Genomic DNA, 72,089 nt, shown 5'->3' on the forward strand with positions numbered 1-72,089 from the left:
AAATGATAAAAACAAAGTGCACTATATAATTGAGACTAAATAAGTATTTATTGAATAAATTGTTATGAACTATTTCACTTAATTGCAATGTTACAAAACATTGCATTGTAATGCAATGTTACAAAAATATAAGACTTAGTTGCAATATCAATAAAGATAACTATATAGATAGGTACCCCAGGTAATTATTTGAAGATTGAATAACTAAGTTCTAGAATCTTTACCACAAATTTACTACTTTATATAAACCTTATATGTTTTAGTAGTATTATATAATTTCAATGCAAATTAAGACTTTTTCATATTGATCCTAAAAAAAAATTTGTATTTCTGGTTTACACTATAACTAAATGTGAGAAGGAAAAGAGCTTCAGAAATTTCAAGATCTCATAGACCATGCACAAAGTGGATGTTGTATATATATAGAGAGAGAAATCATGATGGATAGTACTTAATATTGATATATAACTAATATAAATCTGATTTTTGTTTTCTATGGGGTGACATAAATTCAAGGTATGGAAAGTTATATAATTTTAGACATAAAAATAAGAAAAGATCTATTTAATTTGTTGACATTTTTCTTGGCCTCTGAAGTTGCACCAGCTGAAATTAAGCCATTTTACTTTAGCTTATAAAAAATTCTTGAATTACATGCGTTTTCTCATGTATAGACCCAATTGTGTGCTTGGGAGTGGCACTTCAGTCCACACATCTCTTGATCATCATAGCTGCATGTTCAAAGTTTTAAAGAGAAAAACTAGTGTACAACGAGGATGTCAAAAATCATGTGTGGGGTCTTGCATGTTCAGAGAGTGTTGCCTATACTGTGGTTCTAGTATGTAGAAGACAACATATAGCCTTTATAGCTTTATAGTTGTCAGTAAGCCTCTCTACCTCTTATCCCAAGCTCTGGCTGCACAGGAGGAAACATCCAAGTATCCTCAAGTGTTACACTTATCTCCTACTGAGAAAATACTATATTCCACTACTTGTGATGAGTGTAGTTAATCATGAAATAAAGTGAGGTTTCTATATAAATAAAATGACAGTTCAGCCCAGAGAATAGAAACAAATCAAGACATTGATTCTTGGTGTTTCTCTGGAAAAGAATTACATCCACATTCACCTCAAAATAGTACTCCAGTATAATTATATTGAGTCAGATAGCATTACCTTATGCTTCTGGATTATTTTTCATCACTTTTCTTAACTATATTCGTTGACAGGCAAAATTCTGAAAACCACCCTCGCCCCCCGCCCCGAGATGCACCACCTAATTCCTGAAACTTGTTAATACAATAAGATCCCACTTCCGTGATTATATGTCATGTTATTTATTTAGTCCAGTTGACCTCATGATAGGGAAATTCTCGGTATGGCCCTGACCTAAACAAAGGAACCCTTAAAAGCAGCAGAAGAAGGCGGAAAGTAAAGGCAGAAAGATTTGAAACATTAAAAGTACTCAACATGCTATTGCTGGCTTTAAAGATAAAGAAAGCCACATAAAAAGAAATACGAGAAACCTCCTGGCGAAGAGAATGGCCTCCCCCTGACAGTCAGAAAGAAATCAGGGATGTGAGACCTGAAACCACAAAGAACTGGATTTTTCCAACGCGTTTAATGAGCCTGGAGGTAGACACTTTCCTAGAGCCTCCAGGTAAGACCTCTGCCGATGCCTTGATTTTCCTGATTAGTGGTACCCTGAGCACAGACCCAGCCAAACATGCCCAGACTTCTGACCTACAGGACTGTGATCTAATAAATGGGTGTTGTTTTAGGCTACTAAGTCTGTGGTAATTCACTATGCAGCACTAGAAAACTAATATGATATACTTGCATGTTTTGTGTTTTGAAAGATGAAAAAAGTTATTAGAGCATTCAGATCCTCAAGTCTTTAAACACAGTGAATAGTCATAGGAACAAAATTATCATAACTTTCTAAATAGAAGTTCAGGGTTGGACTACACTGGAAAAATATATCTTCAGATATCCTCTGAAACTTCACACCAATAACAGACATAAAAAGGTTGTCTTTGGATGAAGTTAGTAAGAATGACACATTGAATTCTTCCAATCATAAAAATAGACTTCTTGTTATTTCTACCTTCACAAATCTCATTTTCCCTCTTACTAATATTCGGTATTCCAGGATTATCTACAGGAAAGAAAACTGGAGCCTCACAAGTGTAATTTTTGGAAATATTGGGAGGCTACATTTTCCTGCTTCTCTTGCAGCTAGGCTGAGGCCATGTGATTGATTTCTTGGCAATGGAAAATATACAAAAATAATGCATGTCATTTCCATATGTGGCCCTTAAAAGAGATAGTCAAACCTCTGGGTTTTTTCTTCCTCTTCCGTGATGATATCAGTGAACATTTGTTTAAGATAGTAGCCTCACAAAATTAAAAAAAGAAAAAAGAAAAAAAAAGCTTAGATTTCTGAGTTACTGCATGCAAGAAAGCCCCCAATGAAACCTTACAGACCCACACCAGAAAGAAATCTTTATAATGTTAACATACTGAAATGGCAGTTTCAGTTGATTTGTTGTAGGAACTAGCATTAATCTATCTCCTTTCATATTTTCTCTTAAAACTATGATGTAGCTATAAGTAGTCTCACAAATCAATAAATCACTGCTATAAGTATCTTAAAGTTTAATACATCATTTTCTCACCCTACTAACTCTAGCACTATCCTAGAGACTGGCAAAAAGTGTATGGGAAGTAAATAGTTTCAGATGAATGAAGAAATGCCTTGCTTTTCTCGATATAATCTGCTCTTCACTAAGGAATATAATGTAGTCTACCTAACATTTCACTAAGATGGCCTATAGTCAACAACAACTGCTCTGAAGGCCTAGACTCAGAGAACAAATACAATAATCCCCTGAACTTTACTTACTACCTACATTGTTCAAGCCTTTTGTTCTAGAAGACAATTACAATTATACTTACTAAAAATTTTCATATCCTCCAGATTACAATAAGGTTAGCAGCCATAATAATAAAGGTAAATATACTTTAAAAAATACCATTTGGGGATTAAAAATAACATGGAGAGGGTGCTGGGTGGCTCAGTCGGTTGAGTGTCTGATTCTTGATTTCAGCTCAGGTCATGATCTCACGGGTTCTTGAGTTTGGCCCTGTGTCCGGCTCTGTGCTCACAGTGTGGAGCCTGCTTGGGATTCTCTCTCTGCCCCTCCCCTGCTTGTGCTCTCTCTCCATCTCAAAATAAATAAGTAAACTTTAAAAAAGAAAAGAAAAAAAGCATGGAGTTTTCTAACATTAGCTGTGTGCTAATTTTGGACTGCCTAATCCAATATAAACCAATATAGGTAAAATAGAAAATTTAAAAATCTAAAGCACATATTTATTCTGAAAACATGATAAATATCACCATGTACTAAAAACTGAATTCATATGCATGGTATAAGTAGCAGCTGAAGTGAAGTGATGGGAAGTTCAACTCCTAACAGAAATCAAAAGTACTTTTATGTTTGCAAGAACGTAAGCCAGGCTCAACACAGCAAACCAGGGACTCAGAAGAGCCTCTAATTGTAATAAAAAGCACAGATAGAATATGACCACTATCTGGGGCTCTTATCAGAAACTGGCTGTTTAGTTTAGGTTTCAGGAAGGAGCAAAAATAGGCTAATAGCCTCAAACTGGGACAAACTACCTAATGGGTCAGGACCTGGATTTGCAGGGTCCACAGGACGCAGAGCCCTCAATTGTTAATTTATGATCTTGTCTCAGACAGGTACTTGAGGAGAACAGGTAGAGACAATTGAAAATTGATGTATCCAGGAGAGAAAAAGTTTTCACAAGAGACAAAAAGTTGCCAACAAACAAAAATAAAACACATTAGTCAATTCAATCCTGAAAACTGCCAGAAAAATATATTATATAAGCCAACAATCCAAATAAAATACAAATAAAGCAATTAAACAAATTAAATAATTCACTCCCAGAAAAAAGAAAGCAAGCGATTTTAAAAAAAGAAATTCTTGATCTTCAAAATAGATAAAAAGCAATGAAAATGCACAGGAAATAGCAGTACTGTAATCAAGAACAGATTGATATGAAAAAATTAGAAATATATGAGCTATGACAATATGAGCAATTGAACTTATTCATATAATTATTTGATAAAATTAAAACTCATTCAGGGCGCCTGGGTGGCTCAGTCGGTTGAGCATCCGACTTTTGCTCAGGTCATGATCTTGTGGTTCCTGAGTTCGAGCCCCTCATCAGGCTCTGTGCTTACAGTTCAGAGCCTGGAGCCTGCTTTGGGTTCTGTGTCTCCCTCTCTCTCTGCCTCTCCCCGACTCATGCTTTGTCTCTGTCTCAAAAATAAATAAACATTAAAAAAAAAAACCCTCATTCATGAAAAAACTCTTAACAAAGTCATACTAAAATGCTCTGTAAATGAAATAAACACTAGAAGGGACACAGCTGAAATTAGCATTAGTGAACTGGAAGATAGTAATTAGAAATACAACCAGGGTCGCTCAGTTGGTGAAGCATCCAACTTTGGCTCAGGTCATGATTTCTCAGTCAATGAGTTCAAGCCCTGCATCAGGCTCTGTGCTGACAGCTGAGAACCTGGAGCCTGTTTCAGATTCTGTGTCTCCCTCTCTCTCTGCCCCTCCCCTGTTCATGCTCTGTCTCTCTCGGTCTCAAAAATAAATACACGTTAAAAAAAAAAATGATATAATTGTCTACCTAGAAAATCTAAGAGGATCTAAAAACAAAGCTACTGAGTAAGGTAAAACAACGTAATCAATTAAACGTCAAGAGATCTTTATAGTACAATAATCTCCAGTTAGAAAATACAACAAAAATGTTTTGGGTCCTCCCCCTCCAGAAAATAAGGTTACTATGAATGAATATAATAAAAGATGTGTGAGAGCTTTATAGAAAAAAATTGTAAGGACCTAAAAGAAAACCTGTGTAAATTGAGGGATTTACTGTGTTGATACATGTCATAAAAATGTCAAGTGTTCTCAAATTTATCTATAATTTTAATTCAAGTCCACTGAAAGTCTCAAAAGGATTTTTGAGACTTTTCTGAGAGTTGAAGAACCGATGAAAGAGTCAGTGTTCAAGAATAATGAAAACAATGTTGAAGAAGAAAAACAACAGATGGAACTTAATTCACTTTAAGGTAAAATTATGATAAGACTACAGCCCTGGAAATAGTGTGATATGAGTATAGTCTAGAAACGTAACTTAATGGCACAAAACAGAAATAAGTTATTAACCCAACTGTGTTTGGAAATACAGTGTAAAATAGAGGTGGCCTTACCAATCAATTGGAAACAGATGATCTACTGAAAATGTGTTGTTGGAACAATCACTTATCCATGTGATATAAAAAATAAAATTAGATCCCTAATTCCCACTATGTATCTAAATCAATTCTCGGGATAGTGAACACCTAAGTAACAAACAAAAACTTCACACCCTTAGCTGGAAACGTAGAAGAATGCTTCATTTTTTTTCAGTAGAATGAATTTATCAAAGAAATAATAAGTACCGTAAAAAATGACAAATTAAACTATGTCTATTTTTAAACGTTTGGTGTCATAAAAACACCACAAACAAGGTTGAAAAGCAAGGATGTTATAAGATATCTGACACATCTATAACGTTCAGATTTAAGTTCCTAAAATACATAGAGAACTTCTACAAATACAGATGAAAAAGATTACAGACAACCCAGTAAATTTGAGCCTTGTCAAAGTAAAAGAACACAAATAAATAGAAGAGGATGACCTAATGGCCCAAACCACAAAAAGCTCAACAACCTCAGCAGCAATCTCGAGAATGCAAGTTGGAAACAACTTGATCATGTGTTTTCAACGAACAGATTTTCCAAAATTAAGTCAGAAAATAATAAAAATTGAGGAGTATGCAGTACGTGCATAAGTTATTGAGGAAAGAGGGTAGAATCTGATTTCTCCGTCACTGAGGGCAGGGATGAAAATTGGTACACATATTTTATTTTAAGATTAATTTGACAATATTTAGAAAGATTGAATTATATAAGTGCAACAATTTTGCTTCCAAATGCACCCCCCAGTTAATCTGAAGCATAAGCCACAAGGTGATATTGGGAAAAGATGTTCAATGCAGAAGTTTCGTAGAGGGAAAAAAACCTGAATAATATTTAAATGTCTAGGGACTAAGGGGTAAATAAAATACAGCATTTCATATTCAGAATACAATGATAGAATGATCTGATTAGATATCTATGTTTAAAAAATGTATTTTAAAACAATAAAATGAAGTTTGGCATCAAGATCTAGCGCACAAAACATTCTCTGTTCTTTACCAGTACTTTTCTATAAAACTTTTGCTTTGAGTTTTTATAATCCAAATTCAAACCCGCGGCTGCCTCTTGGGATGGAAGGAATTTTTAAACCTCAGAAAGATAAAGAGAATTTAACTGTAATGAGATGGTTTGTATCTTTCCTGTATTAAAAGATTTAAAGCCAATATGACAAAAGTTAACATTTTCTTTTGGGTTATTTGGTGGATGGCTATTCTATACCCTTGCAGTCATCTGTGCTGCTGTTTTGGTTCCATAAAATGTGCTGGATGTGAAGTTTGTCACATGATTTATTTCTGTCATACCTTTGAAAGATTAATTCCTAATTTATAACACCTGGGATGATGCGTTAACACACGATAATTATAAAACAGTCCCAGTCTCCCATCAAGTGTTCAGAGGATAGAGTCTGAATAAGTACGCAGGCGAGAAGACTATATGGACCTCTTGACAAGAGCAAACAGTGTACATAACACCCTTCATATGTCTCATGACAGTATTCTAGAGAAATACCATGATTTTCCCTGAGGAAAAGGATGCATCTTTGGAACGTACATCTCTAATCGATATTCTCTGAGGCAGCAAACACATCGGCCACCTTTATACAGTTGGCAGAAACTCGGCTACATTCCGGTAATTAACTCAGGTTGGGTGAACACAGTGGGAAGGGGATACAGAAAGGTTTTCTATCCCTCTCCCGTCAAGTAGCAGCCAGGGCCCGCTCTACAGGGAGAATCACATTCTGTCAGACTTGTAGATTCCTGAGCGCAGGACACAAACCTTATGTCCTTGGACAATGCCAAGCTCTGTATCTTATCTTTCCTTCCACTGACGCTGGAAGGTTGTCTTTGTCCCATTTTCTATTGCAATAACTATGAATGAAATTTGGTATAAAACGGTTATGGAATTTCTGATTTATTAGATTCTAAAAGAATCCAGTACTCTGTCACAACAGTGAATAGGAAAGAAATTAATTCTTTGCTGAATAGAATTGCTATTTAGCTGCTTTGTTTCTCTTTAAAGTATAGCCCAAATTGGAGTAATTATCATTGGAAGTCAGGAACCTAAAGTGGCCCAAATTATTTTTCTTGTTCAATTCAGTAATTGTACTCGCATAAATAACAGTATTTGTCTATGGAGCTCCAGACATTTCAGTTTGTTAGGAACTGTTTAAGCCAAATCAAATATTATTAATGCATGCACCAAAACAAAGGGGTAAAAGAGGTTTCAAACAAGAGAATTAGAGAACAAAAAAATAATAATAATAAAGGAGAAGAAAGCTTATACAGATTATATCAGTGGGTGAAAATGTTACGGGCATCATGAATTTAAAATTTTCATTTTTAACCCTATCTTGGTTTCATCTTCACTCCGAAAAATAACCTATATAAATTTTTCACTAGCCCTTAATGTTAGATGATTTAAAATATCGTTTCTTTCAAAACCCTGAGAGCAGACTCTTTTCTTCTATCAACTAATGCATGTAAGTGTGACCCATAATAATGTTTGGCAGCTTCTTGGCTGATCTGCATAATGAAAAAGAAAAACAAACCTGTAATACCTTGAATTCTGAATTGTGTCCTTTCCGCCTGTGTTGGGAAATTCTTTGCATCACCCTTTTATTACTTAACTGATCATGCAAATTTCAAGGTGTATGTTTACAAACATTTTGTTGTGTTTCTCATGCTATTAGCATTCTGAAGCTTTCTCTTTCCAGGTTTCTATGGTAACAAGTGTATGGCACATTCATTAAAAAGAAGTTCTGTTTAATTGATCTACTAATGTATTGCTTAATAGTAACTGTTAAGCAGTCTTTTGTTTCCAAGTCATATTTAGGGTTCACCTATTTGCATAAAAACATTTCATTAGCTGAAACCAATTATTAATAGTAATTTTCTTTCTTTAGTTTTAAATAACTAAACCATCATTGAGGTCTTCTGAATAGCAAATATTTGTAGCTTTCAGAACCCACTTGCCGTATGAGCTTGGCTTGCTTTGTTTCTGTGAGCAGCAAGAAAATTATAGAGCTTGAAAATTTTGATCAAAGAAGAAAAAAAAATGAGAGGTCCCCTCCTTACAATTGAAAGTTAGATATTCAGGTAAGCTAACTCTAGGCCACCTAACGTATTTAAAAACAATGATAGCTATTTGTTACTTTTAATATTAAAGTATACGAAGTACGGGGTGCCTGGGTGGCTTAGTCCATCGAGCATTCGACTTTGGCTCAGGTCATGATCTCCCGGTTTGTGAGTCTAGCCACCCCCACCCCCCCAATCCAGTTGGGCTTTGCTGACAGACAGCTCAGAGCCTGGAGCCTGCTTCAGATTCTGTGTCTCCCTCGCTCTCTGCTCCTTCCCCACTTGCACTCTCTCTCTCTCTCTCTCTTTCTCTCTCTCTCTCTCAAAAATAAATAAACATTGGGGCGCCTGGGTGGCTCAGCCGGTTAAGCGGCCGACTTCGGCTCAGGTCATGATCTCGCAGTCCGTTGAGTTCAAGCCCGGCATCAGGCTCTGTGCTGACAGCTCAGAGCCTGGAGCCTGTTTCGGATTCTGTGTCTCCCTCTCTCTGACCCTCCCCTGTTCATGCTCTGTCTCCCCCTGTCTCAAAAATAAAACGTTAAAAAAATTAAAAAATAAATAAACATTAAAAATTATATATGTTTACGTGGTATAAATATCAAATTTACCTCGGAACCTTTTTATGGTCCTCAAGGGAAATCCTGACACTACATGTGTATTGAAAGATATATGAACTTACTTAGAATTAATGCCTGTAGGTATGAAGATTTTCAAGTACAAGAGAAGTGTTGTTTTATTTGGGTTGAAATAATAAACAAATTATCTTAACAATGCAAGCCAAAACACTTACAATTGATATTTATCTTTGAGTAAAATGAGGTTAAAGTGTGAAGGCACATAACCACATGTGTATGAGAATTTTTGTACATGTCTACACATTTTTGAGAGACAGAGAGTGTTTTAGAGTTATAGCTAGAAGTTGGAATATATTATATGCCAACACCAAAGATTTATTCTAATCAGTTTGATAAATAGACTAATTCTCAACTACATATGTTGTTGTTAAAATATTAAGGGATTTGATTCTAAAAAGATAAGCTAAGAACCATAATTTGAATGCCAAATATGCACATTACTGACCAAATCTCTTTGAAATGCCAATTCAGTATGTCTTTAGACATACTCACTTATATTTTCAAAAATAATAATCCTACATCTTTTATCTTTGACCCTACATATAGTCTTGTCCAGCTAATTCTTGGATTACTTTTATTCAAAGAATTGTTTTAAAATCAAATCATATACCACTAAACGTAGTATTAGAATAGTTTATTAGATGCAATCACATCACCTTTCCAAACTTCCAGAAGTATAATTAACACACACATTCTTTCTTTCTCTACTTCTCTCTCACCCTATATTCTTGACCTCTGTGTGTATTTGCAGATACATTAAGAGCATTAACATTATGCTACGATTAAAAAGCATTAACATTATGCTATGATTAAAAACAATGCTGCTTGACAAGATACTTTTACAATTCTTTTTGATGTCATTCAGTTAAGAATGGATATCTTTTACATTCTTACAAACTAAGTGGATATTGTCTATGGAAGCTCTCTTAGTTTTCTGATAGATGTTTCCATTTTATAATATGAAGCATTAGTTTAATTTTGCTAAAGTAATAATGACATATAACACAAATAAGCTTAATATTAAATATATTATATTTCTAAAGTGTGTGAAAGTTACATTTATAATCTTTTCATGTGTGAGATCAGCAAATCAGTTGATGAAGAACGGAAAAATTTTTCATTCTGCTTGATTAAAAATACTTTGGGGGCACCTTGGTGGCTCAGACAGCTAAGCAACTGATGCTTGGTTTTGGCTCAGGTCATGATCTCATGGTTCATGGGTTTGAGCCCCAATTTGGCTGACAGTGTGGAGCCTGCTTGGGATTCTCTCTCTCTCCTTCTCTCTGCCCTTCCTGTGCATGCTCTCTCTCTCAAAATAGATAAATAACTTAAAAAATATATATGTATATATATTTTCATCAGAATATGACCAGATAAATGACAAAAATTCAGTTACTTATTATATTAAATAAAGAATAAAATGGGGATCTTTTGTAAAGAAACTCCTGAGGGACCATTGCTATCAGTGAAAAGAATTTTAGCTTAAAATACCATCATGGGTGTAACTTAATAGAGTCAGATGAAGACAGTATATCAGTATATCCAATTACTTTGGAATTTTCTTATTTATGACAGATTAACAACACCCTTAACAAGATCCAAAATCTGAATTCGGACAATTATTTTTCCCTAGTTTATCATAGAATGAGGAGGCTAGTTTTAACTCCAGAGTGTTCAAAAATGAAATAGTATCTTTAATTTTGTTTTAAAACAGTAAGCAGTTTCTGAACTTGGGATTTCAGTATTCATTTCATTTTATTGTAAGGAAAATTAAATTCAGTGCATATTTACTTTAAATGTAAAATGCTCTTGCTATGACAACAGTAACTAAAATTTATTAAGTAAACTTTAAAATTTTAATTGTCAGGTAAAATTTACAAGAAAAATATAAACTGAAAGTAATCTAAAAGAATGCTGGCATTCAAATAAATTTCTCATTAAAAATTCTTTCTATATCCTTTATTCATGCTTTAGCAAATATTTATTAAGGATTTAATATGTGCTAGGCACTCCTTGCTATAGGCATTTGATATACAATGAAAAAAAAAAACCCAAAAGAACAAAACTAAATCCCAACCATACACACATCAATACAAATACCTTTGCCTTCATTGACGTGTTCTAGCAAGAAGAGACTAGAAGTGAACCATGGATATAACAAATACCTGTGTTAGAAGGTGAAAAGAACTATAAAAAGTAGATAGAATAAAGAGGGTATAGCTGGAGGATCAGGAACGCCATAGATGGGGGAGAGGGAGGCTCAAGGCAGACCTCTATGAAAGGTGAGATTTTACAACACAAGGGCATGAAGGAGCTAGGCAAGTGGACATCTGGATGTGGTAGGTTCGAGAAAGAGGGAACAGCTACAGCAAAGGGTCTTAGGTAGGAATATCCAGGACTGGATTACATGAATAGTAAGGAGGCTAGTGCAGCTATAGCTGAGTGAGCTGAGGGAGGAGAAGAGCTAATGAGGTTGGAGATGGGGCCCATTGGCTACAGCCACACAGGCTACTGCAAGGGTTTTGACATTTACTCTGGTGAAATGGGAAACCACTTCATTGAAGGTTCTTCCAGTGTGGATATCACTTGGTCTCACTTAACTTGCAAAAAAAGATCATACTAGCTGCTCTTTAGAGAATAAACTGTGCGCAGATTTTTCTGGTTAGTATGATTGTATGAAAAAGTGTCCCAAAACTTTGTGGCTTAAAACAGCCATTTTATGTTGCCATGATTTTGAGGCTCAGAAATTCAGGAAGGTCTCTGTTGGACAGTTTTCACTTGGGGCTTCTCATGGCAGTTGCATGCCTAGAATGGCTGGGGCAGCACTGACTCAAAGGTTCACCTGGGCAGGATATCAAGGATAGCTCACTCATAGGGCTGAAAGATGATGCTGTCTGTTGGCTAGAGCTCAGCTGGAGCTGACAACCAAAGTACCTCCATGTTATAGGATAAGGTCTAAACTCTTTATAAGAGTTGGAATAAGTGTCCCGGTAGAGAAGGACAAAGTAGTAGCTGCATGGCTCTTATGAGGTAGTTTCACAAGTCATATAGCATTACTGCCTCCATATTTTAATGGTCAAAGAAATCCAAGCTATCCTGACTCAAGACAGTTGTGACAAAGAATTTGTAGCCATTACGTTAAACCCTTTAGGTTGCTTCATGGCTACTAATTATTTACATTCCCACAATAAGTCTAATATGTTCACTCCTTGGAAGACACTGTACTCCAAAATTTCTGTTACATTACAGCATCAGGCTTGGGCCTGAGATCACCTAAATCTTATCTGGATACAAATGAGATTCCTCAGATGTAATTCCTTGGAAACAGCTCTTTGGGTATCATTCACTTTGATCAGAAGACTTATAAACAAGAGGACATTTTATCTAACCTTCCCCCTTATAGTCGGCATATAAGGTTAGGACAGGTGCAGGATCTGAACTGCCATTCAGTAGCAGGATATGAGAGGCACATTGCAATCACTGAGTGATGTTCACCGCCTTTTATTCCAAGAGAAAAAAATCAAAATTTCCTTCCGATAATAGAATTGGGCATAAAGTAAAGAATCTTAGGATATGTACTTGAGGTACAGAAACCTATGAACAATAAAAAAGACAAATTATCAGCTGCATTTAGCATCACCCCCCTCATCACCACCTCCCTCCCCCCACCAATATATAGTTGTGGAATAGTAGCAAAGACACTCATGTTCAGAAATTGGGAGGAGAGAAACACAACAGTCATTTATCTGAAAGAATTTTAGAATCTCTCAGGCAGGAGTTTTGAGAATGGGGGTAGGAAGTCTTCCTTGATTAACACTCAGCCCATTGTTCTTCATGGCTCTTACCTTCAACCTTGGATAAGCCCTTTTTTTTTTTTTTTTCAAATCATCTTCTTTGACTATATGTGGAATGGGTATTGGAAAGTATGTTCTCTTTGGGAATTGAACAGATTTTTTTAGACTATTTCCCTGTCATGGTTTTTCTTTTGGCAATACCTCCTAAAATCACATTCAGCTTCTTATATCTTCTATTTCTTCCAATCCACGTGCCAATCATATCCACAACTTTTTTTTTGGACACTTCTCTCTCTCCTTCCTTCTCTCCCTCCCTGTCTCTGTCTCTCTCTCTCTCTCTCTCAACTTAATTATGGTTACCTTGACTGAATCCCTTGTCAGGAGAGAGCAAAATACTTAGTCTTTTTTCCACGTTCAGTTTTCCATCTGAAAGGATTCATTGAAAAGCACCTTAATTTATTCAGGGCTTATAAAAAAGGTGTGACAGCTGTACCACAGATTTTATCATTACCACAAATTCTCACTGGCCTCTGCTAGTCATACATCTTCTTAGTTTTATCAGTTAAGGATATCAGTTCCTTACTTACAAATCAGTTTGTAATCAGTTCCCACTTACAAATGCCACAGTTCTGGATTCTCGCTAGTCTCTTTCACAACATGCTTGGAAAGCAGCCAACTTTCTTTGAACTACTACTCTCTGTTTTGTAGCACATTTTCAAACACAGGCAACGATAATAAACACAACTATTAATATTTTATTTTGCGACATCTTTGACTAAAATGATAAGTTATTCAGGTATTTATCTTCCTTCCAAGTTGCCGCAAATAACGACATAACCAAATATTTCAACTTAGTATAATATGAATGGTTGCCTTCCAAGCCTCAAATTTCTCTCCACCTCTGTCCGTGTCCTAAAGCTTATGCCACGTATTTCAGTTTTTTAATGGTAGAACTTTACTTTTGAACAAATTTCTGTATGAGTCAGGAGAGACTAGGTCACACTGCAATAGCAAGCAGTTCAGAAAACTCAGAGGCCTAAGTTGCAAAGATTTATTTATCACTTTTTCTACATGTCCTTTTAAGGGTACCTGAGGATTCTGCTCCTTATTGTCATTGCTTTCACTCTGAGACGTGGATTGATGCCCTAGAGGAACTGCTGGTCACACTGATGGTCTTTATATGATAACACAAATGAAAGGAATATGCTGGGTCTCTAAAATTCTGCTTTACATAGCACACATCACTTTTAGTTGGGCGAATGAAGTCATATAGCTACATGGAGTTCAAGTGAATGAAGTTCCTCAATTACTTTGCAATGACATTTTATTTTATTTTTTTTTAAGTTTATTTATTTTGAGGGAAAGAGAGACAGAGAGCAGGGGAGGGGCAGAGAGAGGGATAGAAAGAATCCCAAGCAGGGTCCGTGTTATGGGGCTCGATATGGAGTTCAAACTCATAAACCCTGAGATCATGACCCGAGTCCAAGTCGAACGCTTAACTGACTGAGCCACCCTGTGCCCAGTGACGTTTTAGATGTAGCACCAAATGCATGATCCACAAAAGGAAAAATTTATAAGCTGAATTTCATTTAATTTTAAAACATCTACTTCGCAAAGGACACTGTCAAGGCAATAAGAAGACATGCTATAGACTGGGAGAAAATATTTGCAAAACACATATCTGATAGACGACTATTTTTTTAATATGCAAAAAAGTGTTAAAATGTAGCAGTAAGAAAACGACCAACCTGATTAAAAATGGGCAAAGACCTGAACAGATACCTCACTAACAAAGATACATAGATAGCAAACAAGCATAACAAGATGTACCATACAGTATGTCACTAGTGAAGTGCAAATTGAAACAACAGTGAGACACCACTATAGGCTTATTTGAACGACCAAAATCTAGAACACTGTTAGCACCAGGTGCTGGCAAGGATGTGAAGCAATGGGAACGTTCATTCATTGGTGATAAGAATGCAAAATGGTACTGCCACTTTGGAAGACTGTTTGACAGTTCCTTACAAAACTAAATGTGCTCTGACCCTATGTTCCCACTGTAGGTTCATGATTCAGTTTTCTCCAGTCTGACAATACACGTTCCACTTGCCCCTCTACTGGAATCTTGACCCATTCCCTAATCTCTCCTTAGTTTTTGTTCATTGCTATGCTTTTTTTTTTGTATTGTTTTGCCTTTAAAAATGTATCCTTATTAGTAGTATTCTGAAAAAAGCAAGAATATTAGGTAGACTCTTACAAAATTGCCTATATCCACCTGTTTTGATCTATACAAAGAAGATTTCAATGTTGAACTCAAATATCATGACCTCTTCAATATCCCATATGCCCCAAATTGCCAATTTTTAATTTCTGTAAAATATCATCAGTGAAAACATTACATTTTACATATCAGTTAAGAAAAAGCCATTTTATTTCGCTGTCATATACAATATAAACTGTGCAGTTAAACACACCAATGAATTACTAAAATAAATAAAATGAATAAATAAATTTTAAAAACTTAAAAAAAATATAAGCATCAATGTTGACAGGTTTTGACTGTTCCAGTCACAACCATAATTGAAGCATACTGAATGAAAACCGGGCTTGCTTAATTTTCCACATCTTTTCTCAAATATCCAGTAGTGAGACAAGTTTGAGCACTCATAATCTATCTCAGGTATGGAGCAGACAAGAAAAGTGTGAGGTGCGCTAAAGGGGACCTTCTAGTCCTTCAAAAAAATGATATTTTGATTTAATTATATCCATTGAACGGTATCTACCGCGTACAGACAGCTGTCAGGCATAAAGGATGCCACAGCAAACAGGAAAGATTACTCTTCAAGGGTGTAAATAACAATCTACCCATTTTATAAACGATTATTTAATAACACTTAAACTCTGCTCTACCTTCTTTATTACCAAAGGGACGAATAATACATTTTATGATGCTAGCTTTGCTTGACAAACAAAAGCAGAAAATCCTCTGCAATGTCCAAGCAGTGCTTTCTCTGCATGTGTCTTAGATCCATTCCACACATAATCAGAAGTAGGTGAAGATTCAAATATTTGACTCTATTCACCTGTACCACGTGCCTGTGACTCCTTCAATGGGTTGGCTTAAATTCTTAACTCTGGGGATGCTCTCATACAACTAACACTTCATTGCTGTCAGGAGAAAAAAGAAATCTCCACATTGAGCCCTCTTTATTTACCCTTTCTCCCTTATCCCTTATTTCTTCTTAACTCCCATCTCTTCTTTTAAGCTCAACTTCTTGTGTGAATTATCAGTTATTTATCATTTCCATGGATAGATAGGGCCTCGGGTAGAAGATAGGAGGCAAGGGAGAGGGTTTCTCTGTAATTTAGCCTCGGTGTGAACCTTTCACAGAGCCAAACTGAGCCTCCTGTTGGCATATCTCATGGGTGGTTTTGTACTAAAGAAATTTATATGTTTTGATTAGCTTGCCTTGCATTACCAAATCCTCTTCTCTTATCGTTGTAAATGTTAGGTTGCACAAAGGTGTATAAGACTGTCAGAAGAATAACAAAATTTATATAACTTACACTTATGAAAAGCATTCCAGAGGTAAAAGAGGGGGTTTTGCGGATCTTTTATAAGAGTAACTAATCTAATATAGGTAGTCAGGGAAGATCTCTGTGGGGTGATTTCTGTTCTTATCTTAAAGAAAGTAGTAATTGATGGGTGTTGAAGATAAAAGTCAGGATAAAGTTTTGCAAGCAGAGGTAACAGCATATTTCTACCTATAATGGGGAATTGGGGAGCAGGGTAGTTAAAGCAAGGCAATTTAGATAGACAGCTAGTATGACAGGACCAAACACAAAAGGAAAAGTAAGTTGAGTCTTGGGGATGACATGAAACGAACAAGGCAAATCCATAAAGGATATGTTAAACGTTTTGATATTTGTTATAAGAGTGACTGTAAGCCATTGATGGGGATTTTAATTTAATTTAATTTTTATTTTGATTGAGGTGAAATTTAAATACCATAAATTCACCAATTTTAAGTGTATAATTAAATATGTTTTGATAAATGTGTGAAGTAATAGAACCACTATTAGAATCATGATATGGAACATTTCCATCTCCTCCAGATTCCATTATATAGTTATTTCATTTTTAGAATCTCACATGAATGGAATCATACACTTTCTTTGGTGTCTGGCTTCAATCACATTCATTCATCAAAATGTTTTGATATCCTTCAATGCTATTACCTGTATCACAACCATTTTATCATATTAATATCCAGATTAATTTTTATGAATTCTTCTTTGTATGGTTTATCTAATTTTGAGCCCTTAGTCTGGAATTCAACCTGAAGTTACAAAATTGTTCCTAGAGAAGATACAATCCACCTTACTTTGTTCAATTTTATGATACAGTTCCTGAACATAAAATACAACATATGAGAAATTAACTGCTCAAAACACAAATCTTTTGCTGTAATATTCAAAAATAATCAATGTAGTTCTTCAACAAAGGTATAGAGATTTTTGATTAAATACAAGAATTTCTTTTTTTATGTATTTCCATCTATTTTGCTATAATTTTTGTCTCCCAAATATATTCTAAAAAGGTATTCATGAGTTATTCTTTAAAAGATTTTAAACAGCAAGTAAATTGATCTGTTTTGAGGACAGATCCAAAGAGAAACTTAATTTGTTCCTTCCTAGTGGATTTACAAATATTTTGTTTAAAAATCAGAAATATCAAATCTGTATTTTTTTTATTCCAGGTAATGACTTGAACCTAAACTTTTTTTTAAATGTTTTTAATGTTTATTTATTTCTGAGACAGAGAGAGACAGAGCATGAGTGGGGGAGGGGCAGAGAGAGAGGGGGACACAGAATCTGAAGCAGACTCCAGGCTCTGAGCGATCAGCACAGAGCCCGATGCGGGGCTCGAACTCACAGACTGCGAGATCATGACCTGAGCCAAAGCCGGACATTCAACCGACTGAGCCACCCAGGCGCCCCGAACCTAGACTTTTTTATAGATATGAATGAAGAAATAGATGGTTGTTGGACTGTGCTTTGAAAACATAATGACAATCATTAGTATTAAAATGATACCTGTTTGCATTCATTGACTGTGATTCTGCTAGTGAGAATCACCTCTGTGCATGAGGAAGAAGTGAAATGATAGAGTATTTTATTGGTTTACCTACTTATCAATCAATATTAAAATAACATGCAGAAAATCAAGAAATTAAAAATTCATCTTCCTTTGAGTTATAAAAAGTTCCTCAAGAACATATGTATTTATTATTGGGCACTTGTTTAAAAGAACTTTTCAGTTGCATTTCAAAGAAGAACCAGAACTTACTGCCTTATGATGCTTATTGAACACAATTATTTAGGCCTTTTCCTCTCTTAAATTCTATTAAGATTACAGGATAAATATTAAACAAATGAGAAGAAAGCCACGTATTACCAGAAAGTCAAAAATCAGTGCCAGAAGCAAACCCTGTTATTAAGGAATTTCTGGAAGATATAATGCAAATGGAATCTAACTAGTGGTAAAAGTCCACAGAGCTTGGACACTTATGACCTTCCACAGGGAACAGACAGCTTCCAAATAAATAAATTTTCACGGGAAATAGAAACATGAAAATATTCCAAGGAGTGAAGAGCAGGAGATGAGATAGTGATGCGCAATAGAGTGATTGATTCAAATGGAGTTAAAGGGCAGTGGAACAGCTGCACTAAGATACATTTTCACAGCAGTTGCTATGGCATTTGCCCCAAGACTAAAACCAGTAATAGAGTTCCTTAAAGTGGGGCATATGCTGAAGGAGACTCCCAGGCTCTACATATGGATAAAGCAAAAAGAAAAGCAGGAGGAACTCACACAGTTAGAAGTCAAGCTACTCACATACCCTACTTATCTGTACAAATCCCTAAATTCAGGATACCTATAATCAGAATCAGCATTTGCCAACTATTCTTAGGTTATACTGGGGAAATATTCTCCATCTCCCAAGACTGATTAATCTAGACTCTTTCTTAGGAGTGGAAATAAAGAATATCAGTAAACATTAGAAGCTTTCCAATATCATTTAGCTGTCTCAATAAGGTATTTACTTACCAATATTTATTTACCAATAAAAGAAGTATCTTCCAGGAAATAGAATTAACAAAAGACACCTGCGTGATTGGTCAATTTATAGAGATTCAATAAACAATAATATCCTTAACAGGAGAACAATAATTAAAATTATGATACTGAAATCTCAATAAAAGAAATAATCGTCAAGAAAACAGAAATAATAAAAGGGGCCAAATCGTAAGGTTTAGAGTAGAAATAGTTTGTAAAATTAGAGAGGCACATGAAGGTATAACACTTATAATACAAGAAAAAGAATTTTTTAAAAAACAATAGCTGACGGGGCACCTGGGTGGCTCAGTCAGTTAAACGTCCGACTTCAGCTCAGGTCACGATCTCACGATCCGTGAGTTCAAGCCCCGCGTCGGGCTCTGGGTTGACGGCTCAGAGCCTGGAGCCTGCTTCAGATTCTGTGTCTCCCTCTCTCTCTGACCCTCCCCCATTCATGCTCTGTCTCTCTCTGTCTCAAAAATAAATAAAACGTTAAAAAAATCAAAAAAAAAAACAATAGCTGAAACTAAAATCTCAATAGATAGGCTGTATAGCAGAATGGAACTGACTGAAGATGATATGTTATTGACTTGAAAGACAGAGCTAAAATTTTCTCAGAATTCAATGGAAAATGAATGATAGTAAAAAATATGAAAGTAATTTATAAAATACAAAGGTCATATAGAGGAAACCCAACAGCAATCACTCTATTCCAAAAACATATGATTAAAAAACAGAATCAATGAAATAATAATAGAAAATATACCTGAAAGACTTGGTGTTTAGATATGTTCAGGTATGTGTTGTATACTTGTCTGATTTTGTTGGCCCCATTTTTTTTTTAATTTCCAGATTTACCTGGGCCATTCCTTCTGCTTGATGCTTCTGGTGTTCTTCTGGGAAGATCACCTGGCACTAACCATATTTTTGTAGCCACACAGAAATAATTTTGTTCTTTACTGAAGAGACACTCTTTGATCTTGGCCACCAGCGTGGGACAAAGTGTGAAAGTGACATCATATGGCATGCCACTTGGTTAATAGATCAAGCCTGATATGGTAGCTACTCCAATTCCTTCATATCACTCTAGACTAGGATGCAACACATCAGAGTCTTAGCAGCTCTACCTTGTGTACTTCTTGCCTTCTGTCCCAGGGCTTCCCATTGCTGCTGATGCTCAAAATGTCCTAGAGCCTATTCAACAGGCACTCATGAACACTGGCTCACGAGGCTGTGCCCATCTTCAGGCTGAAGGTGGGAAGGGGAAGACGACCCCTGGCTTACTGGCTCACCTACTTGTGCTGCTCTAATTGCTCCTGCTCTAAATAGCTGTTGCTGTTTTAGGCACTTGGCTATCAGTTACCCAAAAGGGTTAGATGGTCCCACCCGGTAAAGTAGTAGGGTTGACAGTGTATAGCAACCTTGACCAAGGCCCTGGACATGGAAGTTTTCTCTTTGTCTCCAGATACAGTGTTTCAAGATGTAGTTCATATTATACACTAGACATTATTTTAAGTACCTGACATATATTAATTGGTTAATTTCCACCCATGAGGTAATTATTATTACTCCTGCTTGACATATGAGGAAAATTAGAAAGAAAGGAAGCTGAGACCTGGCAAAGGTGACAATGTCAGGTGGTATAATTTGCCCAAAACATTAGAGGAGAGTGATAGTTCTCGACACACTCTGGTGGATGATTCCGAAAGTAACCAGATCCAGTTGGCAGTGTGTATGTGCCCTGGAGAAAAGGGGGCAATGTGAGTGGATTGAAAGAGTTGTTTCAGCAAATACTATGTTCGTGCTCAAGCAACCTTGGAGGGGGGAAATCCATTCCCATTCTAACTACACATAACTACGAACACAATTTTCCTTCGGCTTCACAAAGGAAGTGAAGTAGATCAGGGATCTTGAGGTCTGGTGGCAGGTTGCCGGCACCACAAAAGTCCAGTACTGCAGAGATGCAACTCCTTAGCTATCCGCATACTGGGAGCAGAGCTCAAGGCTAGTGCCTTGGCGGGACGGGCAGTCCTCCAGGCTTTGGCCCAGCCAGCCCTGGTAGAGCATGGAAGTGCTACATCAGTGACATGGTAGTAGTTTGATGCTTTAAAAAATCTTTTGCAAGTCCTCCCCCTCACCAAGGGCAGGGCGAGAGCAACAGTTCTGCCTGCACAATACCCCCAAATGCTGAATCAGATCTCTGGCCCTGGAAACCAAAAGCAGCATCTTGTCAACGTAAGCATGCCCTACATACAGCCTCATAGACATCGGGAAACTGACATAACCATTAGCTTTTCCTAGTGTTGTGATGGTGATGGTGGTTGGAAAATAGCAGATTTCCAACCCAGAACTTTACCGTTAGGGAAATGCAAGGGCTTCAGGCCACGGATACTGCCTTAGTTTGCTGATGGGAGTGTGTAATCACCAGGACGGATTCAGGGACACACAGGCACCTTCTTCTGTAATTCCCGGAAAGATAATAAAACAGATTTTGAGAAGATAAAAACCGATCTTTCTGCATTTAAAAATGGGAGGGTTTTCAGTGATTATATCTGGGTAATAATGTTAATGGCTTGAGAATTTAGAAGTCTAGGAATTTTCTAATATTCTGGCTTCAGACAAGGCTAGACCAGTTGTTTGAAAGTTTTTCTGAGAATCTCAAAATCAGCCTCTCTCGATTTCATCCCAACCCCCCCCCCATACACACACACACACACACACACACACACACACACACAGCCACGGAAAGATCCTTAGAAATGTTTGCAAACACAAGCAGGCACGATCTTACTTTCTCTGGCTCTTACTTTCTTGCTTCTTGTTTTCATTCTCACTACTCTGTTACCCTTACCTTGTCCTTTTCTCATTGGTCAGATTTTATATCAAGTCTGTTTTGCTCTTTCTTGGGTTCATTTTTCAAAACTCAAATTTTGATCTCTATGTCCTAGAATAAAGTAAACCATTTAATGCAGTTACTGAAGTGATCAGCCTCTTGAAAAAGAAGATAATATTTTTTATGTTTATTTACTTTTGAGAAGGAGAGAGACACAGTGTGAACGGGGGAAGGGCAGAGAGAGAGGGAGACACAGAATCTGAAGCAGGCTCCAGGCTGCAAGCTCTGAGCTATCCCCACAGAGCCCAATGCGGGCTCCAACTCACAGACTGAGAGATCATGACCTGAGCTGAAGTTGGACGTTTAACCAACTGAGCCACCCAGGCGCCCCTTAAAAAAGAAGATAGAAGCAGGAGCAGAAAACTACTCAGGGCAAAATCTATTCCTGTATCGCCACCCATAAACACTCTCTGAGAAAACGAGTTGACTTTAGAGTTACTTTAATTTTAACTTAATTTTATCGTGTCTGCTCGTGTTTGCAAACATTTCTAAGGATCTTTCCGTGGCTGTTGCTTTCCGTCAAGTTTACCAATGAAATTAGTGTGAAACTCTGAAGTATAGGTTCTTATTGAATCAGCATGTAGTTAAGCTAGCGCTAATTGATTTGACTGCAGATTAGATTGAAAACGTTTTTGGAAATGCGTTGCTATCCATGTAGACATAGCCTTAGTATCAACTGACACTATCTGTCAAGGTCCACCTCACTTATGGAATACATCTGATCATGAAATAGCAAGGAAATTTTTGATAGATGAAACACCTGAATATATTCATGTTCTTTAAAAAATAAATCTCTAGATAGGTCATTAAAAACAATACTTCAAAATGGAAACTGACAACCCAAGAGAAGGTAAATGTGGCTCCATTATTAGAGCTTGCTATAGCTTGCATACCATTAAAATTTGGATTTTAACCTGCTAACGAAAGTGACGTTTTGATTTTACTGTCTCTTCTCACCACTCTTCTTACATTGACAATTTGTAGACAAAAAGGAACAAATCATGCAGATAATTTGAATATTGGCTTTTGTCTTCCCTTCTGTCTACCTTTTCTAAATAGAAGAACTGACAAATGATGCCTCGGTTTATCTAATCTCAACAAATCTCTTTTGCTCTGTTCAGTAATACCATTTGACACCTTTCACAGACTCATTTACGTTAGCATGCAGATTGCTTCTCCACACAGATTTTATATAATATGAATAAATTATTTAGTATGGAATTTAAACATATAATTAAAATAAAACAATGTTCTAGCTTCCACTAACCCTTAATAACTTCTAATAAAACAAATGAGCAGGGTTGCAATATAATCACTTAAATGATATTTTTATGTCCTTTGTCTCACATTTATTTCTATAACCTTTATTAATTAGCATAAAGATTTGACAACAATCCTATATAACATCTTCTACATCTATAAAACACTAAGGACGTATTTGTGCATGTGTGAAAATGTGTTTTATGAAACAGATCTCTTTCTATGGTATTAGCAAAGTAAATTTTAAACTTTAAAAATCATACACCTGTGTGTTTAAGGTTTTTAAATTATATTTTAATATATAAGAACCACTCTGTGGAGACTCTCCCTTCAAAGGGTCAGCATGGTTAACCTTTCTGGATATGTGTTAGACAAAGAAAAAGTATTTTTATCAGTATATATGTATCTTTTATTTTTTACATTTCTCGTGCTCTTCTGCACCTTGACATTTTCCCCCTTCAATAATGTTTCTTGAGAGTTCTCTAAAGTAATACATGGGTATCTAAATATCTTATTCCCGTAAATAGGCGGGTGCAATCTAATTAATTTAACCACACCCCTGCAGTTGGACATTTAAATTCCTTCTGTTTTTCTTTTTCTGTTTCACAGTAATACTACAGTCCCCAGTTCTAAATGTGTATGTATGTGTGAGTGTGTGTGCACGTGTACTATGTGTCTAATGACTTCCAGTTATGAATAAGATTATGTCACAGGCTGCTGACTCTCTCCACAGTCCTACCTACAAACCTCATAGAAGTAAAAGAATGTATTGATTTAAAGAAAATAAAGTAAAATAAAATAAAGTACAGCTGTGAGCAATGCAGCTTGAGGCAGAGGCAGGCCTGTTGTCATTGTCGGCAGGAAATGGGATGAAGAGCTTTGCAGCACTCTTTTTCTCTGCCATATTTTGGATGTGGATCACTCCTTGCTACCTCACTGCTTCAGAGTAGAATGCAACCAGGGCCAACACAACAGCCTTTACGTAGTAGATAATAAGTGAATGAAGACCAACTGGATCCTGAGTGTTCTTACCTTACTTCTAAAATACAGCTTGGCAACCATAATTATTTGAGAAAACTCTTTCAACATGGAGCCATGTCAGGAAGAGGTATCAAGGTTCCATGAGGGACAGAGTCACTTAGTGAGGAGAAAACAAACACAACCTATCAAACCCAGTCTATAATGTTCTGGGGACTTCTTCCAGGGGCTTGCTCCACCTCCAAATCCATCAGAAATTTTACAAGCTAGAACTAGGTCTTGGGCCTGCTACTGTCTATAAAACTACTCAAGATGACTGATGCAGTGAGGGGAAATATTATCACAAACAAAATTACCAGACATAGAGGAGCACATCCAGAATAAGAGAGAAATGACAAGACTTTATCTATACGATGCTGGATAAATCAGATTTTTTTTGGTTGGATAAACCAGAATTAATACAACATAGAAGTCAAGAATTTCTAAACCCTATATCCATGGAGTTATTGATAATTGAGGAAGGAAGTCATTTAGAAGGCATACTGGTAATAAAAAATTATAATAGGTGGAATGAAGAATACACATATTAGCTAAATGAAAATAAGACAAAGCCAAAGAATAAATTTTGGAGCTGAAAGATCAGTTGTAGAAGGCAGTCAGAAAAAGCAGGGTAGAAAATATAAACAAAAATCTAACAAATTTGGGGGGTAAGAGTAGAAGTAGCAAAGTTATAATAGACCCAGAGAAATAGAGATAGATAAAAAAGGATCAATATTTGAAGAAATAATGGCTAAACATTACCAAGAACTAAACAATAAAAGATGAATGTCTAGATACGATACAGTCTTAAGCAAAATAGATGGAAAAGCCCTCAAGATGGATGAGAGTGTAATATAAGGTCAACAAAAACCAAGAGAAGTTCTAGAAGTTTCTGGTAAGAAAGAATAACCCACAAAGAACACATAATTGGATTGATAACAAACTTCTCAATGGAGAGGCCAGAGACAAGAGGATTTGGGGATTATTTATAAAGTTTCTAGAGAAATGACATTTGGAGCTAGAATATTATATCTAGCCAAATTCTCCTTTAAATGTGAGGGCTCACAAATTATGGAAAGAGACTAAATGTCCATCAACTGATGAATGGATAAAGAAATTGTGGTTTATATACACAATGGAGTACTATGTGGCAATGAGAAAGAACGAAATATGGCCCTTTGTAGCAACGTGGATGGAACTGGAGAGTGTTATGCTAAGTGAAATAAGCCATACAAAGAAAGACAGATAACATATGGTTTCACTCTTATGTGGATCCTGAGAAACTTAACAGAAACCCATGGGGGAGGGGAAGGAAAAAAAGAGGTTAGAGTGGAAGAGAGCCAAAGCATAAGAGACTCTTAAAAACTGAGAATAAACTGAGGGTTGATGGGGGGTGGGAGGGAGGGGAGGGTGAGTGATGGCTATTGAGGAGGGCACCTTTTGGGATGAGCACTGGGTGTTGTATGGAAACCAATTTGACAATAAACTTCATACATTGGAAAAAAAAGAAAAAAAGCAATAAAAAAAAATAAATGTGAGGGCTCAACAAAGTGGAAGAATGAAAGGCTTAAAGGTTTCTTTTTTTTTAAATTATATTTGCAGGTACAACTGCCATAAGATGAGAGAAGCATCAAGGAAGTTATGAGATGTAATGTCCACCTGCTCTAAATAAGGTGGTTCCTCAAATATATTCATTCTACCCAGTATGCAGAACAGCTCTAGCCCTATGTACATAATGCTGAACCTAGAGAAGGCAGTTGTCTTTCCTGATGGACTGATGCAGTCATCTTCAGCTGAGCAAACTCCCAGGTAGGATATGGATCCCAGAACCTCGAATATTCTCTGCTAGAGAATATTGCTACATACTGTATTTTGATTGGACTAACTTCTTTCAGTATCATCTAAAGGTCCTAATTGTTTTACCAATAAATGTTTGTGCTTAGATTTTGCTTCTTTTAATCTAACTTGATAATTTTTAATTTTTAACAGCTCATTATACACCATTTATATCTATAGTGATTACTAAAATTTCAAGTTTATTTTTGCCATGTTCTTTTGCAGTTTATTTTAACCATGTTTTCTTCCTGACTTTTTTTTAAATCACTTCTTGCCTTTTGTCTGGTTGAGATTTATTTGTTTTTATTCTTTCATAGTTTTACATTAAATATACTAGTTCTTTTTGAAATATACAACTTTATCTTTATAACAAGATCTCAGTATTAATCACTATCTTCATCTTACTGCTTGGTAAACACAAAAGCCCAGCTTTGATCCCATTTCTGCCTGAGGCACTTTTTAACCTTCTGCTTCTCTGAAGTTGCAACCTTGCTCCCACCAGGTGGTCTGGCTGACTGGGACTTCTTATTTAGATTCTCTCTCTATTTAGAAATTACTAAGATTTTCCTTTATTTTTAGAAAATGTCATAATTAAAATGTCATTATTAATGACATTTTTAAATTAAATTAAATTTTAATTAAATTAATTAATTTAATTAATCTGTATATTTAAATATTATTTTTTCTCTAATGTATTTTATTTTTTTATTAAATTTAAAAATCTAACCACATTTTTATTGAAACATTATAAAAAGATAAGAAATAGGACAAGAGCTTTTGCACAAGACTATACTTTTTAAAAACCTACATATGTAAATAAAACAACACTGCATATATAAAAGATATTTTATATATTTAGGTATATACATGCATATATGTATGGTTATATATTCACACATTACACTAAACACGTTAGATTAGTTGCTTATGAATATGAATAGAAGGGATATGTGAGTAGAGATTGTAGAAAAAAGGAATAAAATACATAAGTAAAACAAAAGAAGGACCTTGAACAGTGATGAAAATAAAATGGGAACTATGGAGAATGGCTATCTTAATTCTTTGCATCTCCTGCCTACTACATACATTTGTGTGTTTGTATATAACTGGCAAGCATATGTTATTTCCATATTCAACTATGTAATTCACTATCAATATGCAAGCAACCTTGTGTTTAGAGGATTCGTTAACAAGAAGTAATCTGAGATGAGAGTCCTTCATATTATTTCCATATTCATAATGACTTGTGATTATGGTTCTATTTCAAGTAATAAAATTTAAGGGAACTTGAACTCAGAGTGGAATCTTGAGCTCTTAATTCTTCATTTATTTCACTAAATGATGTTAAAAAAATAACTTGGCAAAAGCCTAAGCAACTTATCTAATGTTAACATCAATGGTAATTAAGTAGGACTACATAAGGAAAAATCTTCAGTATCTTTTGGGGTCTTAAGTAATTATGAGACTTCAGCATTCTGCAGATGAATATAATATGAACAATACACATTTTTAGCCCTAGAATGAAATCTCAAAACGTTTAACTATATTCCAGAAGCTTCTATTTGTCTAGGTAACACATTTTCCTTTAGTCTGATGAGAGTACAAAATCCGAATAACAAATATTTTCTTGACTCTTGTAGAAGAAATTGGAAGATCACATTTGTCTTTTCTCAGCTTAAGACTTTCAAAGCAAGCAATTTGTTCTCATTGTGTGAGTCATAGAAATATGAAAATGAATAAGGATATGGTGGTGCAAATTGCCTTTCCAGTAAGTAGGTGCTGGTGGCATCAACATATACATTCTAAATTTATCAGCAGAGAGGAACAAGACCCAAATCATATTTCAAACTTCTATTTATGTACCTTGGATAATATGGAAGAAGGACATTTGGAAAGAGAGACACTTGGTGTAGAGCAAAACGGGAGGCGAGAGCACTGCCTTTAGTTTGGCTGGACTAGAAATTAATTTGCTAACCAAAGATAAATCTGTTTCATTAAAACTTCGAGAAAAAAAGAATGGACTTCAACATCCTTATTTGTAAATTAAAGGGACTGATCTGGATGTTTTCTAAAGAATATTCTCCAGTCCTATAATTCCATGAGTCCATAAAATTGAACTTATAAATATTTGAGCTATGAACCTTTCATTGTAGATTTTCTTGCCAATAAAATATTGGAAGATAAATGGATATATATCTAATAACTATGTTTGAATCTTAGCTCTAAGATCCTCTAGCTCTAAGACCTCAGATTCATGTTCTTTTACTTCAAATGTTAAAGAAAAATAATAACATCTAACTTGTAGACATAATTTGAACACCAACAATAAGGGATGTAAAACACCAACAGCATAAATGTAAAGGATATATTGCATGTTTCTTGTCCCATGATGTATTCAATGTTAGTAATAAATTATTATAATTTTATCAGTCCATATTCAACACATGAATAGAAGAGTTATCTAAAGGATTTTTTATTTTTTATATATTTTTCTTAATTTTTTAATGTTTATTTATTAGAGAGAGAGAGAGAGAGAGAGACAGAGCATGAGAAGGGGAGGGGCAGAGAGAGGGAGAGACACAGAACTCGAAGCAGGCTCCAGGCTCTGAGCAGTCAGCACAGAGCCCGACACGGGGCTCGAACTCACAAACTGTGAGATCATGACCTGAGCTGAAGTCAGACGCTCAACCAACTGAGCCACCCAGGTGCCCCTCTAAAGGATTTTTTAAATTTTTAAAAAACAATTTTTAAAACACAGGGTTAATATATATGCCCTTTAAAATTATATAACTAACCAGAAATTATAGTCAGAAATATAGATAAACAGAAATAAAAAATAAACAAAATACAAACCAATTATGCTACATTAGCTGGCATTCTACACTAAAAAGTCATATAAGGAAGTAAGGCGAGTTGTCTTTCTTAAAAAAGACCTAATGACGTTTAGAAAAGTCTTTTCTGGTGGGAAGCTTACTCATCACTAGATTTCCTACTGATATTAGTTTATATTTAAAGGAGCATTTTGCTATAATCCTTTTTCAAACACACATGAATGGTCACAAACTGTTGAAAATGGGAAAAAAAACCTCTTTTCAAAATTAATTTCAAAACTAATTTACATTTAGGCTATAATTCAGACTGGCTTGTAGTAACAGGCTGAAAATAAACAGCTCTATTTTTCTATAAATTGAATAAATTTTTACAAATCGAAGAGAGATTTACGTCTATAGTTTATTAATTAATGATAAACTAAAGTAAATGTCACATTCTAGATAATCTTATCAGTCATCAGTGACCACGTCATTTATTAGTGAACTAATATTAAATAATACTGAATAAAAGGGCAAAGTTAAGAAAAGTATGCTGGTAAAAAATATTTAACTATCATTATGAGTTTAGGAGAATCTGGGTGGGTGAGACAATTAAGTGTCTGATTCTTGATTTCTGCTCAGGCCATGATCTCTTGGTTCAGGAGATCCAGCCCAGTGCCCTGACAGCACGGAGCCTACGTGGGACTCTCTCTCTCTCACTCCAGTCTCTCTCTCTCTCTCTCTCTCTGCCCCTCCCTCCACTTGCATGCATGCTCTCTCTCTTTCAAAATAAATAAATAAAAATTTTTTAAAAAATATGAGTTTGACTGCATGAATTTAAAATTAAAATGATTTGCTTCAAAGAAAAAATAAGCAGTATTGATTTTGAAAACTAGAAAGAAATATTATCTTAAATCATGGGAAAAAATAAGGAAAAAATTTCATAAATTTTTCAAATATGTTAAAATATTACCTGGATCAGGCACAACAAAGTCTTCTTAAAACAAAGCATGATGCAGTTCAGAGGTTGGAAAACCTTATGTTAGGGGACACATACTTATTATCTCTTGTTCTATCTACTCAATTCTGCCATAGGTAAGAAGCCATGACAATGTGTCAATAAATGGGCATATCCATGTTTCAATAAAACTTTTTTACAAGAATAAGGAAAGTCTGAATTTGACCCAACAGCTGCAGTATTCTGACCTATGATATAACTAACTGATTCTTCTTGGAATAAAATGAATGAACCCAATGATAACTGAAAAACTTCAGTGTCAATTTACTGTGTGCTCTTAATATGGAAACAGAAAGAACTATCAGGGTTTCTTCAACATTTGTACTTCACACTAGGCAATTACATTACTTAATATTTAAAATGATGATATGAGAACTACTAAGCTCTTTCTCAGCTTTTGAAGAGACTCGTTCTATTTAACCAGTCCTATCTTTTCAAATATCCAGGTTTGGATGAAACCACAAAAAGGATGGACAATGAGTAAAGAAACCAGTGATTCTGAAGCTCCAAAAACAATGGAAAGAGAATCCTGGAAGGACAGGAATGAGCCAGTACAAGCAAATTTGTGAACAAGAGTGTGCACAGGTTAGTGAGTGGTACAGAAAGCTACCAGAGAACAAGCACATAATTTACTATCTCCTCCTTGGGTCTCTGAGTTAGTAACATAAAGCCCTTAAGAAATCACCTTCTCTGGTCCTTTGACTTCAGACAAATGGATGTCTCAACAATTGATGACAGAGAGTTGAGGACTCCAAAACTCTCTGGGGATTTAACAAGTTTGGAGAAAGAACCGCAGAAGAAACCCACTGGAATATAAACCTCAGGGGTTTGAAAGAGTTAATGATCATCATATGATCTCAACATATTACCCGGGAATGACAAGTGTATTTGACAAGTGTGCTAGGGAGAATTGGACTCCCTGGTTGTCAGCTATTCTTATGCTTTCATTAGGATTTTTTCTACATCTTTTTTCCCCTTAAAAACCAATTCCCTGTCCTTCATTATAATAGGTTGAAAATGTAATATAATTACTCCGGCATAATACAGTTCAATTATAATATTTGCTAAGAAACTTCAATGCCATCTCTTCTCTCCTAACATACACTGACACACTTCAAGGGAAATTACTTTGAAGTGTCTAAGATGGCTACTTTAAAACATTAAAACAAAGGTGAGCTTTGTCTATAATTAGCACTTCACTACCTATTTCTAATTAAGATATAGAAAAGTGGATGCAGACTATAGGTGACTGTAGTAGTCAAGTAAAATCATGCTTGTTTGACTTTTATTGCTGAAACGGAGGCAACAAATAACTATATCAAGACAACAGACTTAAGCAGCACATATGGATATGTGGCCACTCTCCTTCAAGTTGAAGAAGGCGATGACTCCATATACACGGGTGACCTACACATGCACCAGAAGAAAGATTATTTATTTAAGAGTAAGCAGTGAAAAATGTAAAATTTTGTTTTCTTCTCTTTCTCTCACACACATACACAGACACACACACGCACACACATTACTATATTTATTGTAAGAGATGTGATATAGTAACATCGGTATCCAATTAATTACAATTTGTATGGAAAATATATTACATTATCTATGTAAATAATCAGTAACTTATAACCTATGTACATAGTAAAGGCATTAAGAATATTTGTCTTATGCAAAAGCATGTAATTAATATTCAACATACAAGAATAAAATATTTATTTGTATTAGTTAATTTGAAGTATTCAATTTGAGAAGAATGTCATAGGAGAAATTCTTTACTAGAAAGTGAATGGACTAGAATAGAAATCTCTTCAGTGCTAAGATTTTATGATAAACCATTGCATCTGTTGCCTATAAGAAAGCTCAAAAGTCTGGTCACTGCCAGAGACCCTATTCCCCATGGGTTACAAGATGCATTTCTGTGAGCAGAATTCATGGTAGTGCTGTGTCTCAACCATATGTACACCTTATGGCAGGACCACCTGTTGTTAGTTCTGGAGCAGAAACTTTAGTCCAACCTTCTGCTTGATGCTTTACATTTTTTCACATTCACCCAATTCTTCTAGAAAGACCTGTTTTCTATAAACAGTTACAAGACCCTTACAAAGAGCACCAGCTTTAGGGAATGTATTATAGTTGCTCAATTTCTGAAAGTTCAGGTCACTCTATTCGTTGTATACCCAATCCTTAATAACAGGTTTTAAAAAAGTAAAAAAGCAAGTAAATACACAGACTTTATGGGCTAAATATTGTTTTTTTCTGGTGTAGTTTTAAACCCTCTATATCAGCATTACTCGTGCTTATTTAAAATGCAGGTTCCTTTGGAAATTCTTCTGAGATTTGGATTAATTAGGTCTGGGCGATTCTCATATATGTTGATATTTGAGAATAATTTGGATGATTTTGTGGAGAAATCAGAACTGGGGTGAACCAGGTGAAGACTGTTCTGAATAAGCAGAAAAGAAGAAAAATCTGGTTAAGTTTAACCAGAAGCTTAAGCTGTAATATGGATAAGACTCAAAACAGGCAATAATGGTGAGATAGCCTGGCTAGAGTAGAAGGTTCATGTTAGAAACTGTAAGAAATGATGTAAAGAGGGTCAAGTTCTAGAAGGAAATCTATACCAGGCAGAGGAGTGTAGTGTGTCAACAGAGGCCAGCATAATAAAATTGGTCCTGAGGAATATCAACTCCATAGTTCTATATAGGACAGTTTGAAGACACAAGTACCAATGAAAGGGACATAAGGAGATGATGTTTCAGTAATTCAGGTGGAGGCTGACAATGACTTTAAGTAGGCAGAATCAACTAGTTTGTAAGCCCACTGCAAAATGAATGGGGAGCCCCATGCTCAAAACTTACAAGAATTTCAAGACAGTGACAGCAGATAGAAGGCTTTCTAAATGTAGGTTTTTCCTAAATGTGGGCCCCTGCGTGTCCATGAAGCAGGCGCTGTGAGTAGAGTATGACATAATGTTACCACAAAATGGGGGGGTTGAGAGTTAAATTCAGCTTTCATATAGGTATTGTTGATGAATAAAATGTAAAGTTTTGATGTGAATAAAATGTGAATTTCTCTTTTACATGAACAATATTACCTAAGTACTCCAGCTACTGGGAGCATGGAGGTGTGCGCAATCTTATAGTGGCAATTCATTGGCACTGGCGAGATGAGGGAAATCAGGAGCTTCCTTTACGTGTAAAGGAAGACGTAATACTAGATATAAGGCTTCAAGAAAAGGAATTGGGGATGGTAAGTGTACAGTTTTCTAGTCTTAGTAATTTGACCAAAAAATTAGTTGGAGGAAAAAAATGGTAAATTTGCTACTATTTATTTTGGACTTGATGTCTGAGAATTGTACTCATTTAAAAAATTCCTGTGTGGTGCAGAAGCTTTTTATCTTGATCGGGGGTGGGGAGGGGAAAGTGGGTGATGTGCATTGAGGAGGGTGCACTTGTTGGGATGAGCACTGGGTGTTGCATGTAAGCCATTTTGACAATAAATTATATTAAAAAATTAAAACCTTAAAAAAATAAAAATAATACAAATAAAAAACCCAAAAATGCTAAAAAAAAAATTCCTGTAAGTAGTTGGAGCCATGAGACCAAAGGCTGGTAAGAGATGAGGATTATATACAGATACAGACATAGATATTGATAAAGATATAGATACTGATATCTATAGATATATAGATATATTCAGACATTAGGATCACATCTATAAAAATGAGAGTGGAAGTAAGAAAGGTGATTTCTCTATCAAAAGGGAAAATGAGATGCTTCAATCAAAAAGGTGAATCTACACATAAAAGAAGGCTCTTGGAAGCAAGGCCATGCTTAAACTAACTTATGGAGGAGGTGCACCTAGTCTTGGCAGCCTCCCATATCCTATATCCTGCACTCTTTCTGGTACTCTGTACCAGGTGATATCTTTTAGTCTCCACAGCACCTCCTAACCTAAAATGCCCCCCACACACCACACACACACACACACACACACACACACACACACACCCCTCACTCTGACTGCCATCTAGTTTCAGCAAATCCTTGCTGAGGCATTAACTCACAAAACCAAAGACTGAAGTGTTAGCTGAAGAGATTAGTGTGTGAATGTTCTCACCTTACATTTTGACGGAAGTCTCCTAAAACTCCAATATCCACTATCTGAACCCAAGGAATGGAGCTTTGACACTGTTGGTGTTAATAGGGGGCATTGGGTCCTCCCTCAGATTACTTCAACGAAGGGTAATTGTCTTTGTTCACAAGGCCAATTTAGCCTGGATGTGTCAATATTCATGTCAATATACTGTCAATATACTGTCATGTTTGTCTTCTTAAGGCCATAACCTGAAGACACACGTTTTGTTAGGGTTGAGAAGAAATAATTTAAGTGTTCATTCAAGTATTAATTGGGTGGTTCTATGTGGCAGGTCATGTGATATGTCCAGGGTCTCCAACAGCAAATAAAAGACATGAGTTTATGTCCTATTGGGAAAAGATAAAAAAGGAAAGAGGACATTTCTGTACACCGTGATAAACTGATAGTTTATTTGAAGGCTGTTATGGAGCATCAGAGAGGAACACCTAATCCAGCCTGAAGTGGAAATGAAGGGCAGGAGCCAATCAGAATGGGCTTCTAAAAGGAGGAAGGATCCAAACTGATGTCAAAATTTCTGTCCAAGAGTCAGTCAATGGTGGGATTTACTGCTGTAATTACCTCCGTGTCGCTCTAAGACTACTCACTCAAATTCTTCAGGCAAAATTAAGTAGTACTTAGAACAAACACTACAGAGCTTCCTTCTCCTGATTACCTTTCTTTCTGACTTTGACTCCCTCTTTCCTGAGACTGAGCTATTTGTTCCAACACTCAGTCCATTTCTTTGGGAGTAGGTTCCTTTGAATATTTTTATGTGCCAGTGTCTTCCCTTTCAGTCAAATTCCCACTGCTTAATCTTTTTAACCAATCCAGTCATCTTATCACTGGTATCTCAGTATGATAGGAATTTAAAACTTATTTACATTGTTTGAATTTAGTAAAAGCATCATGACTATGTTATGGAATACAGAATGGATTATTAGCACTTCATGAATTTCAACATAAAAGTGAAGCATTCTAAATGTTGTAGTCCTACCAGCTTATTAGTATAAAATTCTTTCTTCTAAGTAAAATGTAGTCTAGTTTTAATATGAAGTTGGCCTATCTACCTCTACTGACATTTTAAAAATTTACCTCATAGTGATATATGTTACAAAGCTTAAGTTGTTCAATCAATTTTACATTATTAAAAGAATTAACACTTTCTGTGGGTTTATTATGTGCCAGGAAGGATCCTAAACACATTGTGGGTATTATTTCCTTTGATATTTGCATTAGAGATTAATGTTATGAACTGAATGATTAGGTTCTCTCAAATTCATTTGTTGAAGCTCTTAATATGGTGGTATTTGGAGGTGAGGACTTTAGGAGGTAATTAGGTATAGGAGGTCACAGGAGTGGAGTTCTATGATATAATTAATGTCCTTTTAAGAGCCCAAGCTTCCTCTCTCTCCCTGTCTGCCATAGGAGGACACAGAGAGAAGGCAGCCATCTGTAAGCCAAGAAGAGGGCCCTCAGCACAGTCCAGCCATGCTGACTCCCTGATCTCAGATGTCCAGACTATGAGAAATAAATGTCTTTTGTTTAAGCCAGCCTGTGCTAACTTGTTATAGCAGCCTGTGCAGACTAAGACAATTCATATATTTTGAGATTTGCCCTAAAGAAGACAATATTAACTTTTTGCCTTTCCTTCTCTATCCCTCATTTTCTATGCCTTTAGAACAGAGACAACAAAAATCTCCTAATGAGGATTTTGTGTGAGAATTAAATAAGTACACATAAACTGTTTAGAACTGTGCCTGGTTTATTAAAAAAAAAAATTCCACCCCAAGCAGCTAAAAAAAATAGGCAAAAGGAGTGCTTCAATTTCCTACTTTACATGGCCAGAGAAGTCCCAGGAATTAAACCCCAGAATGATTCTGTTAGCTACATTGTTTTGGCATAATTTTCAATTTTATGTTCACATTTTCACTTAAAAGTGGTTCTGAATATTTATTATTTATTTTAATTTTTTTTTCAACGTTTTTTTTATTTATTTTTGGGACAGAGAGAGACAGAGCATGAACGGGGGAGGGGCAGAGAGAGAGGGAGACACAGAATCGGAAACAGGCTCCAGGCTCCGAGCCATCAGCCCAGAGCCTGACGCGGGGCTCGAACTCACGGACCGCGCTCGAACTCACGGACCGCGAGATCGTGACCTGGCTGAAGTCGGACGCTTAACCGACTGCGCCACCCAGGCGCCCCTGAATATTTATTATTTATTTTAGATTATGAACTCATAGAGGTCAGAGCTTTTACTTAAGCAGCTCTATACAGAACTCTGAATTGACTCATGAATATGTAGTGTTTAAATACTACTTGAGAGCAATTGCATCTATGCTTGCTATATATCACAAGAAAGGAAGCTCCGATCTATAACACCTACAATGACAGCGTGAATTATGTCGATCTGGTAAAACAAATAGGAAGAGTGACTAACTGAGAGTGCCTGTAGACCAGAAAGCTTTCTTTTCTTCAGAAGACAAACTTTCTACAAAAAGGAGTTCTGGAGATTCAAGATCCTTTTACGTAGGTATGGCAAGACTTATAATGCGTTAAAACACTTGGAGAGCATATTTTAGAAAGCATTTATTTCAGCCCTAACATGTGATCTCTATCTATTTGACCAGAGAAAAGACCAACAGAGGAAGAACCCATATGTATTTTTTATAATTTGATTCTTTCCACTCTTTATAAGAGTCTTTTAAAACCAAACCAGGCTATTGAGAAATGTGGATAAAGTCAAAGCTTGAAATGCTTTAAATCTTTTTCTTTGATTCATTATACCCCTAATATTCTTTTTATATGGAGATACAATTTACACACAGTAAAATATCCAGATTTTAAGTGATTGTTTAATAAATTGTAAGAAATTTGTGCAATTACGTAACCATCACTCAAACCACCCTAGATTTCCATCACTCCTCCTTCATTGCTATTGATATCAGTCTCCCCACTTCATATGTGCTAGAAAACCACTTTCTGATATCTATTGTCATGTACTAATTTTACACATTCTAGTATTTTCTATAAATGGAAATCAACAAACAGCACTGTTTTGTATCTGGGTTCTTTCACTCAGCACATTATTTTTGAGATTCACTCCAAAAATTGAGAATATGAGTAGTTCATTTTTTTATGACTGAGTTCCATCTCATAAACATACCATAATTTGTTAATTAGTTTTCTAGAGCTTTTGAGCTGTTTTCCAGTTCTAGGCTATTATGAGTAAAGGGACTATGAGCATTTATAGTGTGCATGTATGTTTTAATTTTTCTTAATTAAATACCAGTGAACTCTCTGTGTCACAAGGTACTTGTATGTTTTACCTCATAAAAAAAACAGGCAGTTTTCCAATGTTGCTGAATCATAAACTCCTAGCATCATATGAAAGTTTTTGGTGTTCCACCAAAACATTTAGTATTGTAGCTTTTTAATTATAGCTATTCTAGTGGATATGAAGTGGTATCTTACTAGTTTTTCCATCTTTTACTAGAATAGAACACGAATTCTTGCCTTGAAAACTTGTTCTTTTTTTCTTTAACTCCTTTTTGATAAATCCCAGCATAATATAATATATTTTAAGTTCTATGATTGCGCTAATGCACAAATTTCACTCTCTCGTATATGACCGTGTTTATCTTTTGAGTTGAAGTTTTTCATTCAGGCATTATGTTTAAAGATTTTTTTCATTATTATTACATTGGGAAAGCTTAAGGAAAAATGTTTTTTCCACTTTGAAACTACATGATTAATGTCTCCTGGATGTTTTAGTTTGTTTAAATGTCCAGTTTTTAAAATGGAGTTTTAAAAACTTACGAAAAAATAGATGCATCAAATCTGATCCTGTAAATGCAGAGGTTATAACTGATTATAATATGACAAATAGCAAAAGTATTATGATTAGATTTGTTAAAGAAAGATGATGGAAAAAGGAGAAAAATGTCCTATTTGGTACAAATTATAAATATCAATAAGAAAAACCACAAAGAACTCCTAAATTCATCAGTTTTTTAAAAAATCACCTAACTAGTAAACATCGTTGCCAGATTTAGTAAGTAAAAATATAAGACTCCAAATTAAATTTGAATTTCAGATAAACAATAGTTTTTTTGAGTATAAGCTTGTCTTATGAATATTTGGGTCATACTCATATTGAACATGTATTTGCTGTTTACTCATATTGAACTAGGTATCCTGTATTTTATCTGGTAACTCTACCAGTAATATAAATATAAGTTAAATTCATTTAAAACCATGGTTTTATTAAGCAAAACACTTCTTCAGGGAATTATTCTCTACCCTCTCAAGAATAATCATCTCTGTGTAACACAGAATCCTGGTCCTACTTGTTAGGACACATTACGAATGACATCACTGTTTATCATTTCACACTCTGAGAAGGGAAAAATATGTTAAAACAATTGATGGAGATTTGGTAACATTGCAACATTAATTGCCCTGAACATAAACTGTATTTGCCTGTGTATAAAACTCAAAAGTTCTATTATACAATTTTCTAGAAAAAAGTGAGATGGCTGTGTCTGTTTTTTTGTTTTGTTTTGTTTTGTTTTTATTTCACATGTAACTCACCTATGGCAATGCTCATCCAAAAATAAGAAAATGCTTGCTTCACAAGGCAATACCTAATCTACATCACATCCAAGAGAAAATATTATGAGGGTAAGGCTAGTGTTCATATATCACACAGATTCTCATGTTTTAAGTACAGAATGGCACAGATTGATCTCACTAGATTGTTTAGTTAGAATATATTCATCAAATTCGCCCAAGTGATAGCCCAAAACTTGGATTTATATTTTTTCCTCTATTCTATGATTTCTCAAATCAAGAGAGGGACTGAATAAATTTATAATGTCTCCAGCTGATTCATCCATTATTCAGCCCAAGAAAATATATGGGATGGTACCATATAAATATGCTACATACCATATCAGTGAAGCCTTCCTGGATGAGATGTTTCACTTTCTCTGCTTTCCCTAAATACATCTATCATGGCACTTTAATCGCAATTAGTTTTTTACATGTCCGTCGTCCCCTACTAAACTATGAACCCAAGCACTCCCATTTGCCAAAGCTTAGCACAGATAGTTAGCATTAACTAAATAAAACATCTGTTGAATAAATGAATACACAATTTAAAATAATTATAGTAATAACACGTGCCATTTACTGAGATCTTACCATGTGCCAGGTAACATGCTAACTTGGTAAAATGGATTAGTTTGCTTTCTTCTCACAACCTAATAATGTAGCCACTATATACTTAACCGATAAAGATGCCAAGACTTGAAGCAGTTAGTCAATGACAGAGCTGGTATTTGAACTAAAATCCTTTTGTTTCCAGAGCCTGAGAATACAGCTCAGAGCCTGCCCCTTTTAGCCACGCTGCCTGTTGTTAGTCTCCCCATCCTGCCTTTTATCAGCTGCATGGTGTTGGGCCAATGGTGGAATAGCTCTATGCCTCAGTATCTTAACTTTCCTGTGCCTCAGCTTCCCAGCTATAAACTGGAGCTAGTAAGAATTACCTATTCATGAGATTATATTGAGTTGTAAACGATTTATTGTACCCAAAACACTTAGAACCAAGCCTGGCTCTTAGTCAGTACTGTGTGTAAGCAATTTTATTAACATGTATCATATTATACTGTATACATAGTTTTAAATTTTTGTCACTTATTTACCATTCTGCTTTTAGTTCTTGAATACGCTGCCAACTGCTATGTGTTCTTGACTCTGCAGTTATACCGGCACAATGATACACCAGCCCTGGTCACTTTTTATTTATTTCTTTATTTTGAGAAGATCAAATACCTCTCATACAAAGCTCAGGTTAAAACTGAGCAAGCCCCTACAGGTGTAACTTTGTGCTACCTAAACAGAAGAGATGAATAGAGAGGGTGGCTGAGTATTTCTGGGCGGAAACAGAATCAAAGAAGTGAATGGTCTCTGGCTCATGTGTCATATTATTACAAGGACAATTTGTTAGTCTACTATATTTGGTGGAATATTGTGTTTTGAACAAAGAAAGGAAATAGTAAAGTAACATTCGCTAATTCACTGCAAGCATTAGATGTATTAGGTTAACATAGATTTAAATAATAATAGGATGAAGAGAAAAAAAGGAAATAGAGCTGCATTTCAATGACATTGAATAGCAACTCTGTTTTTGGAAGGTCATTTTATCTTTCAATGGTGCCAGGTGTGAGATACAAGGAAGGCGTACCTGAAGGACATTGCTAGAAACAATGGAAATTTTTAAACAGAAGGACTCCTTGAACACTAGAATTAACCAATGTGATTTGTTGCTTTTCAATATACAAGATCCATTTGTTAACACTGAGCAAGAATTAGTTCTACGAGTAATTAGTGCAATAACTCCCACTAATCTTGATCTGTTATACCATACAATTTGCTCTTAATATTAAATAAAATATTAAAACGTGTGACTATTTTTATATCATCAGCCTTAAAAATCTCACTAAGTTATTTTAATCAATATACTTGTTTTAAGTAAAAGCCATTTAATCTCCTGACTTATACATTAACCTTCCATTAAGTATTAGTGAAGAAGTTAAATGCACCTTAGTCAATAATGCTAATGCAGGAACTGTTGTATTACCTATCGAGAAATGCGTATTCATATTATGTTAAAGTGGCTATCCTTAACGATTAGCCATTACGTGTCAGGAAAGTGATAATAAATTTGAAATATTCCATGAGAAAATGAATTATAATGTTGAAACTGAGTTCTCTGTACTGTAATAATTTTGAAATGAGGTCATCTGCTTCTTCTGGTCAGTGCCTTTTAAGGCAATGATATTGAAGTGATGAAGACACCCTCGGTGACACTTGAACCTCACCTTGCAGTTTCACATCTTGGTGGGTAATAAATGAGGCTGCTAATTGAAGCTGAGACATATGAATCTATTGATGGTAGTGTTTTAACAAGTACTCATTTTGTGTAAATAATGTGCCGATATCTGTAAGCTGCTTTATAGTAATGTAGACTTTCTTCTGCTTAAAAACCACGTTGCATATTTTTGTCTACCCCTTTCTCACGAAATGATCTGTATTTTCAATCCCCCTGCCTGCACATTCTTATATTCCTCTCGCATTTTTCTACAAATTTCCTCCCATCAAACTCTTCTAGTATGTTAAAATTATCAATATAAATTCTAATCATTTACAGGAGCACACAAATGCACTTTCTTTTTCACTGGAGAAAACTGGTATTCCTAGATAAGAAGCTGCTATTCGGATCGTCAAGGAAAATGTGTAGGCTCTAAAAAGCATTTTTCCAGATGTCTTCTTCCACTGTTGCAATTAAAAATGCAGATGCTTATTTATTGTCATGTTTGTGTATCCACAAATTGTCTTCATGTGTGTGTTATTAGGCATAACAAATATTATTTCATGACTTAAGAAAAATAACTAGATGTTGGGAAGTTATCACAAATCAATTCAGATTAAATGGCTTATTGTTCTTGTCTTTGCCACCTGTAGGTGTCCTTGCAATACCTTAGGAAAAGAGGCTAGTATTTTGAATAATATATATAAGATGTATGTATATGTATGTATTTTATTTATTTTCAAGTTTCTAAGTAAAATGTGTAAACTCTAAATAGCCCACTAAAAAAATGTGTCTAAATTTTCTTAAGGCAAGAATAGCCTTTGACTTATTGCTTTAAAGGAATAAAACAGAATTAATGCCTAACCTGATCATTGGTAAAATGTTTTCAGTCTTGTGGTACTACTTTATGCCTAACAAACAGGCCATCTAAAATTGCCCCAAGGTTGAGGGTCTCCTTGGTGGCTCAATTGGTTAGGCATCTGACTCCTGGTTTCCGCTCAGATCAAGATCTCATGGTTTTTGAGTTCGAGCCCTGAGTAGCGGCTGGGGATTCTCTCTCCCTCTCTCTCTGCCCCTCCTGGGCTCTCTCTCTCTTTCAAAATAAATAGATAAACTTAAGAAAATAAAAAAAAAATAAAATTGTTCTAAGGCTGATATTAATTCAATAATGGCTCTATTTCCATGCTAATTACTTAAAATCTCAGTTCTTCCCTCTGGCGAATGTATTTCCATGCATTTTGTATATCATCAGTTATTAAATAAAGTCATTACTTTTGGAGTTACATCATAAATATTTTATCACTTATTTGCTGTATATTATAATAAGCATAGCTCTAAAATTACTTTATTTTGTACTAATAAATAATTCTAATTAGTTTATTTTTATTACATTATTTTAGGAAAACTATATTAATGAGTAAAGAATTTATTCTGGGCACCCATAGTTCATAACCATCAGCATATAATTTTTATTCCATTTGAGGGTGGGTTAAATAATGTTTTACTATACTTTTATCAATAAAAATACCCTAAAATACTCTAAGAATTTCAAACTTGCAAACATTTTTGTCTATAAAAAAAGAAATAAAAAGGATAACAGGACAATAAAATTTATACATAGTGTTCATAAATGTGTTTATCTTACAGAATTGCTTTATTATTCTGCTGAACTGTTAAAAGCCACACATTGAATACTAACCACATTGCAGACAAAGCTTTATGTGGTTTTTGTGTTTCAATTTATTTTAGCCTCATAATATCATAAGTCATATCTACCATTTTCTTTCTTACAAATGGAGAAATGGAATTACAGAGAAGGTAAGTTCCCCCACAAAGATACATAGTGGTATGGCCGGATGTGAAGTTGGGCAATTCGCTTTACAGTCCATGCTTAAAAATTCCCTGTATATAACTCAATATATTGTAATTAAATGCAATGTAGAAAGGTCTTATAATTATGTCAAAGATTCTTCTTGAACATTTTCTTTTTATTGAAGAATGGGTTTGATAAAAAGTGAAATTATAGAAACAAAGAATCTTTGGGGGTAAATTCTTACAGAGCCACCTTGTCTCACTATTTTGGGGCGGCAAACAGGGAGAGTACATTCTGTAACATGTCTTTATCACCAACTTTTATTCCATATGATTCACTTACTCCATATTATTCTTTGAGAAGAAACAAGCTGATGGAAATTTTTCTTACTACATTAATTCCTCAGAAAGCTCTGTGAATAACAAGATAACAGAAAATGAGACCGAGGTCAGCAAAAGTCAGAGTATGTATTTAGAGGAGTAAAATCCAAACTGCATTGTAACTCGACAGAGATCAAGTAATTAGTTACATCCTAAAGATGTCAGTTTGTCTGGGTAAAAGATCAGTACTCTAGCTCCTAGTAGCATCAGGAGAGACTATAGAAACAAAAGCCAAAACATTATCTTCCCATGAATCACCTGCACCTGGAATAAATGGACACATCCCAAAGAAGAGCAAATAATATGATCAATGGATAGAGATAAAAAGAATAGGCTTATCATATTAAGACTTTAAATTGTGGAGAAGGCAAAGCTGGAGGCAGGATATCAATGGGACCCATAACATTATGAAAAGGGATGCACTGATTACACACCCTTTCCTGAGGAAAAGGTAAAGTATAGAGGCATTTGTTTAGGCTTAAATACTCAGTTGGAAAATAAAATAAAGGAATGGTTTAATTTTAAAAGGCAAGTTGGTAGATACAACTCTTCATTCTATGAAATAATGAGGAAAATGTATATGGATAGGATGATAGCTATTAACAGAAGGTAGGAGACTTTATTGAAATATTTTTAACTTTTTAATAACAACATGAATATCCTATCTGGCTTTTACAAATTAGCTAGTTATTTCCAGAGATGAAATATCAGATTAGATGAACCTTGTTTACTCAGCATGCAATTAACTATGCCCTTATGCTTCATGTCTATTTCAATTTTATTTCCATTCATGTTTCTGTAAGTTCAACCCAGGAATTCTCTTAGATTTTACACAGACTTATAGTTGCTTTGATAAGGTGAATGACAGATATGTAAAAATGATAAAATTATTAAAAGATGAGTATAGATTAGATAGATGAATAGATAGATAGGTTATAGATGACAGATAATTTATAAATGACAAAAGTGATCAATTTAAGGAATATTCATCTTTTCTAAGAGAAACAAATTTTTATTATATTTATTACCAATAAGATAACAAATTGATATATATTTATTGGCATTGATTGTCAAGTTTTTCAAAATTATGTAGCTTTCCTCTTTTATTTCTCTTAATGAATATTTTGTTGATAACATGCTAGCTATTTCCTTCTAGCTACTTCCTAATTGTAATTTAAGTAATTTTACAGGCTATATTGATTTTCAGGTCACCAGGGTACTACTCAACAAATAGAAATTCATTCCATAATATTCTAAATAGATTTAAGTATTATACATTTCATGATGATGTAAAGGTGTGAAAAGAATATCATATATTCATCCATGTAAGCAGTATATCTGTTAACGAAAGGGAAATTGTACCTAGAAATACAATCAGGTAGACTTTCTATATTTTCTTTATAAACCATTAACTTGACACATAATCTTCTTGTTAATAGCAGTTAGTGTAAAGTTACATAGCTTTATGATATTATTGAAATGATACGACTATATATGTATATATACATTTAATGTTTATTTTTGAGACAGAGAGAGAGACAGATCATGAGCGGGGGAGGGGTAGAGACAGAGGCAGACAGAATCTGAAGCAGACTCCAGGCTCTGAGCTGTCAGCACAGAGCCTGATGCAGGGACCAAACAATGAGATCATGACCTGAGCAGAAGCCAGACGCTTAACCGACTGAGCCACCCAGGCACCCCAATGATGATATGACTATAACTTAATACTCGCATTCCCATTCTTCTCAGTCTCTTTTCCTGATTCTTCCATTGTTGCCCTCCCTTTCCAGCTTGCCCTCTGAGCCCAGATTTAATTTTTAAAAAATATGTTTTTGATTGTTACCTTCCTCTCAAACTACACCTGTTGTCTCCTTGTTTAACTAATGCTTAGCTTGTTCTAGGACTTTACCCCTTCCCAGATATTCTTAATTCTCACTATGACATTTTATCTTTTACTCTTCTCCCTTGTTCAAATATCCTCTTTTGTTTCACCACACTGCTCTATATTACTCCCAGCCATTTACCTCATTTGCATCACACTGGAAACAAAGCTCATCAATCTTTTTCTTCATTGATAGCCTACTATTGTGTGAGAACTGTTGATCAAAAGGGCAGCTAAGGTGTAGGAGGAGACTATTTTGGGGTTGGCTCCATAAAATGGAAGAAGTTAACTTAGTAAAACCAGGGAACACTCGTTAGCCAATGGACTTTGTGGAAGGAGAAAGAACTTCCAGGTATTCTCATTAGTGAGTCTCCCCCCTGACTTTATCCAAAATTATCTTTAGATAATAAATCATATATGGTTTTCTATCCATTGTTTTAATATGTCGGCTTTGGCGTGACTGCTTGAAAACAAACCACAGTACAGATGAATGCAAGACCAATTGAGCAAGTTCCCTTCATCCTGGTGCCATGAGTTTAGAGTCATCCTGCACACTACTGATGGCACTGTTCTTCCTGCATAGCCATCACTGGGGAGCATTCCTTTCTGTCCTCTACGGCTCCTTCTTCGGATTGATCTTGAGCTCAAGTTTTGTGACTTTCTGGACACCAGTTTCCTTCCTTTCAAACCCGCTTTTGAAATAGCATTACTTATTGAATTCCTTCACTTTGTTTCCCTCTGAAACCTTCTGTTCCAACACCAGTTTCTATCCATTGCCTCCCATCTTTCCTGGTTTCCAACACTCTTACTCCCAGAATGCCCTTTTTCTCTGTCCATTGCTATCCTTACAGCATTTTTTGTTTTGTTTTGTTTTCCTTATCGAGCCTATGCTATAGTTCTTCAAAGACAAGCACCAGTATGTTCAGTAGTGTGGTCCTTATATTTTCCAACTGCACCTGCCAGACAAAGCCTCAAAGTTGAATCAGTTGCTGCATGTGCTTTTCCATTTTTATACCCCAGCTGCCTGCAGGGAGAGAAAATGAGGAGATTTTTGCCAATTACTTATGTTGTATCAAATAGCAAACAGAAAAAAAGAAATGTGCTCTGCCCAGAAGGAATTTACAATTACCCAGTCATGCAGATATACGCTAAACCTTAGAATTCCATTTTACCACTTTTTAATCTATATTTATTACACTCTCTCTTTTATTCTTCACAGAAATACCACCTTTCTTTAAACCATCAGTATCTCTCAGGAAATAACCTTTCACCCTCATTGAGAAAATCAAGGCCAACATATATGAACATATTCAACTTCTTCTCCATCATTTGGTTTAAGGTTAATCTTTTGTTATGAGTCTCAGTTTCTTCCTTCCACACTCCACCACCAATCTTTACTTGGTCAGTTATTTCTTAGTTGTCTATCTTTCATTTTTTCTTAATACTGCCTTTTTCTCATCAGAATATATTTCTAAATTTCACATTTAAAAATTTTTCAATGTTTATTTTTGAAAGAGAGAGAGAGAGAGAGCAAGAGCAAGAGCAGGGGAGGGGCAGAGAGAGAGGAAGACACAAAATCTGAAGCAGGCTCCAGGCTCTGAGCTGTCAGCACAGAGCCCAGTGTGGGGCTGGAACTAGTGAACCTCGAGATCACGACCTGAGCCGAAGTTGGATGCTCAACCGACTGAGTCATCCAGGAGCTATCAATTTCATATTTTAAAAAAGAGTACAAGGGGGCATCTGGGTGGCTCAGTAGTCAGTTAAGTGTCTGACTCTTGATCTCAGCTCAGGTCATGATAGATCTCACAGTTTGTGAGATTGAGCCCCACATTGGGCTCTGCACTGATAGCATGGAGCCTGCTTGGGATTCTCTCTCTCTCTCTCTCTCTCTCTCTCTCTCTCTCTCTCTGTCTCTTCTTTCCTCCCGCTAGTGTGTGCATGCATGAGCTCTCTCTATCTCAAAATAAATTATTAAACATTAAAAAAAAACATTTTCGTGCTAGTTATTCGAGCATGCTAGGCTCTGTGATAAATCCTTTATGTATTTTATTTCCTCCTCATAATGACTCAAGAAATGTAGAATATTATCATTACTTTATAGATGCTGAAATTGGGACTTAACAGAAGTAAGTCACACACAATATAGTAAAAATGAAATTTGAGTCCTGGTCCCTATTTGTTCCAAAGACCAAGCTTTTTACCACTTGGTATTTACTTGTTCTTTTCTCTTCTTGATGATTTCATCTGTCACCTGGTTAGTTTGTGCGTCAGGTTAGTGATGGTTAGTTTATGTGTCAGCTTGGCTAGTTTATAGCACCTAGTTATTTTATCAAATACTAATCTAGGTGTTGCTGTGGAGGTATTGTGTAGATGTAGTTAACATCTAAAATCAGTCAACTTTAAATAAAGTGGATTACTCTCTATAATGTGGTAGGGCTCAGTTTGAGACAGTTGCCTCTTCTGGCTTATATCTCCCATGGTTTACCTCTATCATAGTAATTATCACACTGGCTTATAATTCCACCATTAAAAGTTTATTTTTGGGGAGTGCCTGAGTGGCTCAGTTGGTTAAGTGTCCAACTTTGGCTCAGGTCATGATCTCATGGTTCATGGGTTCGAGCCCTGCATCGGGTTCTGTGCCGACAACTCAGAGCTTGGAGCCTGCTTCCGATTCTGTGTCTCCTTCCCTATCTACCCCTCTTCTGCTCACATTCTGTCTGTCTGTCTCTCTCTCTCTCTCTCAAAAATAAATAAACATTAAAAAAGGGTTTTTTCCCCTGATATACTGTAAGGTTCATATTTTGTTCATCTTTGTATCTCTAGTGCTCAGTGCAGTGGTTGGCATATAGAAGAGACCAACAAAGTAAAATGAGCAGTGAAAGAATATTATTAATATTTCAGTAAGAAGTAAAGAACAGATTATACATTTCAGTGAATATTGATGACAGCCACAGATAGCTGCCTTAAAAATACTTGTTCTCTTCTATGATTTAAAGTTGCTAAGTAGTTGCTGGCCGGATGGACACCATATTTCCCAGCTTCCTTTTCATGTAGATGTGGAAATGCAACTACTTTTTTCCAATGAGCTGAAGTTTCTTTGAGAAGTAGGTAAGACTCTTCCATATTCTTCTTCTTCTTGTCATATGCAGACCCTGAGTCATGACAAGCTATGCATTGGGAGGAGCCTGGATCTCTGAATCACCACATGGAGGAAAGCACTTGCTGACCTCATTGTAAGTTTGTGTGAGCAGAAATCAAACACAGGCATCTGTTACAGCACTGAAATTTTGAGGGACTACTTTTCAGAGCAGCTATTTTTTCTAATTAATGTAACATTCAACCTAAAATTTAAAAAGCATATATTTATGATATGTGATTCAATGACATTGAAAATATAAAATTGAAGTTATCAGCCTTCATTATCTCCATATCATCATCTCCATCAACTTTACCTAAACCGAGTGTAAAAGCTTAAAAAGCCACTGATTTTGGTGACAGCATTTGGATATACTCCCACTCTTTCTCCACACCATGTGACTGTATTAATTTTTGAGAGCTAACACAGAATTCAGCCAATTTCAGAAAACAGAGTTGAAAATTCAAATTTTATCACTATCTGAAGTTTCCTTATTTCTTTTTTTTTTAATTTTTTAAATTTATTTATTTTTGAGAGAGAGAGAGCAAGCAGGGGAGGGGCACAGAGAGATGGAGACACAGAATCCGAAGCAGGCTGCAGGCTCTGAGCTGTCAGCACAGAGCCTGAGGTGGGGCTCAAACTCACCAGCTGTGGGATCATGACCTAAGCCAAAGTGGACACTTAACCGACTGAGACACCCAGGTGCCCCTGAAGTTTCCTTATTTCTAAAATGATAATAGCTATATCCTGATTGGCTGTCCCCAAAATGCCATTTTTAAAACTTTACTTGAGGAGTGCCTGGATGGCTCAGTCGGTTAAGAGTCCAACTTCAGGTCATGATCTCCCTGTTCCTGAGTTCCAGCCCCTCGTCGGGCTCTGCGCTGACAACTCAGAGCCTGGAGCTTGTTTCAGGTTCTGTGTCTCCCTCTTTCTCTGCCTCTGGCCTGCTCATACTCTGTTTCTGTCTCTCATAAATAAATAAACCTTAAAAAAAATTGACTCTATTTGAAAACTTAATTGAGAAATTTTATTCAAGGGTATTTTATACAAAGAATACTCTTTTATTGAATTGTCACCTTTGGCTAAAAATAAATTGTATAAAATTGAATTAAAAATAATGAGCTATTTGTAATGAGGAATTTATTGGGAAGATTATTGAACTTCATTTAACTATCACATATTTCTTATATCTATGAAATAACAAAGGCAGAAGACCAAAAATACTGTCAATATAGTTTGTATGTATAAAACTTCCTAAAAACCCTTATGCATGTATCATTCAATACCTGTAATTTGTCTTTATGTATGGTTCCAGTGAACATTCAAACCAAATAAAAAGATTGAGGAAAAAATGTTAATTGATCAAGGATGTTCTATTTTTATGCAAAGAATTTGCATCATAATCCAATGAATACCTGGTCAATCATTCAATCTTATCTTTAAACAAATTTTAAAGGAATGCCAAGAAAAATAAAGTTTGCATAAATCTGTTTCTTTGAGTCAAAGACAATTTTTTTTTCTCCAAATTGAGATGACATGATTTCTATGGCAAAGCTCAAGGTAGTTTTAAGCGGAGAGGCACCTGGAAATATTGCATATGTTTCAGCTGAAAATACCCACGATATGTGTTAAGGAAAAGATCCTGAGAATAGAATGCCAGAAACTTCTTCCAAAAATAACTTACTTTTCTCCTAATCACTCTGCGGTAGAAGCCAGAGTGGCAATCTTGACAGACATAGGCAGCTAACTAATGTATTGATGCAGGATAGGCCAGTGATCCTGTGCTTTACCTCTTTTCTATTGAATTTAGAAGATATAATGCATGTAAATCCCTTAAAACTGTTCTGGCAGAGTAAGCATTCAATACTGGAAGCGGCCATATATCATAAAGTTTAAGTGCACGTGCTCTGGAGCCAGACTGCCTGGGTGTGAGTCCCAGTTCTACCACATCTCCCCATGTGACTCTGAGCAAGTACTTAACCTCTTTGTGCTTCGGGTTTCTTTTCTTTTTCATCTGTGAAGTATGGATAATAATCAAACTACTTCATAGGCTGGTTGTGAAGATTAAAATAGTAAATGCACGTTAAGTGCTGAGAGCCACACCTGTCTCATAAGGGCTCAATAAATTAGCTATTATTACTTAGTATGTACATGATGCTTAAAATGTTAGCCTCTTCCTCCTGTCACAAAGAGAAGTCATTTTATTAATTGCAAATGTAAATCCTTGTTTTCTTTTATAATTTCTAATGTACTTACATGCCATTTTCCCTTGGATAATACCCAGTGGTCTTTTTTCTTATCAAAACTTCAAATAAATCATTGTTATTTTTCTATGCATGAAAGATATCCTAAACATTTAAAAGAAATAATTACATACATTTAAAGGAAATAATTCTTATTAAGATTTAAAAAAATAATTAGATGCACATTTGAAAACACATTACATTTTTAAAGCAGATTATTTCTCCTTAAGGATGATGATATAGAGAATTCATTTTGAGCCTTCAGGGTATAAACAAAGACACTATTCAAGTTTCATAAATTCTTTTAACATGCCAGATGTAAAATCAATTAGCTGTAGAAATATGGCCTCATATTTTAAGGACTGCAACATTCTAATTGCTTGGTCTGCAGTTTTGGTTTTTTTTTTTTTTTTAAACAGTAATATAAGGGGATTTGGACTTAAACATTTTTCATTTCTAGAATGTTCCTGGTTGACTTTTGAAAGTACCCTAACATAAATGCACTGAGAATCTTCTCTGGAAATTTAAAAACAGAAAATCACATCTGTACTTTCAAGAAGACATCTCAGAAAGGTAATAAAGGGCCATCAACAGGACTCATCTATGATCCGTAAATATTTGTTATGAGTGTTCAAAATTGTAAATGTCTATTCTAGAGAACACTCTAAAATTTACGATTTAAAAACATTTCAACAGACTGAGATTGTTCCAGTAGATTAGACATTGCCTAAGAAAAAAGAAAATAATACTCTTAAAAATATAATCACAGGCAGTAGTGATGAGACAGTAGCTTACTGGAATGGCAAATTAATGACTTAAGACTGGAGAGGTCAGCTGATTTGACTAGACTTAGTTCCACATGCAAACCTCAGTCACATTATCAAAAAAATAAAGCATGGACAAATTGCTTGACTTAAATGGGTAGTTCACAACTAACATCTATTAACAAAGCCTGTTCTAATGGACAGGTATGTTTATATTAGCTTTTTATCAGCTCCTTACTGCCCATTTCCAGATCAATTACTTGCTGATTTTTAGACAAAATTCAAAGTGCTTCCTACCAAAGACACTTTTAACCATGTCTCTAATCTAGATCAAAACCAGGACATTTATTTTTCTTGCTCAAATGTGATGTAATTTGGTTATCACTTATCTGAATTACTTGAAGTCAGATATGTTTGGAAATTTGGGATTTTCTATATTTTAGACATCAAATGTAATCTAGATATAGTATACTTCATAATAGCCTCAGCAGGGTGTGATGCAGTATGTTATAATTAAAAGCATTAATATTTCTTCAGCATAAATATATAGATAGTGACACTAATTAGATTAGATAAATAACATAAAATAACTAAGTCACCAAATAAGCTAACTAAAAATGTTAGCTTTATAGAACATTGGAGATTTCAGACTTGTAAATGAGGTATTGTGATTAATAATATAAAAATAATGAACTAAAAGTGATTTCTGATAATAGATCATGGTTACCGAAATCACAAATTTATATAAACCAATAAAAGAATATGGAGTAACCACCTCACTGGTAATCATCCTAAATTTTAGAAAAAATATGTCTTTAAAAATAACTCTATGAAGGCACTAGAAATCAATCAGCAGTAAACAGAAACTGGAGGTAATACAACCCTTGAAAGGAGGGAACCACCTAGGTGAGATGCACAATTATACATTTTTATTCCCATAGGGACACTGCCTAGTTTATATTTGCATGTAGAAAGAGCCTGAGGAATCAGAGGTAGAATTTAGACTACCCAGAATGGCTGAAAAATGGTTGGATAATGCCAGAAACGAAAAGGATTTACAAAAACAACAACAACAGCAATGACAACAAAACCCTGTGTCCAAATCCAAAGCTGGTATCTGAATGGCTTATGCATGGAGTGAGACTCCAAACTCCAGAAAAAAAAACAATGGCTGGAAGCCTGGGAGCTGAAAGAGACTTCAAAAATTACCTGTTGCTGAGAGTTTGGATTTAAAGTTTCACTAAATTAGAGGACCTTAATGAACCGCCTTTACATTGAACTCTAGAAGGAATATGAATAGAAATAAAGACCAAACCCCAAGAGCAAGGACTTTGGCATAAGAATAAGGACACAATTGAAACAGTCATTTTCTAACAAAGCCTAAAACAAGCCTTCACAATATTAAGGTAATCTACCAGTAACTTAATGGCCTATCAGAACAAAATTCACTTTTTAAAAATTCCCTATGCTGCACCTTTTATCCCCATGACTTATTCATTCCATACCTAGAAGCCTACACCTCCTACTCCCCTTGACCCATTTTGCCTATCCCCTCTCCCCCCGGCAACCACCAATTTGTTCTCTGTATTTATGGGTCTGTTTTTGCTGTTTTGCTTGTTTTATTGTTCATTTTGTTTTGTTTTAGATTCTACATATAAGTGAAAATAATATGGTGTTTGTCTTTCTTTGTCTGGTTTATCCCACTTAGCATAATACCCTCTAGGTCCATCTATGTTGCTGCAAATGGGAAAAATTTCATTCTTTTTCAAGGCTGAGTAATATTCTATTATATATCTATAGCATATCTTCTTTATCCATTCAACTATCAATGGACGCTGGGGTTGCTTCCATGTCTTGGCTATTATAACTAATGACGTAATCAACATAGGGATACATGTATCTTTTCAAATTTGTGTTTTCAGTTTCTTTGGGTATATACCCAGAAGTAGAATTATTAGATAATATGGCATTTCTATTTTTAATCTTTTGAGGCACCTTCATACTGTTTTCCACAGTGGCTGTACCAATTTACATTCCCACCAACAGTGTCCTAGAGTTCCTTTTACTCCACATTCTTCACAATACTTTTTATTTCTTGTTGTTTTTTTTTTCATTCCAGTGACTCCGACAGGTATAAATAAGGTGATATCTCACTGTGGTTTTGATTTGCATTTCCCTGATGATTAGTGATGAACATTTTAATGTGACCGTTGGCCATTTGTATGTATTCTTTCAGGGAAAAAAGTCTATTCGGGTCTTCTGACCATGTTTTAATTGGATTATTTGTGGTTTTTTGGTGTTGAGTTGTGTAAGTTCTATATATATTTTGGATATTAACCTTTTATTGGATGTATCATTTGCAAAAAATCTTCTCTATTTTGGTAGGTTGACTTCCTCATTTTGTTGATTTCTTTCACTGTGCGAAAGACTTTTATTTTAGTATAGTCCCAATAGTTTACTTTTGCTTTTGTTTCTCTTGCTTTAGAAGACATACCTAGAAAAACATTGCTAAGACCATAATCCACGAGATCACTGCATATGTTTTCTTCTAGGAGTTTTATGGTTTCAGGCCTCATATTTAGGTCTTTAATCCCTTTTAACTTTTTTGTTGTGCATGTAAAGTGGTTTGGTTTCATTCTTTTGCATGTGACCATCCATTTTTCCCCAATACCATTGTTGAAGAGACTATCATTTACCCATTGTATATACTTGCTTCTTTCATCATAGATTAGTTGTCCATATAAGTGTGGGCTTATTCATTATTTTTATTATTTTTATTTTGTTAATGTCTATTTTTGAGAGAGAGACAGAGTGTGAGCGGGAGAGGGGCAGAGAGAGAGGGAGACACAGAATCCGAAGCAGTCTCCAGGCTCTGAGCTGTCAGCACAGAACCCGATATAAGGATTGAAATCACAAACCATGAGGTCATAACCTGAGCCAAAGTCGGATGCCTAGGTGACTAAGCCACCCAGGTGCCCCTTCTATTTTTCAAAGGAAGGTAATAAAATTCAGTTTCTGCAACATGTCATCCACAATGTTTAATATCCTTTAAAAAAAACCTATGAAACATAGTAAAGAAATACAAAAATTCAACCCATAGACCAGAGTGAAGTGGGATGAAGGGAGGACATAGAAACACAGCCAGAGATAACAAAGATGTTGAAATTAACAGACAATATATAACCAATATGTTGAGGTGAGAAGATAAGATTTCATAATTACTAAGATGAAAATATTAAAGAATCTGTAGTATAAAATGGATATAACGGGTAAATTTCTAGGCAGATATGAAAGCTATAAAAAAAGAATCAAATGGAAATCCTAGGGCAAAAAATATATAATATCTCCACAGAAAAATTATTATATAGGCTTTATAGCAGATTGTATACACATACAGACACTCAACGAATCAATGATCTATTTATACCAATCTATAGATTATACACATGAAAGCGCAAAGACGAGATAAAGAAAAAATACAGAAACTTTACGATCTATAAGATTGTATCGGGAGATCTAACACATGTGAAATGCAGTTCAAACTATGTCAATGCTGCTTGGAACTCACTGAAAGGAAAAAATAAAAGTGCTCTTAACATATCAGAATTGTCAACAAAAGTCTTTCATTTATTAAGTGCTTGCTGTGTATCACTAATTTTGACTTCAGAGATCCAGTGGTGAACAAGAATGACAAGATTTATGATTTTATGAAACTTACATTCTAGTTATGGAAAACAAACTCTGAACTACAATTTTAATCATATGTCTTATAGTAATAAAATAAAATAAATTGATATCATGGAAAGTAGCCAGTTAATACTCTAAATAACATTCTGAAAGGTCTGTCTGAGGAGGTAACACTTGAAGTATGACACCACAGAGCAAGTCCTGGGATTAAGAGGGTAGAGTAATTTAGAAAGACAAAATAACTAATGTAAATGCCTTAAAGTAGAAAGAAGTTTCACATGTTTGAGGAACAGAAAGATACCAAGTATAGTTCCAGAGCAATAAGTTAAAGGGACTATTATATAAGGTGAGTATGCAAAGGCCAATCAGGTCAGGCCAGGTAAAGGAGCTTCTTTGCTTATTTGTTTGTTTGTTTTTACACAATAGGAAAACACTGAAGTGTTTTAAATGACATGCCATGCCATGCCATGATTTATGCTTTTAAAAAATCACTGTGGGAAGAAAAAATGTTACAGGGGAAAAAAATAAAAACTGGAAATTTGATGTTGAGTGCACAAGGTAAATAGGCATAAATTTGTAATGGGGGATCAGGAAAAAGAGGAATCAAGAATGATTCCTGAGAGTTTAAGTTTGGGTCTCAAGGAATTGGAGGATGGTAAATATGAGATAAAGAAAACCCTGGAAGAAGTGTTAAGTTTGGAAAAGAAATGAAGAGTTCTATTTTGGACATGTTGCAGTTAAGGTCCCTTGAAGATACCCAAGAGGAGATATGAAGTAGGTAGTCTGGTGTATGAGAGTAAAGTTCAGGAAAATGTTCAGAACTACATCTATAAATCAGGGGGTCCATGGAATAAAGATGCTCAAATCTGTGAATTTAGGTAAGATCATTTAAAGAGAAACTACGATTAAAGAAGAGAAATAGCTAAGATTTCAGTCCTTGGGCACTGTAAAATTTAAATGTAAAAATTAAATGTATGGCCAGTAAGGTAGAAGCAAAACCAATAGAATATAATAAAAGCCAACGGAAACAGGTGTTCAAAAGGAGTTCTTTCATGTATTCAAATATTTATTAAGTACTCACTATGTGACAGTCAATGTTTCAGGCCATTGAGTTACATCAGTGGATATTAAAATGGATAAAAACCTCTATTACTATTGGGATTATTTTCTAGTGGGAAGAGAGACAATAAAACAATAAATATAATAAATTTAAAAATCATATTACAGAAGATGAATTTTAATGAAAAACTTTTTTAATGTAGAGCATGTTAACAAGGGTATAGAACAGCAGGTATAATGGAAGAAATGGTTTGTAATTTAAATTATTGTGATCAGAGTAGGAAATGATTAACTTTGTCAAGGGCTATTGAAAGATTAAAGGAAAAACTGAAGACAGAGCAATGAATTCTAAATTGGTGGTAGTTGATAACTTTTGACAAGAGTGGTTTCAGAGTATGGTGTGTATGGAGTGGGTTGAGAAAAATTTTCAAAATGAGAAGATAGGGACAGTTACTGTAGAAAAATCTTCTCAAGATTAGCTTTCAAAAAGAACAAGAAATTGAAGATATTATTGAGAAAGGATGTAAAGCCAAGGAAACACTTTCTTTTTTTTTGTTTTAATTTTTTTTAACACTTATTCATTTTTGAGAGACAGAGAAAAACAGAGCGTGAGCAGGGAAGGGGCAGAGAAATAGAGGGAGACACAGAATCTGAAACAGGCTCCAGGCTCTGAGCTGTCAGCACAGAGCCCGACGCAGGGCTCAAACTCACAAACTGCGAGATCCTAACCCAAGCCAAAGTTGGACACTTAACCGACTGAGCCACCCAGGCATCCAAAGCCAAGCCAACACTTTCTAAGATTTTGGAGTTACTGAAGAAGGAGGTAAGCTGATGGATATGACCCAGTGTGAATAGAAAAAAATTGATGATGTGAAACAATTGCATATATATACGTGTGTGTGTGTGTGTGTGTGTGTGTGTGTGTGTTGTTCACCAAGCAACTGGGAAGCCTAGAGCAGATGGTATTTGGAAACATGATGAAGGTGATTGCTTTGGATAGGTTTGGCACAAGGCATTACACCCAATATTGTAATAGGATAGAAAGAGAATGTGGCAAATTTGGGTAGTATTATTGGAGAAACCAGATGAATTCCATTTGATTATTTCTACTGATTCTATGGACCATGAATGTAAGTCTTTGGTTTAATTTAAAGAGAAGTTCATGTTGTGCTCATTAAGTATCAGTCATAATCCCCTTTGCATTCAAATTCAGAGCAGGTAGGAAACAAGAAGACACATAGAAAAGGAAGTACCAGCTTTGTTCATTCAAGCAGTAGAAAATCAGTGAAATTGTAGAGCATGTACAGTTAGATATTTGGATTTAGAGTTCAAAGAGAAGCCTGAGATGGAAATGAAGAGTTCATAGTCAATAGATAAAGCTTGGATTTGAATGATATCATCTAGAAAGAAAATATAGTGAGAAAAAAGTAGAGAGCTAAAAATGGAACCTAAAGGAAAACTCATATTTCAAGTGCAAAAAGAAAAAGATGACCTTTCTTTTTAAAAATTTTTTAATGTTTATTTCTGAGAGAGAGAGAGAGAGAGAGAGAGAAAGAGAGAGAGAGCATGAATGGGGGAGGGGCAGAAAGAGAGGGAGACACAGAATCCGAAGCAGGGTCCAGGCTCTGAGCTGTCAGCACAGAGCCCAATGTGGGGTTGGACCTCACAAACCATGAGATCATGACCTTAGCCGAAGTCAGACGCCCCACCGACTGAGCCACCCAGGCGCCCTGAAAAAGATGAACATCCTGGGAAGTAACCAGAACATTTAGTAACTCAGAGTTCAACATATTTAGTTATAGTATCAAATAGCAAAGAAAAATAACTAAGATAAAAGAAAATAAGGATATGGAAATAGTAATTTTAGTTGACTAGATCTAAAACTGGACTCCAGTAGATTGAGGACTGAAAGAGAGGGAAGGAAAGTAATGATGTTGAAGTTGGTCTGCTATTTCAAGAATCTTGACTGTAATGGGGAAAGGAGGGAAATGAGAGTAACTAAATGAAGTAGACTTTTTGTTGTGTAGGTTTTATATATTTTTAATGGTAGAGACTTAATCCAGATTATTTGTTAAGAGCAATGAAAAGTAGAATGGGAGTTTATAGACATGAGAAAGAGAATAGTAAAACAAATACCTCAAGGGGGAAGAGAAATGGTGGCCAGAGCAGAAGGTGGCAGAATGAGACTCAGACAAGTAAATGTATATAACTTGGTACGTATCGGTAGTGGAAACAGGGAACTCTCCCCTGAAATTCTCAGTGTTCTTAGTGAAATTGGAACCAAATGAAAAAGAACAGGTTAAAGGAAGGAAAATAAAATCAAATGAGATTCTTTTTCCTAAGTGGGTTACCCAACCTGGACAAAACCCAGGGTAAATAGAACAAAGAAATGAACATATAAATCTATGAAATGAGATACTAAACAGAAAGATACCTATAGAAATTAAGATTTCCAAGAAGAAAATTCTTACTCCATAGCTGAAAATTAATGTCCCATCTCCAGTCCCCCATAAAGAGATCGTCTAAGAATCTCTGAGAGGAACTCAGACTTTTTACAAAGGCAAATGCAGACAGTACAAGGCATATGGTTAACAAAAGGCAGGTAGAAACCAATGTCTCATGTGTATGTAAGTTATGACTTGCATAAGATTTTAAAAATTAGAGGGTCACCTGGGTGGCTCAGTTGGTTAAGGGTCGGACTCTTGATTTCGGCTCAGGTCATGATCTTGTGGTTTAGTGAGTTCGAGCCCTGCTTTGGCTCTACGCTGACAGTGTGGAGGGTGCTTGAGATTTTCCCTCTTTCTCTGCCCCCCTCCCCAATAAATAAACTTAAAAAAGAAAGATTTTTAAAAACGAGAAACAAAGGGCTGATTTTCTTTTTCTGATCTCTAAAACAAATCACACCAAATTAGCCACAATTTCTGGTACAGTCCTAATAGGATAATGCCAAACACAAAGTTTATGAAATACAAGCATTTGATAGAACCTATAGTGAGATTCTTGTTGATGTATTGAGAAGAGTGAACTTGACAACTAGATTTATCCAGGGGAATTGGTAAGTGACAGAAATATTGCTAATTAATGGATTTCTACTAGCCAGTAGGAAAGTGTCTCAGTGGAATGTTGAAAAGTGCAGTTTTCAACCCTACCTATTGCAAACATTTTATCAATGACTTAGATGCTATAACACATGGCAAGGTTATGACGGAAGAGAAAATTAACAAAAATACATGTGAGTGTGTGTGAATAAGAGAAGAAAGAGATAAGGAAGGGGGAAAGGAGAAACAGATGGAAGACACAGAGAAAGGTATCTATCCAATCATGTTTATACCCATGGCCACCATTCTGATCATTGTCCTTATAATTCTTGTCTGAAGCATGGCACCCCACCCTATTTTCTCTTTGTTAAAAAAATTTTTTTGACATTTTTATTCAGTTTTGAGAGACAGAGACAGAATGTGAATGAGGGAGAGGCAGAGAGAGAGGGAGACACAGAATCTAAAGCAGGCTCCAGACTCTGAGCCCTCAGCACAGAGCCTGACGCGGGGTTCAAACCCACGAACCGTGAGATCATAACCTGAGCCAAATTCACATACGGAACTGACTGAGCCACCCAGGCACCCCACGAATAGTTTTTTTTTTTTTTAAGTTTATTTATTTCTTTTGAGAGAAAGAGAGAGGGCGGTGAAGGGCAGGGAGAGAGGGAGACACAGAATCCGAAGCAGCCTCCAGGCTCTGAGCTGCCAGCACAGAGCCTGACGCAGGGCTCAAACCCATGAACAAACGGCGAGATCATGACCTGAGCTGAAGTCAGAAGCCTAACCGACTGAGCCACCCAAGTGTCCCCTATTTTCCTATTTACCACTTTTATGGTTGCCACGTTTAGAGAAATGCAAAATCAGAAAGCAAATAAAAAAGGGCAGTGCCACAAGAAGGCTTGTTGACAGCGTGAAAATACGTAAAGATGGTGGCCTTTGAAGCCTGACAAATGCAGGCTTAAATTTTGACTCTCTAGTTACTAACTACGTGACTTGGTCAATTTATTTAATCTTCTCCTGCCTCATTTTCTTTCTCTGAATAAAAGACATGTCTATCATAGATATACTGATTGAGGATTCAATGAGATTATGGAGAAAAAATGCCTGGGTGATTTGTTCCTATTAAATTGTTGCAATGAATACATAAAAAACTGTTGTAGGAACTGACAGTGATTACCTTCAAAAGGAAAGGTGGGGAGGATGAGAGAATTGTCTTCAAAAAAGTACTCTCTTAATACTTGAATACTTATTGTTTCAAGTATCATATATTGTAAAATTTGGTTTATATAAAAACAACGGCCTACAGAACAATGGGTAATATAGAATAAAGATTGGGACTCAGTATCAGAAGAATATTTTCTGACACATAGAATTGTGAGAAAATACCTAAACTGCCAGGGGATGCAGTGAAATTTCAGTTATTGAAGATTTTCCAGCTGAGGATGGGAAAATACCAGAGCAGTCATTCAGGGGCTGCATATATACGGTAGAAGACAGGATGAGATCGCTGTAAAACTCCTCTCCACAATTTGACATTTTTAAACTTCTGCAATAACGATATAATTTCCTTCTACTCTCGGGTAATTCATATTAGAGATTGAAATTTAAAATATATTTTTATCTTAAAACAGCTTCAATATCACTGTGTGCCCAAAACGGAAGGTTGGATCACAGCTACATCATATATCTGAATTAAGGAATTTTGATACATATATTTTTTTGTCATTTACTCACAAAATACGCACATTCATGCACACATACATGGCAAAAATGATGATTTTAACCTATTTGACACACACAGCTCTCCGAAAAGACTGTCATATTGTCGATAAAAATCATAAACAGTCCTTTGGACCTGTTTTACTTTTGAAAATCTTGAAATAGACAGTTATCTATACCACCTATACTCTTTAGGTCTGAAGGAACAAAGAACGTGTGAACTCAGAGTTCTGTCTCTCAACCTTGTAATTGTATATTTAGAAAAGAACAGAAATGAAGAAATTTCTACTTTATAGTTTTTTTTTCTTTTAAATTACTGGTCTGAGAGAAAAAAAATCACTGCTATGCTTGGCATTTCTGCTTACTAATCCATAAAAGGAAATTGTGTTGAATTTTTTTTCAGAGTGAAAATTAGCAAATCTATAAGTGTTTTTTCATCTTCTGTTTACCTCTCTTTTATGACAAGAATGAAGATAATGACGAAAATATATGTAATACCTAAATGTTGTCAGATATTCATCATATTTATATTCCTTACCGACTCCACTGTCCGTAGTGATTTAATACTACATTAAAGTCAAACCTGGGAGGACATCATAAACAGCTCTTGTTTAAAGGGCATTGTGAAGGAGAGCCTTTAATCTGATTGATGAAATAAATGGAAAGTAATCTATCCTCTATTCAACAGCTTGTTGATGATATGAAAGAATTCCTACTCAAGCAAGCAAGGCTTTAAAGAGAAAGACCTCTTTCATCCTGTCAGCCTCTCATTTTTAGAAAAAAGTTAAGTTTTTCATCATGGTTCAGGGGAGTCCTTGTAAAACGTTCATTGAAAATTTAAGAGCAATTACAGTGTCAGACAGCTAGAAAAATTGCTTTTACTGAGTGAGAGTTCTCTGACAGATGCATTGTGGGAGAATTGATTCTTTCTAAGGGATAAGTGAATTGTCATTGTTAGGCTCTTCTCATGACATCTAGCTAGATGTCATCTGCTTTGTAACAGAAGATTTGAATCAGACAACTGTACTCAACACTAGACAGTGTCTAGATTAGTTCTGCAAAGAAATAAGGCTTTGCTCTGCATGGCATCAACTGAGCTTTTAAAGATTACAGATGAGCAAGGGTTTCAAAAAAAAAGTTAGAAAAATCAAAAACAAAGCTTTATAGCCACTTCAGAAAGCCTGGATGTTTAACCTGTAAGGAAGTCTGTCAAATCCTTGTGGAAACCATATAGAGAAAAGATCAATAGGATACCTACTGGCTCCATTAGCTTGATGTAAAAGGGGGAGAGGGAAGCTGCTTTTCCACAAGAGAAACTACATTATTCCAGGGATTATGCGGGATCAGTTCACTTTGCAGAGAAGAAGAAGAGAAAATGAATGAAGATTCTTGGTGGGCCAGGACTGGAGAGAAAGGGCTTGTCAGGTAATATAACTGGTGATAAGAAAGTGGCTTATTGACTGGGAGGTGTCTCTAATTAGATATTCATTTGCATAGGGGAAGGTGCCCGTTCTAATCTGGAGTGAGGCTGGAGGAGATGTGCAGAAAAATGGCTGTCACTCAATCTGCTGCAAGCTAAATCTAACATAATTCGTGAATTTTGTACTCGCTCGTTATTTACACTGACTTTTAAGAGTGAAGGAATATACTTGCTGTAGAAAAATATGCGTTTTAATGAATAAAATAACTCTCCACATGTCATATATTTTACAATCTCATGCACGTTAACCCTTGAACTAGGACTGAAATATTTGGTTATGTACACACGAATAGAAATATTTAGTACAACTTGATGTTATAAAAAGAAAAAGTTTCAGTGTTTTTAGAAAGGTTATTTCCAGGAATTTATTTATTATTTTTTTTCCTCTTTTCAATTGATGTTTTATTATAACACTTTATATTTTTAAAAGTTTATTTTAACAAATATTTTTCACAAAATTAGTTTTTGAATATTTTCAGTTAAACTTAGTTGAACATAAACAATACTATTGAGTAGGTAAACCATGAGTAATTTCAATTTGGGGGACATGGTTGGCATTAGCCAAAACATATCTTGTAATTCATAGAATGGTTCAGAAATTCTTTAATTTTTGTAGAATTGTGTTACTAGTCCCCAGTAACACTGTGCACTAAAAGTCCAATAACTTTAAAATAGTATTTTTAGAAATTTACCTCAGCTTTAGCAAAATAGAAAGAGATTAAGTTATTTAACTTCCTCTTTTCTTTATTGAATTAATTTTAAGTTTTTATGGATTAAAACATTCATAAGAATCTGTAGAAACACAAACCATCAGCACACCCTTAGCGAGAAAAGCTTTGTCTTCCCAAAACAGTGGCCTGTGTCTGTATTCCTGTTCCGAGCATTCTTGCCATTTATGTTTCCCTGGAGCCCTTTATCAATGTTTATTTGAGTCCTCAAATGAATTGATAATGATTCAAAGGGCAAACTTGAATTCTGCTAGTAGAGTACAGTTAAAATTAAAGAACACACAAATCTGACTGCTTTCATTTCTGGTATTTTCCTTTTAATATCCCCACACATTTGTTTCACTCAGGTTGGCAAAGTGCATTTAAGTAGTTTACTAACAACTGAATTATTTCATGTGTCTCCACCCTAAGCAGTAATACATTATTCAGTGAATTGCAACACGGAGAGGAGTATGTTATCCAGTCAGTGGTGTTACAATTCAAAGCATTTGGCATGATCAATATCACAATATACACTAGGTTTAAAAGAACTTACTTGATTGCATAGAATTTTATAAGTGTAAATCTGACAGTAAGATAATGTGGTTAAACTGAATGCCACAAACACACAAATGTTGCATCTATCAGTTATTTAAAAATGAATAGGCAACAGAAATTATGTTTTTTTGGCTTTCATAGAGCACGCTCCGATAGGATGCTTGTGTATGAGTCATTTACAGTTAGCAAATGGCAGAACAAACTGAATATAATATTTTACAATACATAACAAAAGATAAGCCATCCAAAAGTGTATAAATAGAAACATGCAATTCTTGTACATAAAATGTGTTTTTAACTTGTTAGAAAACATTGCAAGATATTCTCAGCCCCAAAGTACAGGGACTTGAAAAGGGGTAGAGCTATATTTGGTCATGTGACCTAAGTGTTCCTTAACTCAACAGTGTGAAATATGGAACAAGCACAATCAAGAGGCATTTATTAATGAACAGTTGAGCAGTCTAAGAGAAACTCATGAGAAAGCATATAAATGAATTTGTGAAATCTATTTCATCAGTGATTTTAGTAATCCATATAAAATATGACTATACATTCTGTTAAATAATTTCAGGCTATTTTCCAGTGGAAAGTAGATTTCACTTCCATTTTGCCTATTGGCTCCTATTACCCACTTATTTCTGACTAAAATTGACAACAGTTAAAAGAATATTATTTTTCTCCTTTCAGATGTATTTAAATATACTTAAGTGTATAGAATTCTTAAGTTTTGAGTACTTTATGAGGAAAAAGCAAATTTTTAATTAAGAAAAAATGTAACAGAAGAAAATTGTTTTAATAAGAACTTTTCAATTTTCAGAGAAATGTAAAAATTGTTTATTTTAATCTGTCATACTTAAAATATGGAAAGAATCAATTGGTATCGGTTGATGAGTCATTCCCCTGTAAGTCCAATGCCCTACATTACAATGGTCACCATTGAGATTGGTTACATGTTACAGCTTACCATTGTTATTAACAGCCTGTTGCATTATATGGGGGAGAATCTTCTGCAATTTCTGAGAGACATGTCAGAAAAAAACAAAATTTCTAACATTTATTGTTTATTTTTGTGGTGGCCCCATGTTTATAAAGAAACAAAATAAAGGCTGTGGAATATTTATGATGGAATGAATGGCTTTACTCAGCAATCAGCTGCCCAGTTGAATATGAAATAATTTGTCTCTATCTATGCTTGTGTGACTACTATATGTGGCAAAGTCTATTTCCTGGTGTCATATTATGAAAGACTCAGTAGAGCAGGCTTTTTTCTTCCCCAATATGAGTCCAAGAATTACTTTAATCTTTTTTCTTCTATGAGAAAAGATAAATGTTATCTGCTGTATATACCTGATGAAACACTTATCTATTTTGATAATTAATGAATCCATTTTAAGCACATGTTATACTATCCATCTTTCGTGGTTCAAAAATGGATGACAGTGTGATTACGTCTTTGTGAGATAAGTAAATGTGTATATTCTTAGATCATCTGGCTTTTAAAATACCAGCAAAGTAAAACTGTGGCAATTTAGTTGTTTTTCTTAATCTGGACTTCCAATTTGGTAGTGCTGTCTATTTCATCGAATGAGAATAAATTATATCATAGTTGATAATTTAAAAACAATAGAGCTACACTGAAGTTGAATATACTAATCATTTACTATTATTTTATATATTTATATATTTTCCAAAATGTGTGACATAAGATGTTCCTCTGGGCAGTGTTGATGTAGATATGAGCAAAAGATATAGTCAACCCTATTTACTCCACTGGAAAGAAAGTGTCGAGAATGGAAGACACATGGGCCCCTTCAGAGCGCCACTCATGTCAGTGGTTCTAACGAGCAGTGACTTAGAACAGTCAGCATTTTTTAACAATGTGGCCTTCACTCTAAATGCAGCTAAAACTTTATGGTTAGCCAGCACAGTTGTGACCTCAGTTTTGAAGAGGCGTGATGAAACTAAATATCATGTTTTTAAGAGCTAGAAAATTTGTATTCTTAAACTTAGAAAATTAAAGGTAAACCTAGGATACTATTTTATATTCCTATATTTTACCACAATTAGAATGTTTAGAAAACCTGTTTTATATATTTAAGATAATAAAGACCCAAAAAGTATTTTTCTAGGATACTCTTTCTCCTCATTCCATTCAGTTAGGCACTGTCCTATCTATAATTTTGAAAATTCTTCCCTAAATCCATTGAAACACATTGCCCCTGATCATGTTACCCAGTATTTGCAGTTGAAAAAATATTAACCACTGGAAAGCATTATCATAATGTTCCAAAATATAGTAAAACTAGATGATATAAGATGTAAATATATGCCAAACTAAGAATTGTACCTAGAACTGGACATCAAGGTTTGGACAGGTAGGAATTAATAAATTAAACTTTTGAAAAGTACATTTTTCCTTTTGTTTCATATTTCTTGGTGTGTAATCTGCAAATTTCAAATTACATAGCCACTCCCAGGATGGAATACTCATGTCCACAGCACCTAACAGAACAGCATTCACATAAATCAGTTGAAAGCAAAGACAAAAGCTACAATATGCCCAGGTTGTCAATTTGTGTTTAATGTGTTATGGAAGTTGCAATGTCTTTTAATTGAAATATATTTCAGGTGGGGAGAGCAGAGAAGAGGACTTAATATAGACTAAGACTTACTAAATGTCTCTTTCAAGATACTTATATTGAACTCATTCACTTTATTTTTTTTTAAAAAATTGTAATTTTAACTGGTATGATGGGTTCCTTTTTCTTGAATGAATGAGTTATTTTAGCAACATTTAGGCTATAGTGTGGGAAATGATTAGAGCAAAATCAGGTTAAAGTTGAGCATTCCCTACTTGAGCCTTTTTGTTATCATCTTCTGTTGTAATGGCATGCTACCATTGGGATTTGCTTTCCCAAAGTGATTGAAGAAATAGAAAGATAGAAAGAGGGAACTGGTTACAGTGGTGATAACAGGCTATCTCTACGGGTTATATTTAAAGCTGTGATGACACTCAAGTCTTCTCTTAAAAATACATCGTTCTCTGTGATGTGTGTTACAGACATTAAGAATGACAGCGCGCCACATCAAAAATTCCTTATATAATTGTGAATTAATATTATTCATTGAAAATTGATCTCTAATTAAAGAGAACTTGGTATAGTTTTAAATTATGTATATTGTCATATTAGAGAATGTCAAATATTTTTTTAAGTTTATTTATTTATTTAGAGATACAGGGTGGGAGAGGGTTAGAGGGAGAGGGAGAGAGAGAATCTTAAGCAGGCTCCATGCTTTCAGCGACAGGGTGCTGGATCTCATGAGTGGTGAGATCGTGACTTGGGCCGAAGTCGAGTCAGATGCTTAACCAACTGAGCCACTCAGGCTCCCCAAATGACAAATATTTTAAATGCTGATCAACAAGAGCTTAGGTTGGGGTGCCTGTCAGCACAGAGTCTGCTTGGGAATCCTCTCTCTCCTTCTCCCTGTGCCTCTACCCTGCTCATGTTCTCTCTCTCTCAAAATAAAATAAATTTAAAACAAACAAACACAAGAACTTCGGTTAGGCAGCATTTCTCAAAGTCATTTCATTTAGAGGCTCTAATCAAAGAATGTCTAGCTGGACAACATTTCAATGAAACACATGTTGAAAAATACTATCCTACTATAGCAGTAGATAACAAGGTCTAGATCTTTCAAGAGACACATTATACATATAAACCAACTTGGGGAAAAACCCAAAGCATTAGATCACACTGCAGATGGCTCCAAACTTTAGAGAAAACGCAAAAGAATTTTTCAAAGACTTGACTTTACTATGGGAAACATTCTAGAAGTTAGTTCTGAAAAAACTGGCTGGCATGTTTTAAATTCTACATTTTATGAATACCAAGAATTCATAGAAGTACTCTTTTTCTCCCTTCTTCCAATTCTCTTCATCAGGCACTAGGCACATATGTTTTAAAATAGTCTCTTTGCTTCTAATTACTCCCCCATCAAAAACTGTCCTACTTTGATTCATATTAAATTTCTGAAGATACCACATATTTTAAGGTAATATATATTCAAGGACGAAAGCAAGTAGTGAAGGTTATAAGATCTCTATGGAAAATAGAAATCACTGTGTCCCAGAATGCTTGGCAAAAGTCCCCAGGAAGAGTGTGAGTTTGAGAGGGAGTATTTCCCAAATGCTAAAGTAAAAGAATACAATGGTCAGGAACATGCATAAGGAAGTGTTCTCTAAAGACTATCAGTACATAAACTAAAATGATATGACAGTGTGTCCACAGTGCCGTCTTTGGTGTTAATTTTCAATATTTCATCGTGAAAGTGGTCTTGAAAATCTGAGCTAACTATGGATGAGAGGAATGTCTCTATGTTTCCTGTTCCCTGTTATCTTTCACATTTAACACTACTTGTTTCTTGTGTTCTCTTTTATCAAAGAATATTATAGGTTCCTATTAGTCTGAGCCTTGAATGGTGTCAAGAACAAGACATCCAATGGAAAGGATTCTTGTCTAAGACTGCAAATGCCTATGCTTGAACTTGAAGTCTGTTGCTATAGCCCTTAGCCTTGCCTATGACTGCCCCAGAATTATGCTGAGATATGACAATGTATGCCTGACCTTATTTGTTAGCAGTGATTTATAGAGTGCCTTGCTTCTTAGGAGCAGAACACAATCTGTACTGAACCTTACATCAAAGAATTTTTCTGTATTAGTCTCTTTATTTACTGTATCACATTTTCAAATGCTACTCACCATCCACTCCACAAATCCATTAGTGGTTTGTGACTTTGTTGATAAACTGTCCACCTTAATTTATACATTATTTTATAATCACAACATTGCTTTACACTATTGGCAATTAAATCGTGTTTAAATGAACCACATAAATAAAGGTGGTAAATAGTTTCCTGGGATTTAATTAATTTAATTAATTAAGATCTGAGTAATCTTAGTCTTAAATCCCTAAATTTCCTCATTCTTCTTTTGCTATGCCTTTCATTTACCGCATACACACACACACTCACACACACACACACACACACACACACACACACACGCAAATAGCTTGCTGGCTAGCCTCAATCTTCAGAAATTCTCAGGTTTCCAGAATTATTCTGACATGGAAATAACCTAATAAGAGTCTTGATGGTTGACATGGTTCTAATATATCCAGTAATTACAAATATAGTTCCAAAATGGTTGAAAAATAAAGACTATATTTAGTGAACTCTGGTCTTTACTCTTATGGAATAATGTAGAACTTCACATTAGGTGGTGACATTCACAGCTCATGTGCAAAACTGCACATTACACAGTAGAGTTTCAAGAGTGGAGAGAAGTGATCAATTGGTATGGTAATCTACAGAGCTGAGAAACAGTGGTGGCAGCAACGACCACAATGAAAGGGATTTACAGTAGGGTTGGTGGCAACAATAGCAACAACTGTTTCTTATTCCAACCAGTGCCAGGCAGCAAATTGCAGACACTCAGACAATGGCAAGTGTTAAAAAGATAAAAGATAGAGCAGCTTGGCACTTGAGTAGATAACTGGATGCTGGGGAGAAGCAGCCAATTGCAACCTGATACATATCCCCTAAAAGGCTTCAATGTGTCATCTGTAAGCATGCCAATCACTGGAATTCAGAAGCCTTGAAGATACACAACGGTGCAGTGAAAGCATCAAGTACTTAGTAATGCAAACCTGGGTTTGGAAATGAGACTCGGTTACTTTACTATCTTTGTCACTCCGGGCCAGCCTCTCAAGCCTCAGTTTCCAAATCTTTAAATTAAGATGAGCATATATGCCTCTTATGTTTATTATAAATATTAAATGAAACCACATAAGTATAGCACCAAGCAGAAAGCACATAATAAATACTTAGAAAACAGTATTGTGTCATTGAGCTCTGGGCTCCCTGCCATTTGTTAGAACTATTGATTTTTATTATAGAAAATACTTTGAAAAATCCAACAATAAATTACTGTTAATAGATGCTTTAATGAGAAGTTATGTTGAACATGTATAATGTAAATTATTATTTAAACAAAAACTGCAGAAATTCATTTATCCTTTCAGTATCTGGTAGTAGGGATTCAGTGTGAGCGATTTAGAGATAATTGAAGGTTATTTTTGAATATTTTTAATATACTTTGGTCATTTGGTATGAAAAACCCTCATAAAAATGAACCCTTTCACATTTTCTTGGAAAAAAAGTCAACATAATGAATTAGATGTCTGTTTTGGACAGATACAATCCTGCTATAAATGGCTACAGATTACTGCCATTTGAAAGATTTTTTCTTTTTTGGTGTGGTTTCAGGATTTTTTTCTTTGTCTCTAATTTTTGCTTCTCACCTGCCATCAAGTACTATTTAATATGCCTCCAAAATGAACCCAACCAAACTCTAAAGCCCACATACAAACATCCCCCTGCCACAAATATGCTCAGTCACAGTAAGTGTCATCGATCATCTGCCGTGACTACCAAACTTGTTTAGATTTTTGAGAACATACAAGTCCACAGGATTTGATGAACAGAGATGTGAAAACATTTTTAGGAAGTTACACAAGCTTTGATGTGGAGACTTAGGATATTTATTTGACTTCCCACAAGACATTTTTCTCTTTATCTGTGAGTTCTTAGCTGTGTTCCAGAGAAGCAAGTATGCCAAATGAATAACCTTCAGATGAGTGAGTTACAACTATCTCCTTGCTTTGGTTTAATAAAAATAACTTGCTTGTCTGAAAAATACATTACGTGTTCATTAGAGAAAACAGTTTTCCCTCTTAAATTTGTAGAAAAGGCTAAATAATTTGCACACATTTTCACACATCAGCTTGGAGGTATGTTTTTCCAAGTGCTTTTTTGCATCACCATGTGATCACACAGACGATTTGGAAATTTATATGATTCTTCACAGTAGGTCAATTAACCGTGTCAAACTGAATAGAACAAAAGATAAAGTCAGTATCTTCAATACTGACTAGAGGGCACACATAGGTTACATAATATTCTGCTGAACTTTTAGAGTTTCCATCTGCTGCTTAGAAAGTCTTTTGACTTTAGGATTTGGCAGCCACTGCAAATACATTTGCACCACATCCATACTGAGTCGTAGAAATTGAACCTGTACGGGTAGAACAGGTTAGTGCCTTCAACTGTCACAGACACGCTCTGTGCATCCTGAGTAATGTGGTGCAAATTTGTTGTTTCTAGAATACCAATCTGATCATGTCATTCCCTTTCTTAAAATTTTATAAAGATGCAACATGGTAGAGGAGTTCCTTCATTATTCTAGACCCATATCTTGCTGCAGCTCCCCTCCCTACCCACCTCACACATGGTCACACAAACACCTTACTCTTCAGTTACATGCAAGGGCTTAGAGTTCCCAAGCACCGAGCAGTATGTCTCAATGCTTTCAAACATGTAGCTTCTTATTCCTAGAAATCCTTTCCTCCTTCAACCTCTTTCCTTCCTAATCTCATTATGCTCCACTTCTGTACCCCCTACCCCTTCTACCTATGTTTGGCTATTCTCTATTTGTCTTTTGACTCTTATCTGGAATGTCATATTCTCTAAGAAGGCTTTCTAACCTATTCCCAATTGCTAATTGGATTCAGTGATTCTTCAATGTTCTGTAATTTCTTACGCTTACCTTCATCATAGCACCTAGAACAATACAATACATCTCTACTGCTCTTTATTGATTTTTTTCTCTATTAAACTGTGAGTGATCTGCAGTCAAGGACTACATTTCAGTATGTTTGTATCCCCAACACAATGTATGAGTTTTAGTAACTGCTCAATAAATGTCTGTTGATTGAGGGAGTGAATCAAGATGGAAAGAGATATTGTTAAATGCAGTTGAAGATGTCTTTCATTTTTTCCTTCTCATGCTTAACCCAATCAGATTTTCTAAAACAAATTAACATGTGAATCACTGTCTAGAGTTTATATTTCATTCAAAATGGCCAGTGGTTATTTTCTAAATGTTTGTTTTCTGTCTCTCCTTTTAACATGTTCTCATTTTAATAATTATAAAAGAATTTCAAAGATAGTGTTCTGTTTCTTCTAGAGTGGGTTAGATACAATTCTGGGGAAATATAAATTATACACCTACAGGAGTCATAACTAAGGTGTACAGTGAGAAGTGAAAAATATAATCATGCTGACTTCACAGCCAAAGCTAGGGCCAAACAAAGGAGTAATTAATGTAAGCAATTGTATGTATATATCCTTCTACCATTATATTTTTCTCTATGAAAACAGCAACCTTTTAATGAGAAGGGCAAAATTACATTTATTGTAAGATAATAAAACAAAAGAAATTTAGATGATTTTACATACTAATGGTACTTAGAGTACTATTGAACTATTTTAGTTAGGGAAAGAATATAGGGTGCATGTGTTTCCTGAAATTTTATTAAAAAGTTTCAATTTTGGGGGCGCCTGGGTGGCTCAGTCGGTTAAGCGTCCGACTTCAGCTCAGGTCATGATCTCACAGTTTGTGAGTTCAAGCCCCACGTCAGGCTCTGTGCTGACAGCTCAGAGCCTGTAGCCTGCTTCGGATTCTGTGTCTCCCTCTCTCTCTGACCCTCCCCTGCTCATGCTCTGTCTCTCTCTGTCTCAAAAATAAATAAAACATTAAAAAAAAGTTTCAATTTTCAAAAAAGTGATACATTTCTTGAGTCATACCTATGTAACCCCATAATCAATATTTAGAGAAATTCTGCACTAGATTTTAAAATTATCTTTTCTGAGCATAGAGAAAGAACTATGACTGCCAGGAGTCAGCAGG

Source organism: Panthera tigris, chromosome A1 (assembly GCF_018350195.1).
Source record: "Panthera tigris isolate Pti1 chromosome A1, P.tigris_Pti1_mat1.1, whole genome shotgun sequence".
Classification (NCBI taxonomy): domain Eukaryota; kingdom Metazoa; phylum Chordata; class Mammalia; order Carnivora; family Felidae; genus Panthera; species Panthera tigris.